Genomic DNA, 71,237 nt, shown 5'->3' with positions numbered 1-71,237 from the left:
ACATTAGTGGGTGGTCTGAGGGACCCCAAAATGGTATAATTACCCTAGTTTAGCTTAGGAAAATTGTCTGACTTGTCCGAGTAGCAGACCTGTCACTGACCCTACGATCTCAATAGGTGTCCAATCTGAAAGTGCTGCGGAGCACTTTGTCCATATTTTCCACAAGCTCCTAAGGGGTGGAAATTCCTAAGTGCTGGCGAAGCACTTTGCTGGGAGATTCGACAATCCAATCGGGGTTTCTGGCGGATTACTTGCAGAAAGGGGTAACGCAGGCGTTGCTGTCCGAAGCTGTGGGTGTTGGTCGTTTCCCTGGGAGGCCCAGTCCTTTGACCCGAACCTGAGGGGTATCCTGTCCTGATCTGTCCGTGGGTTGTACCTGTTCGCACTCTGGTGTGCCTTTCTGAGGGTCCTTGTCCCCGTCTTCCCAACTGACCCGTGGCCAGGGTTGGTCTCAGATCTGAATTAGGTAAATATTGTATGTGGGTTTGCGTATTCTTTGTATCTTGTTTTCTCTCTCTCTCTTCTCTCTTTCGTATGATCTATTAAAGCACTATTACCTGTGATATTGTTCTATTGCCATTGCTGATTTAGTTTGTTCTCTCTCTCTCTCCCCCCTTCCTTTAGTAACTCATTGACGTTATCATAAATAATAGTATGTTCCCGTTTTTCCCTTTCCTTTAGTTGATTGCAGTGAACTTAGAAAGAACAGTTTAAGGATTAAGTACATGTTTAGGTCCCAACCTTAAACCTCGTGCCTTAGTTTAACGTTGCAGTGATTAGTTCTGTTCCAAATCCTACCTCTAGTTTTTCCCATATATCTTAATGGCCGGGATTTTCTTTGTGCAAAGTTACCTTTTGATGATTGATATTAATGTTTGACATAGTGTTCTGCATATCACTTATTGTCTTGGCATCTTCCTTTTGAACTTTATATAAAGAGTCAAAACTTCATCAGGTGTCTGTGGTCATTTTACAGAAAGCGGATAAAATATATGGAAGTAAAGAAATGTTTTAAGGTCCTGTCTACTATTTTCCCTTTTAGCTCTAGGTCCATCGAAAGTTTGTGCCTGTGGTAAGTCAGGTGCATGGTAAGCAGAGGTAATTCTGAACCTTTTAATTACTCATAAGAGCGTGCCAGGATCTCACCCGGTTCACGAGAATCACTGATTGAAACTAAATGCACGCCGGGGCCCAGTGCGTGTAAGAAATTAGTGACCCGGGTGAACTGCGCGCTCTATCAGTAATTTTCTGGCAGCCAGAGGATGGTTTGGACTAGTTAGATTAGGTAGACAGGGAACAAACCGTGAAAATTAATGCACTGCTGACTTTTACTATATTTTTTTGAAATTTTTGAAATGTTTTAAATTTTTATATGTAAATGTATATGATTTTACATTGCTGCTATAAATGTTGAATTAACCCAGAATTGTTTGTGAATGTTCAGTGTAGTCCGAATCCCCGGGGAAGTATTTTAGCTAACGGTGAGTAGAATCCGGTTAGCTGTTGAAGTCACTAGGGTCTGAAACATTAGTGCAGGGTTAAATGAATAACTGGAAGCACTAATTAGGATCTTTGTTATATCTGAATAATTGATAGCTACGAGTCCGGTATAAAACTTTCATTGCGATATCACCTAGTAAGGGTCGCATACGGAAGGAGTAGTAGGGTCTCCGAGGCTTGTCTGGTAAGTAAAATAGTTCACTGGTGAAATCCCGGCTCAGTACATATCCCTGACGACAGTGGATGAGTCGGAAGAATAACGGGTTCTATATTACTCGAGTGTGAGGATAGGCAAAGAAGTCTACCCGGAGTGAATGAGAAGTAGACAGAAGTGGTTTACTTGCAGTGAGAGGAAGTCTTTCTATCTTTTTAGAACACTCAGACATAGTGGCAGACGTTGTGTGTTGGTAACTAAGTTTTTCAATCGCACTTTAGGAAAAGTTAAAAGTTTCCGTTACCTTGTAAAGGAGGGAGTCAGCCGGAGAGCTGCTCTGACGTCACTCCGTGCCGCGCTGGTATTGGTCAAGACAGCGGGCGTGTAGTGAAGCCGAATTTGTGAAGGAGGGGTGAGTGCCGCAGAGTGAGACTCTGTCTCGCGAAAAGGCCGCGCACCCATTGGCTAAGAGTTTTGTATTCGCTAAACCTGATTGGGTAGTGAGAAATAGAAGTCGCGCTACCATTGGAAGCACAAAGGTAAACAAAATTAATCAAGCCAAGTTCGAAGAGAGTCCCGAAGATTATATGTGGTATCCAGATTTTATACCAAATCCAAAGTACCAAGGATTTTATAAGGATCAGCTTATGCGAGGTAGACCACACATGATGTACGGAATAAAGAGGAAATTGTCTTTTTCTGAGAAAATAAAGAATTTTTTTAAAACCGACAGGCCCATTAGAACGAGGGAGGGTGTGCTCATTCCCCCACCAAATACCCCTGCTTCTTTCATGATGTTTGATAAAGGGTATCATACTTGTGTTTGGTTAGAAAATTGGGCAAAATATACAGTAGATGACGGAGTTCTAGCATTCCCTGTTGAAGGTACTTTTAATGGTCGGATCCTGTTTAACCTAAGGACCCGCATGAATGAATTGCACCCTAGACCTAGGTTGACCCAGTACGAAGCTCTGGAGGAATGGGAGATTGAAGCTGCAGAGCGAGATAAACCCAGGATGGATAAGGGAGTAAGTAAATGGTATCCTAAGCTTCCAACGCCAACTAAAGAGCAGAAAATGAAACAGTGGAGGCAGTCTATGATAACTGAAGGGCTGTTCCCGATGATGGGGGTGGTTGAGGAAAGGAAAGGAAAATGCAAAGAAAAGACTCATCACCTAGCTCCTATGGGGGACTTGGATGATGACCACTTGGAAGATTTACTAATGAAAAATCCACCTCCCTATGATGCAGACTCAGAACCTGTGCCCTCTCGAAATCCCTTTGCCAAGTATCCCAGATGTAGGAGGGATAGTGATACGGAGGGAACCGGGACAGACAGTAAAACCAGTGAAAAGGACGGGTTTTGCAGACCCAGACCTACCGTTCCGAATTATCAGCCGTTCGGAGAAGATCCTCCGCGGCTGGTCACTCCGACCGCTCCGAATATTTATCCGTCCCTAGTACCCCAGGTATTGCATGACAAATCTACTGGAAAGGTATTGGGAGAAAAAGAGAGAGAGGTCCTGACTAAACAGCGAGATGAATTAATTCGAACCATTACCCAAATGCAGCCCCATCCTGATTCCTTGACTATTCCAGTAACCATTGGTCCAGCTATTCCTCTGTATAAAAGTGACATGACCGGTCCCCAGCCTCCTGTTTTCCCCTCGATGCTGCCTACTTCTAGCATTTTGACGTCGAAAAAGGAGATATTCATAGATGAAGATCAAGAAAGTGAGTGTGAATCGGGGAGTTTGATGGATCTGCCCATAAGGGAATCAAGGGCCAGTATAATAGGGACTAGAAGTCATCCCAGACCAAAGGAGGTGGGAATTGAAAGTGCAACGGGAATTAGGAGTGCTACTTTAGTTTCCCCTGAAGAACTAGATAGATGGACAAAGGAGCTAGAGAAGGAGGCCACTCCCCAACCTAAAACATTGGAAATATATAAATTGAGAATAGAAATAGAAGAAATGATGGCTGGAAACGTAGGAGTTGAGCGCCTAAGCTCGTATAACGAAGAAGAATTGCTGTTTATCAGTAAATATCTGACCCGGAACGCTAGGTCGCTCCATGAAAGGATAATGGATACAGCAGAAGAAATGGGAATAGATGTTAGTCGCTCCAAAATCCTTCAGAAACCTTACCGAGTGGATTTTTCAGACAAAGATTTAGAAAGCCTGAATGTAATGGGAAAACAGATCCAAGTCAAAGAATTGTTGAAACTCCTGCAGAAGTGGGGCGAGGTGGGGAAGTGGAGAACCCGGTGGGCAAAGAAAAAGGAAAGCAGCAGGGCTGGGTCAGTGACTTCGGAACTCTTATTAAAGGAAGTAACACCAGCCGAAAAATTGTGCCCCATGAGGGAGGTCCCGGGAGGAAAATATGTCCATGTCCCTTGGTCCCGACAGGATATTGTGTCATTTACAAATGACTTCCCGAAATTACGGGAGAAGCCTGTTGATTGGTACAGGCAGGTAGAGCGCTTCATAAAAGTTCAGAAATGTCTGCTGAAAGACTTGGATGGGTTTTTCGACATTGTGGTCCCTGTAGATCTGTGGACCGACTGTAAAATTGAAATTGATTGGCCCAGTGAGGAATTTCCCAGAGATGAGAAAACAGGTGCGCCTGCACCTGAAGTAATGAGGAAATATGATCAAGTCATACAATACCTCAAGAAAAAGGTTCCCGCAAAGGAAACAGACTGGACCCGAATAGATAGAACCACCCAAGAACGTGATGAAACTGTTCACTCCTACTATGAAAGGTTGCTGCAAGTGTTTAAAACATACAGCGGTATCGACAATGTGGACCTGAAAGACATGACACATTTCAGTTACAGGTTTGTACTAGGATTAAGGCCTGAAATTTCCCAATGGATTAGGGACAATAAAATCAGTTGGCAGGGAGAACCAATAGATGCTGTCCTGAAATATGCAAAATATTGTGAAGATGAAATCGAAAACAAAAGGAAGGCCCTCAAAGAAAAAGTTATGTGGGCACAGGTGAAATTAGCCGAACAGCAAGAAAAGCAGTTAAGTAGATTAACTTCTGATAATAATGCTCAGAATGCCACTGCTGGGGGAGGAGGGAAGCCCCGCACTAAAATGAGTAGAGAAGAAGCCATGAAGAAATTCCCGTGCCATGGGTGCGGCCAGATAGGGCATTGGAGAGACGAGTGTCCACACCTGCAGGCCGGTAATGCCCCTGTAAATGGTTTAAATCCACAGGTGCCGAAAGAGGGGACGAGAAAGAACCAGCAACAGGTAAAGCTACCCCCAGTGCCTCGCGCTCCTAGACAGAATTTTAAGAATCAGGGTCAGCAGAATGAAAGGGCGGAAGTATGGGAAGTCGAGAGTGAAAGAAACGCAGTCATTCCACAGTATTTGCTAAATGATACATTCCTTTGTGAAGGTCAAGATTGACGGGGCCTGAGAGGGGAGGATGAGGAGTGTGTGCTTGGCGCCTCCTTACCGGTAGACCAGACTGGACCATACATTGAAGGAAAGGTTGAAGGAAAAGATGTCACCTTTCTGTTGGACACTGGTGCTACCAGATCCACTGTGAGAACAGTGGATGTTCCTAACCTACCCCTCTCGGGAGAAGCAATCCAAGTAGTGGGAGTCTCAAATCAAATAATAAGTACTCCAGTAACTGAACCCATGGAAATTTCTATAGGGAATTTCAAGGAAATGCACAGATTTGTGGTCTGTGATTCCAGTCCTGTAAACCTGCTAGGACGTGATTTGTTGTGCAAGATGCGTTGTACCATCTATTGCACACCAAATGGTGTCGAAATTCAGACCCCCGATGAAGATGGCCTATACAAACTGATGTTAGTTAGACAAGATGCTGATATAAAGACTTTGACAATTGAAGATTTACCTGAAGAGCTCCAATTAAGAGTGGTACCAGAAGTGTGGGATTTCACAGGAAAAGATGTAGGCCTGATGGCAAATGTGGACCCAGTTAAAATAGCCATAAAAACGAATGCTATATACCCCAAAACCAGACAGTATAAGATGAGTGCAGAAGTGAAAGCAGGAGTGGCGACTGAAATTACCCGGCTGCTCGAAGCCGAAATCATAGAAGAAGTGATGAGCAGCCCCTGTAACTCGCCTATCATTGGGATCAAAAAGCCTAGTGGAAAGTACAGGGTAGTGCAAGATCTGCGCAAGGTAAACCAAATTGTCGTACCTTGCTGTCCTATTGTACCAAACCCTGCAGTCATTCTCTACCAGATTCCCTGGAATGCAGAATGGTTCACTGTCATTGATCTGTGCCACGCATTCTTTTCCATCCCATTGCATCCAGAAAGCAAATTCCTTTTCAGTTTTGAATTCGACAGCCATATCTATGTCTGGAATCGTGTCCCTCAGGGGTACACCGAGAGTCCCTCGATTTTCAACCAGATACTGAAAAAGTGCCTTGAATCCCTAGTGCTACCAAGAGAGTCTGTTCTGGTGCAGTACATAGATGACCTGTTAGTGGCATCTAAAACCCAAACTGACTGTGTCACTGACACCATTGCCTTGCTGAATCACCTAGGAAAGGGAGGACATAAAGTGTCGCCTGACAAATTGCAGTTTTGTAAAAACTCAGTGAAGTATCTGGGGCACCAGATAGAAAAAGGAATCAGGAAAGTAACTACTGAAAGAATCAAAATAATTAGAGCAATGGAACTGCCCAAAACTCAGAAAGAAGTGAGAATGTTTCTAGGAGTTGTGGGTTACTGTAGACAATGGATTGTAGGATTTGCTGCACTGGCCAGGCCCCTGATAAACATGACCAAGAAAGGAGTAGAAGACCCCGTCAGCTGGGACAGTGAAAGCATGAATGCGTGGGTAACATTGAGAAATTGCCTATGTACCGCTCCTGCATTAGGTATGCCGGACTACTCTAAATCTTTTGAACTGTTCTGTGACACCAGAGAAAATTGTGCTCTTTCAGTTCTGACTCAGGAGCACGGATTAGTTAGACGCCCAGTGGCCTATTTTTCGGCCACCCTAGATCCGGTGGCTGCTGGATTACCAGGGTGTCTGAAGGCAGTTGCTGCTACTTGTGTCAGCCTGGAACAGAGTGAGAACATTGTCATGGGACATCATGTCACTGTATATGTTCCTCATTCTGTTGTAATCCTGCTAACTAGAACCAAGACTCAGTACCTCACACCTAGTCGGCTGACTAAGTATGAGAGAATCCTGATTGGTGCTGAAAACGTCACCATCTCCCGGTGCAATGTCCTAAACCCAGCGACACTGTTACCTGTCCCCCTGGATGTAGAATCAGAAGAAGAAGGGGACCATAATTGCGTTGATCTGACTGAGTTCAGTACAAAGCCCCGTCCAGATATTCGTGAAATAGCATTGCTTGATGGGGAGGAGACAATGTTCGTGGATGGCTCATGTTTAAGACATGAGAATGGGGGCCTGAGTGCTGCCTATGCTGTGGTTACATTGACAAAGACCATAGAGGCATCATACCTAAGCGCGGTGAAATCTGCACAAGTGGCAGAGCTCATCGCGTTAACTAGAGCCTGTAAGAGGGGGAAGAACAAAAGAATAACTGTATACACCGACAGCCAGTATTGTTACGGGGTTGTTCATGACTTCGGCCAGTTGTGGTTGCAAAGAGAATTCATGACTTCCTCCGGCACCCCTATCAGAAATGGAAAAGTGGTGCATAACCTACTGGAAGCCATCCAATTGCCCAAAGAATTGGCTGTGGTCAAGTGTGCGGCTCACAGGTCAGGAAATGATGATGTGACCGCCGGTAATAGATACGCTGACCAAATGGCACAGTTTTGTGCCCGACATCACATGTCTCTCCAAATTGCATTGTGGAGTGGAAACAGCTGCCAACTTATGTTGTTTGAGAATGTGTCAACGTGGGAAGAACTAAAGGAGTTGCAACAGGCTACTGACAGGCAAGAGAAAGGCAGGTGGGCAGCAAATGAATGCGAGTTGAGAGAGGATGGTGTGGTGGTAAATTCGGCTGGGGTGCCTGTACTGCCTGATAGCTTGGTGGACCCTATGGTCAGAATGATACATGAACCAACACATATGGGAAGAGACGCTATGTGTCGAGTGTTTGAACAGGTGTTCTGTAACTCAAGGTTCAGGAACCAGGCGGAAAGGTTTTGCCAGAGGTGCCTAGTGTGTCAGCAATTTAATGCAGGAAAGAAGACTGTAGTAAAACAGAGTACCATTGGGAAGGCAGTAGGTCCCTTTGTAAGAATGCAGGCAGACTTTGTAACCATGCCAAATTGCAAGGGATATAGATATATCCTAGTCATAGTTTGTCTGTTCTCCAGGTGGGTGGAGGCTTACCCAGCAAAGAAAATTGATGCCTTAACCACAGCTAAGCTATTGCTTAGGGAATTGATACCTAGGTATGGAATCCCAGAGACTATCGAAACGGACCAAGGTGGGCATTTTGCCAACGATGTGCTAGAAGAACTCTGTAAAGCGTTCAAAATGAAGAAAAGAATACATTGTGCCTACCATCCAGAGGCTTCTGGAGTAGTGGAACAAATAAACGGCACCTTAAAGTCCAGGTTGGGAAAAATGTGTGATTCCACAAAAATGAACTGGATAGAGGCTTTACCCCTTGTGCTGATGAGTTTGAGAAGTATCCCGAACCGAAAGACTGGCCTGAGTCCCCATGAAGTGTTGATGGGAAGAGTGATGCGGCAGGCATGGGTACCCGGACACAAACTGCTCAGCATTTCTGATGATATGGTGCTAGAATACTGCAAGCAGCTGGGTGACCAAGTGCGTTCTCTCTCTCAGCAGATTGGAGAGACAGAAGACGAGTGGCCAAAGACTCCAGCACACAACTTGCGACCAGGAGATTGGGTGGCGTTAAAGAAACACACCCGGAGCAGTTGCCTGAAACCCAGGTGGGGAAAGCCACGACAAGTGATCCTCGTCACTACCACTGCTGTAAAGTGTGCTGGTGTACCGAAGTGGATCCACGCCAGCCACACGAAGCGGGTAGCTGGAGAAGACGCGACTGTAGCTGAAGGCAGCTCAGCTGAGGAGGCTTCCGAAGAGGAGAGTCCAGAACTAGCTGACATCGAACTGCCGAGCACCAGTCGAGACGTTGAATGGTATCCCGCCGACGACCCGGTTCATGATCCAATACGAACCAGGAAGTATTCCTACTTAGACAGTGAGTGGGATAGTCCAGGTGAGCTAGAAATAGACGAAGCAGATCAGGTCCACGAGAATCACATCACACCTGATCAGGAAGTAGGCCAAGTAGGGTCAGATCAAGGCATCGAGACTCCTCCTGGAACTCCGGAGTCTGGAAAGGGACAAATAGTGATTAGAGCTGACGTTCATGCAGAAGAAAACGAAGAGATCGAAGCGCATGAACAGGAACAGATAGAAATAGATCAATGTGCTCAGACATCTGAAATAAAATCAACTAAACAGAAAAAGAGAGTGCGGTTTGAATCTGAGCAGGGTCAGACTAGGGACCAGGCAGAAGAGATAGATGAAAGACCTGGAACTAGCCAGTCAGGTAGGGAAACAGAAGTGCCACAACAAAAAGTAAAAAGAGTGCACGAAGAAGGGCAAGTTTCCTCAACTACTGGGAGGAAAGGAGGCAGAAGTGCACCTCGATACGTAAAAAGACTGAGGCTCAGACTAAAGACAGCCGCAGACAACGACAAAGACCGAAAAAGGGCTCAAAGTGAAAGAAGGACAGCCCAAGGAAAATCGCTGAGAAAGAGCGACAGAATAAAGAAACAGAGCAAACAGTATCGAAGCCCTGAGTGGACTTACTATGTGTTGGAAGAAATAGACGAACCCCACCACAGTGGCAACAGTGAAGACGAGTCCATTGCTGATCGGAGCTCTGACGAAGACCCTCCTTGAGAGAGCCCGGAAGTGAACCTCTGGTACAAGGAAACAAAGAGGGGTAGCGAAAGCCACCTGTAAGCTAAAATGTCTGATCCGAGTGTCTCTGGGAGATCCAGATGTGGGTGTCTAAAAACTTGCTGTAAAGTATGCTTATGTAGCGTAGCTGTGCTAATAGTTATATGGATAGGACTAACAATCTTCTTACCGTTTATGATAAGTAAGAATCCTAACCTTTCCCCTACTGAACCTGAGGCAGTAGATGTAGGGGCTGACCCGACTGCAGAAACACCTCGAAGCTTAGAAAGACGCGACAAACTAGTAGGCTTGACACACACACGACCTAAATTAGAAGCATCAGATGAGGATGGACTACATTTTCGCAAAATGAGAAACAGGACACATCTAAATGTCTTTGCTAACTTGTTAATGCATTACGTAGAAGCTATGGAAATAGAAGACTGCTATGTCTGCATGAAGCTACCTACCTCAGTGGCTGAAGGTGTGACATATCATCACCTACCGTTAACCTATGGAATTTCCTGTAGTATTTTGGCTAGCTTGTTCTATAGAAGCACCTTGCAATATTATTATTCAAATGATGACGTAGTTTTTTCTGAACTTCCTGTTAGAAAACACTTGAACCGTGTACATACTACAAGTGACGTGACCCGTTATATGGGAGAATATTTTCTGACTATAGGTAATATAGATTTAAATGAAGCAAGAGAATCTAATCTGACCTGTTCTCTGCAAGAGCAGGAAAAGATGTTCATAAAGATGGCAGACAGAAGAAGAGAAAAGTTTCAAAAGAAAGCAAATGACGAGAAAGATAGAGTCCCTAGGTGGGCTGAACACATGGATAACACCTCGCAAGGCGAAGCTAATCCTGCCCTGTTGCTGGATTTTGAACGAAAAGGGAAACTTTGTATCCATAGGGAAAAGACAGAGTATTATAACAATGAATTCATCGGTTCCAGCGAGTGTGAACATAATTACAAGGTAATTGGAGGTTGGGGTTTCAAAAATGGGTCAGAACCTGTGTTTCCCGGAATATATTATATATGTGGGAACAAGGCGTATTTCAAATTGCCGGACCACTGGTATGGAAGCTGCTACTTTGGCATTGTTTTCCCGAAAATATACCATGTGAATAATGCAGCTGGAAGCGACGAAGAAACTAATGGCTTAGTGCGTAGTAAGCGCGAAAGTGTAGGTGAAGTTATAGGTGATATTTTCAGTGCACTGATACCTGGAATGGGGGTAGTTCTGAACACCCATAGAATCTGCAAATTGTCTACAGTAGTGGACCGGTTATCAACGGACACTGCTGCTGGATTCCTGCTGGTCAATACTGAAATGGTTGCGATCAGATCAATGGTTTTACAAAACCGTCTTGCCCTTGACACCCTATTAGCAAAAGAGGGCGGAGTCTGTAGAATGCTGAAAGCGCAACATTGTTGCACTTACATTCCAGATAAAAGTATCGAATTAAAACAATATGTGAAGAACATAACTAATTTGGAAAAGGAACTCAAACCATTGGAGGTTGACAGTGCCTGGACAAGACTGACTGGAGGTCTCTCCTCTATAGGTAGTTGGTTTGCTAACCTAGGTAGAAACCTGTTGTGGAAAATAGTGATGCCAATAATTGTGATAGGTGTAATTATATTGATTATTTTTATCTGCTGCAAATGTCAGAAGTGCAAAAGGAAATACACAGTAAATCAGAGAGGGGTGAAAAGAAATATTGATGAACTGGAATTAGAAGAGGTGAAGAATTCCATCTATAAAAAGGCGAAAAATCACCACTCTCATAGAGAAGCTGAAAGAAAACTGAATAATAAATTTATTGAAATTGACATGAGTGATGTGGATGAATGAGAAAAAGTTGGCATCTGTTTCCATTATGTAGTGATGATAGTAAATATCATCAAAGAGGGGATTGATGGAGCAAGGATTTGCACGCGAAATGCCTTGCCCCGTGCAAGAACCTCGCCAAATGTATAACATTACTAAAATTCATTATTGTCGATTATTACACGTTTTTCCAAACACGCGGGTGTCCCCGGATGCTTGCCTGTATGTCTTTTCCATATTAACGAAGCTTGCGCTAAGGAAAATGGCTGCTTCGCTGAAATTCAGTCTGCGCATGCGTCGGTCATACCCATGTGATGTGACGCACTCGCATTCTGGAGGGAGTTCTGTGCACATGCGCATTGTTGCTAATATGGCCGCTTGACTCTCACCACGCTCTCTGCTATGGCTGCTGCTTCAGCCTATCTGTCTTTTCGCACTAAAACAGTAACACTATAGTCATTATAAAATAAGGGATGTTTAGAATTTCATCATGGTATACAGTGTGATCATTCTGGATGTGATATTAATTTGTTTTCGCTTACTTTTCATGTACCGCGTCTTTGTGGGCTGGGGCATACATGAGCAACGCCATGCTGAGGCTCCTCAGAACCCCGTCACGTGACTGGGAAAATTCCTAACTGCGCAGAAGCTGAAACCAGCCAGCTGGCTCCCGAAGCCCGATGCGCCTGGGAACCCGTCCCGAAGATGCAGTCTTGCACCTTGAACTACCATACACTGTTGCTATATGCTGTACACTTGTATTGTATTGTGTATTCCTATGCCTGGGAACGTGAACCCAAGGGGCGGGTGTACAAAACTGAATATTGATGATGAGAAAGCCGAACTCTAGGAGGTGGTAATGACCGCACCACCTCTCCTGACCAATCATAATATGGGAAACTGTCACTTGCAACATTAGTGGGTGGTCTGAGGGACCCCAAAATGGTATAATTACCCTAGTTTAGCTTAGGAAAATTGTCCGACTTGTCCGAGTAGCAGACCTGTCACTGACCCTACGATCTCAATAGGTGTCCAATCTGAAAGTGCTGCGGAGCACTTTGTCCATATTTTCCACAAGCTCCTAAGGGGTGGAAATTCCTAAGTGCTGGCGAAGCACTTTGCTGGGAGATTCGACAATCCAATCGGGGTTTCTGGCGGATTACTTGCAGAAAGGGGTAACGCAGGCGTTGCTGTCCGAAGCTGTGGGTGTTGGTCGTTTCCCTGGGAGGCCCAGTCCTTTGACCCGAACCTGAGGGGTATCCTGTCCTGATCTGTCCGTGGGTTGTACCTGTTCGCACTCTGGTGTGCCTTTCTGAGGGTCCTTGTCCCCGTCTTCCCAACTGACCCGTGGCCAGGGTTGGTCTCAGATCTGAATTAGGTAAATATTGTATGTGGGTTTGCGTATTCTTTGTATCTTGTTTTCTCTCTCTCTCTTCTCTCTTTCGTATGATCTATTAAAGCACTATTACCTGTGATATTGTTCTATTGCCATTGCTGATTTAGTTTGTTCTCTCTCTCTCTCCCCCCTTCCTTTAGTAACTCATTGACGTTATCATAAATAATAGTATGTTCCCGTTTTTCCCTTTCCTTTAGTTGATTGCAGTGAACTTAGAAAGAACAGTTTAAGGATTAAGTACATGTTTAGGTCCCAACCTTAAACCTCGTGCCTTAGTTTAACGTTGCAGTGATTAGTTCTGTTCCAAATCCTACCTCTAGTTTTTCCCATATATCTTAATGGCCGGGATTTTCTTTGTGCAAAGTTACCTTTTGATGATTGATATTAATGTTTGACATAGTGTTCTGCATATCACTTATTGTCTTGGCATCTTCCTTTTGAACTTTATATAAAGAGTCAAAACTTCATCAGGTGTCTGTGGTCATTTTACAGAAAGCGGATAAAATATATGGAAGTAAAGAAATGTTTTAAGGTCCTGTCTACTATTTTCCCTTTTAGCTCTAGGTCCATCGAAAGTTTGTGCCTGTGGTAAGTCAGGTGCATGGTAAGCAGAGGTAATTCTGAACCTTTTAATTACTCATAAGAGCGTGCCAGGATCTCACCCGGTTCACGAGAATCACTGATTGAAACTAAATGCACGCCGGGGCCCAGTGCGTGTAAGAAATTAGTGACCCGGGTGAACTGCGCGCTCTATCAGGGGCACATTTACAATAACTGGCGCATCCCTGCATATCGGCAGCAGGGATGCGCCAGTTATTGTGCGTCACGGCTGCGCCACCATGGATGCGCCGCACCATGGGGCAAAAATGGACAGATGCGTGACGCATCTGCTGCCGTAAAGGCGGCGCATTGCTGGAGTTGCGTCGCAGGCGCGACGCAGCTCCAGCAAGGCTCGGGGGTGCCCTATCCTTGAAATGCTGCGTCAAACCTTACGCCTGCTTCAAGCAGGCGCAGGGTTTTGACGCAGCATGGCCTTAAAAGTAGCTGACTGAAATCTTGTCGATTTCACTCAGCCACTTTTGGGAGGCGTTCTTGCGCCGTAACGCCTACATGTGGTGCAGGGCTTTACAACGTGATGCATCTCCCAGATGCGTCACGTTGTAAATACCCCGCAGAGTGGCGCTGGCTTTGCGCCGCCACTGCGTCGCAACGGCGGTGTAAAAGAGGCGCAAGGGGCTTGTAAAACTGCCCCCAAGTGCCTAGCCTTGCTTTGCACTGGCCTCTAAGGCACTCTATCAGGCCACTGCTCTATGTGGCAGCGCCTGCCGGGCTACCGCTCTTCAACTCTGGCTCGCCCGCAGAAACATTGGAGTGACACTTTTTTTTCTGTGCAGCTCTGGCTGCAAGTTTCCTTTTCCTATTTATCCGGGACAGAGGCCTGATATGCACATCACATCCATGTCCAGGGCCCGCCCCAGTGTGCATAGAGAAGAGAGACTCAGAGGAGGGACTGAGTGCTGCCTGGGTGAAGGGTCCTCCTTGTAAGCGGCCTGACTTCAGCAGCCGCCCCTCCTTAAGGGCAGTGAGGCCCTGCCCCGCCCTTTTTGGAGAAAAAGATTGCACGTCAGGCTGAAGAAAGGACAGCTAGACAAACACTCTTTATGTTCAGGCCAGGCAGCCAGGAGCTGAACATGCGCTAAATGCACAGGCTCCCGGCTGCCTAAGCTGAAGTTTGCTGGGCTGAGGACGGCACAGCTCCGGTGGGCCTGACCTCCTCAGCTCAGCAAATGTCCTGGAGGCCCTCCCCCTCGTGACAAGGGAGAGCGTCCGTGATAGCCTCGTAGCGGGGCGCTTCGTTTTTAAGCCCTGAAGTGCCAACGGCCGAGTGTCTGTCGCTGACTCTGTCCCCCATCCTGCTCTGTGACCAGTGAGGGACTGCTGCCTCCCCTCATTGGCTGACCAAGGTAGCAGTCCCAACCCTCCTGGCAGCTCCCCGAGCCCTGCAGCAGCAGTTGAGTGTCGCTTTTTAGGTCTCGTCTGCGAAAAGCACGTGAAAGCGCGCTCTCGCTGCGAGAACTATAGTCGTCGGCTCAGCTGACAACGAGTGGAGACAAGAGCTGGCCAAGCGCCCAGCATCGTCAATGGGAGAAGGAGAGACAAGAACTGGCCACTCGCGCATGGGATTTCGTCGCGCGCGTGAGTAAGTCGCGGAGCTGCCGACGTGCACGCTCACGGTGACGTCTCCGCCGCGCGCCACAGCCCCATGATGAAGGTGACGTCAGTGAACGCTCGCCGTGACCAAAGTTACTTGCCCTGCTTGTAGAATACTATATGTATGTGTGACGGAGTGTGTGTGTGTTTCTAGGCGGGAGCAAGAGGGCTGGGTGTGAGTGAGTTTTGCCTCAAAGTGTGAAGGAGAGAGTGGCGAATGTGCGAAAAGAAGGGCAACCGTAGTGGGCAGGCGTGTGTGATGGAGATGTAGAAGGGGAATCAGCTTGGAGTGTGAGAGAGAGCGAGGGTGAAATGCATGTGCGTGGGAGAGAAATACATGCGTCTGTTTGAGAGAGATTGGCGAGTGCGTGAAGAGAGAACACGGGGACCGAGTGTGACTGCTCCTCAGCGTGTGAGATAGAGCAGTGAGTGAATATATACTTGATTAATAAATACGATCTAGTGACAATGATTTATTAAGAAAGTAAAGTTGTAACGTGTGTGTGTGTGTGTGTGTGTGTCCATCCATCCATCCATCCCTCCCTCCCTCCCTTTCAACCTGCAGAGCTGGGTGTTGGGGAGGGGAATGTGGGCCGGCTTATAAAGTAGTTGGCGTTTTTTAGGGAAAGGGAAAACTGGGATTCGAATATGAATGGGGTCCAGGAGAGGGGGAGAATGGTGGATTACATCTTAATTGCTTTGACCACGGGCACTGACATATGTTTTCACGCCCTCCTCCAAAGCAGCACCCTCTGACCCTCACACACCCTCACTCACCCTCACCCACCATCACTCACCCTCACACACCCTCACCCTCACACACCCTCACCCTCACACACGCTCACTCACCCTCACACACCCTCACTCGCCCTTACAGCCTCACACCCCTCACCCTCACAACCCTCTCACCCTCACACCCTCACCCTCAAACACCATTTCACTCAGGAACACCACCGCATCACTCAGGGACACCACCACATCACTCAGAGACACCACTCAAGGGTACCACCACGTCACTCAGGGACACCACCACATCACTCGGGGACACCACCACATCAGCTAACCATTCACAAACAATGTTTATATACCAATTGCAAATAAAAATAAAAAAAGGTTAATGCAAAGCATTGTCATTTACAATGCCAGTAACTCAAACTTTAATGCTGCGCCCCCTATTGCGTTGTAAATGCTTGTTTATTGACTGTTTGGTTCGTGCGTGTTAGTATGTATGAGTGTATGTGTATTTGTGAGTGAGTCTCCCGAAAGGGGGGGGGGGGGGGGAGGGTACGAGTGTCTGCATGTGAATGCATGAGTGTAAGTGAGTGTGTATGCGTGTGCGCCCCTTCTCGGTTGTACTGAACGGCACTCGCTGCCTGCCTCTCTGCCTCAGCCCTCCCCCTGCTCCCGGGCTACTGGGGAAGGCCAAAAGAGGGCGACCAGGAACCGATCCTGCACCCGGAGCAGCCCAGCAGCAGCAGAAGAAAACCCTGCGCTGGGGGGTGGGTCCCCTGTCCCCTGTCCCCTGTCCTATCTTGGGGCAAAGGGTTTCATCTTTTTTGACCCAGTGTAAAGTTCAGCCGAATTTTCAATTTCCGAATGGAAAGTTATGGACCCTGCGTGTTGTGGACTTGATGGCGTTTTCTTTTTGAAGAAAGATACAATAAAAGAATAGAAGAAATGCCCCCACCCCCAAAAAACAGAAGAAGAAAAAACCAGAAGTGCCTCTAGCGAGAAGCAAAATGCCTACAGCACCTGGTATTCCCAGGCGGTCTCCCATCCAAGTACTAACCAGGCCCGACCCTGCTTAGCTTCCGAGATCGGACGAGATCGGGCGCATTCAGGGTGGTATGGCCGTAGGCACGAGAGCCTGCCGGTGCAGGCCTCTTGTGCTGAGCCAGCCCCTGTCACGTCACCAGGCTCCCTTCCAGTGCATTTAAACACTTCCAGTCCCTTTAAACACCTGCCCTCCCTTTCAAAGTTCCTGCACACGGCCAAGCACGGCCATCTCTCGCGCTTGCTGAAGCTGGGACCGCCCTTCTAAAGAAAGGGGCCGGCACTAGCAGCAGCAGCAGCACCAGCACACCAGCAGCCTGGCCTTTTCATTTAACAAGCGCCTAGCCTTGCTTCGCACTGGCCTCCAGGCACTTCTTGCTTTGCACTGAGCGAGTGAGGTGAGGGCCCGAGTAGTCCAGGGCCCTTCAGGTCACCCGCCTGGCTCTCTGCCTCAGCAGCCCCCTGCTCGCTCCCAGCCGAGAGAGGGGGGCCCGGAACCGGGGCCGGCGCTGCCCATCATCAGCAGCAGCAGCTTGCAGCAGCTCCCCACTGGGAGCCCTCTGTCCTAGGGCAAAGCTTTTCTTCCTTTTCTTTCAGTTTTCGAGTTTACAGTTAAGGGCCAGGCATATTGTAAACTCCATGCCGGATTTTGTATAAAATACATGAAAAAAAAAAAGAAGGAAAAAAAAGCGGAGAGGAGAGGAGGAGAGCAGAATATGTTTTTTCTTTTTTTTTTTAAAAGTGCTCTTAGCGAGTTAGATTAGGTGTGATTGTGCAAGGGCCGAGCTTGGTGTCAGCGAGTGGCAACATACCTACAGGTATGGCCGTAGGCATGAGAGGCTGCCGCTTCAGGTCTCTTGTGCTGGCAACCCCCTCCACTCTGGAACCTGCTGCACTGCACCTCACTTGCACGCTTCACTCCAACAACCCTTGGCAAGCTTGCTACAGATAGCCAAATCTTCCTCCAGCCTTGCACTCGCTTCTTTTCCAATCACACACTGGCTCCGACCTCCCTTCAGGTGCCAGCCGGAGAGCTAGCAAAGCCGCAGCCTGGGCTTTTCACGTTGGGGCACATTTACAATAACTGGCGCATCCCTGCATATCGGCAGCAGGGATGCGCCAGTTATTGTGCGTCACGGCTGCGCCACCATGGATGCGCCGCACCATGGGGCAAAAATGGACAGATGCGTGACGCATCTGCTGCCGTAAAGGCGGCGCATTGCTGGAGTTGCGTCGCAGGCGCGACGCAGCTCCAGCAAGGCTCGGGGGTGCCCTATCCTTGAAATGCTGCGTCAAACCTTACGCCTGCTTCAAGCAGGCGCAGGGTTTTGACGCAGCATGGCCTTAAAAGTAGCTGACTGAAATCTTGTCGATTTCACTCAGCCACTTTTGGGAGGCGTTCTTGCGCCGTAACGCCTACATGTGGTGCAGGGCTTTACAACGTGATGCATCTCCCAGATGCGTCACGTTGTAAATACCCCGCAGAGTGGCGCTGGCTTTGCGCCGCCACTGCGTCGCAACGGCGGTGTAAAAGAGGCGCAAGGGGCTTGTAAAACTGCCCCCAAGTGCCTAGCCTTGCTTTGCACTGGCCTCTAAGGCACTCTATCAGGCCACTGCTCTATGTGGCAGCGCCTGCCGGGCTACCGCTCTTCAACTCTGGCTCGCCCGCAGAAACATTGGAGTGACACTTTTTTTTCTGTGCAGCTCTGGCTGCAAGTTTCCTTTTCCTATTTATCCGGGACAGAGGCCTGATATGCACATCACATCCATGTCCAGGGCCCGCCCCAGTGTGCATAGAGAAGAGAGACTCAGAGGAGGGACTGAGTGCTGCCTGGGTGAAGGGTCCTCCTTGTAAGCGGCCTGACTTCAGCAGCCGCCCCTCCTTAAGGGCAGTGAGGCCCTGCCCCGCCCTTTTTGGAGAAAAAGATTGCACGTCAGGCTGAAGAAAGGACAGCTAGACAAACACTCTTTATGTTCAGGCCAGGCAGCCAGGAGCTGAACATGCGCTAAATGCACAGGCTCCCGGCTGCCTAAGCTGAAGTTTGCTGGGCTGAGGACGGCACAGCTCCGGTGGGCCTGACCTCCTCAGCTCAGCAAATGTCCTGGAGGCCCTCCCCCTCGTGACAAGGGAGAGCGTCCGTGATAGCCTCGTAGCGGGGCGCTTCGTTTTTAAGCCCTGAAGTGCCAACGGCCGAGTGTCTGTCGCTGACTCTGTCCCCCATCCTGCTCTGTGACCAGTGAGGGACTGCTGCCTCCCCTCATTGGCTGACCAAGGTAGCAGTCCCAACCCTCCTGGCAGCTCCCCGAGCCCTGCAGCAGCAGTTGAGTGTCGCTTTTTAGGTCTCGTCTGCGAAAAGCACGTGAAAGCGCGCTCTCGCTGCGAGAACTATAGTCGTCGGCTCAGCTGACAACGAGTGGAGACAAGAGCTGGCCAAGCGCCCAGCATCGTCAATGGGAGAAGGAGAGACAAGAACTGGCCACTCGCGCATGGGATTTCGTCGCGCGCGTGAGTAAGTCGCGGAGCTGCCGACGTGCACGCTCACGGTGACGTCTCCGCTGCGCGCCACAGCCCCATGATGAAGGTGACGTCAGTGAACGCTCGCCGTCTCTGGCGGCTGCTGCGCGTGGGTCCGGCCGGCAGCCGCTGCTCCTGGACTGCCGGCCCTCGCTGGACTTCCTGTGCTCCAGCGCCCGCGGATCGCTGAATGTCAACTTGTCAGAGTAAGTAGCGCAGCCCCTTTCTGCCCCCTCAAGCAGGCATCGGCACCCTCACCTGCCCTCACTCCCGTACTGCTTGTTTGATTTCGCCGTGTAACGCCGGGCTGTGCAGCTGCATGCTACAGCAGAGACTGGGCTTTCAAGAAAACAGTGCCTGCAAAAATCACCCGCTAGTGCGCACAAACTCTCCCGAACCGCCCGGCCTCCTGTGAACCATGTTTGGAGAGCGGTTATTTCAAAGCCTTCGCAGAAGTTAAAGTGGGGCTTGGGTTGTGCTGTGAGACGAGGAGCGGCGCGAAGAGCCGAGAACGGCTCAGGCTGGTCAGAGCTGCTTTAAAGCGCCACGAGGCCTGCGGCGCCGGGAGCATTCACTGCATGCGTGTTCTGTGCCTTGAACAGGACTTCCCAGGCTGACGGGGACTTTCAAGGAGTGAGCAGGTTCGCTGTCACCAGGAGCTGCAGTTCACGCGCCTCCTCTTGGCAGGCACCCAAGCCCGGGGGTCAGGGTGGAGGCTGGAAATGGTTACATCTGCACTCATCGCCAAATTTGATGACGGTCCAGGAGAGGGGGAGAATGGTGGATTACATCTTAATTGCTTTGACCACGCGCACTGACATATGTTTTCACGCCCTCCTCCAAAGCAGCACCCTCTGACCCTCACACACCCTCACTCACCCTCACCCACCATCACTCACCCTCACACACCCTCACCCTCACACCCCCTCACCCTCACACACGCTCACTCACCCTCACACACCCTCACTCTTTATACGGCACTCGTCGCCTGCCTCTCTGTCTCAGCCCTCCCCCTGCTTCTTGGCTACTGGGGAAGGCCAAAAGAGGGCGACCAGGAACAGATCCTGCCCCCGGAGCAGCCCAGCAGCAGCAGAAGAAAACCCTGCGCTGGGGGGTGGGGAGGGCGGGGTCCCCTGTCCCCTGTCCCCTGTCCTATCTTGGGGCAAAGGGTTTCATCTTTTTTGACCCAGTGTAAAGTGCAACCGAATTTTCAATTTCCGAATGGAAAGTTATGGCCCCTGCGTGTTGTGGACTTCATGGCGTTTTCTTTTTGAAGAAAGATACAATAAAAGAATAGAAGAAATGCCCCCAGAAGAAAAAAAGAAGAAAAAAAACCCAGAAGTGCCTCTAGCGAGAAGCAAAATGCCTACAGCACCTGGTATTCCCAGGCGGTCTCCCATCCAAGTACTAACCAGGCCCGACCCTGCTTAGCTTGCGAGATCGAGCGCATTCAGGGTGGTATGGCCGTAGGCACTGTCACGTCACCAGGCTCCCTTCCACTGCATTTAAACACTTCGAGTCCCTTTAAACACCTGCCCTCCCTTTCAAAGTTCCTGCACACGGCAAAGCACGGCCATCTCTCGCGCTTGCTGAAGCTGGGACCGCCCTTCTAAAGAAAGGGGCCGGCACTAGCAGCAGCACCAGCACACCAGCAGCCTGGCCTTTTCATTTAACAAGCGCCTAGCCTTGCTTCGCACTGGCCTCCAGGCACTTCTTGCTTTGCACTGGCCTCCAAAGCACTCTGCTCGGGCCGCTTCTCTACGTGCCTACCCACCCACCCCGGGGTGGGGGGCGAGGGGGGCTGCAGGGAGCTCAGCAGCTGATTCTCACCCCAACTCTGGGGAGGCAACTTCTTGAACCCTCGAGCTCTGTCTTCAAGTCTCCTATTTTTCTTTTCTTTTGTTTTGAAATCAAGAACAGGCCCCTCGTGTGCAAATAGTGCCCATGCCCCGGCCCTCTGTGGGTGTAGAGGAGCGAGTGAGGCGAGGGTCCGAGTAGTCCAGGGCCCTTCATGTCACCCGCCTGGCTCTCTGCCTTAGCAGCCCCCTGCTCGCTCCCAGCCGAGAGAGGGGGGCCCGGAACCGGGGCCGGCGCTGCCCATCATCATCATCATCAGCAGCAGCAGCAGCAGCTTGCAGCAGCTCCCCAGCCTTAGCTGGGAGCCCTCTGTCCTAGGGCAAAGCTTTTCTTCCTTTTCTTTCAGTTTTCGAGTTTACAGTTAAGGGCCACGCATATTGTAAACTCCATGCCGGATTTTTTTATAAAATACATGAAAGAAGAAGAAAAAAAAAGCGGAGAGGAGAGGAGGAGAGCAGAATATGTTTTTTTTTAAAAAGTGCTCTTAGCGAGTTAGATTAGGTGTGATTGTGCAAGGGCCGAGCTTGGTGTCAGCGAGTGGCAAAATACCTACAGGTATGGCCGTAGGCATGAGAGGCTGCCGGTTCAGGTCCCTTGTGCTGGCAACCCCCTCCACTCTGGAACCTGCTGCACTTCACCTCACTTGCACGCTTCACTCCAACAACCCTTGGCAAGCTTGCTACAGATAGCCAAATCTTCCTACAGCCTTGCACTCGCTTCTTTTCCAATCACACACTGGCTCCGACCTCCCTTCAGGTGCCAGCCGGAGAGCTAGCAAAGCCGCAGCCTGGGCTTTTCACGTTGGGGCACATTTACAATAACTGGCGCATCCCTGCATATCGGCAGCAGGGATGCGCCAGTTATTGTGCGTCACGGCTGTGATAAGGGTGGCTCAAATCCACCCGAGTGACTTACCGCACTCACCTATAGTCGCTATATAGGAAGTCAGCCGGACAGTGGAGAAGAATAAACAAAAGTCTTTATTAGGCAAAACAACACTCATATGAGAGGGCCCTGTCCGACCTCACTCCTAGGAGTGCGAACGAGAGGACTGACTCTCTGCATCACAGCGATACATTATAATGCAATACAGTGAAAAGGGGTACGCCCCCAATGGAAAGTTACCGAGCCTCAGACCAGTGTACAATGCTCTCATACAGTAGGCATCTGCACCTGCAAGGGATACATCATTATCTCTACTCAAGGCCATGGAGCTAGGCTTCGGCGTCTCTGGGCATGAGAACATTACTGATAAAGAGACTTGTTAGTTTTGGCCACAGTAAGCCGAGAAACGAAAACTGCTGTCTTAGTGAATTTCTGTATTCCTGCGGGAGGGGCATATGAGTGAGCAGGGTCCGCAGGCACAGAGGAATACACAAAATGGTGGCACACAGGCTAAGCTAAGAAACTAATATGATCACACATACATTTGAATATATGTAAGGAGCAAATAAAAAGTAATTCAGCATAAGTGCATATACGAACTTCATCAGTTAGCCATATGATGCTAACTCATACATCAGCAATAGGTAATTAGGGTATCGAAAAGTGAATTCTATCAGACCCTCCTTTTAGCATCATTGGCTAACTATGGCCTCATTTATTTGCCAAAAGGTAGTGCCGACATCCATTCTAGGGGCAAGACTTTCCCTCTAGTCTAGAACATCCTCTGCAATAAACATCAACCAACTTGCATCGGCAGGAATTTCAGTAATCATAGAAGTAGTATATTGACCAGGTAACTTCTTTTTCGGACTTAAATTTGTAGCACACATTGAGCAACATGGAGGGAGGCAATATATGCAAAGGCAGCAAGTCAGAATTACACTCACCACGCCAACCAAACCCATCAATATTTTCCAACCCCAGGAAGAGAAGGCGCCCCAGAGCCACCCTTGTAAGGACCATGTCCCATTATCCTGATGCAGTTCAGTCGCTAATCTATGTAATTTCTGTACTGCCAAGTTAACAGTCGGGGCCGAGTCAGGTATATAAACGCAACAGGACGTCCCGATGACGCGACAGGCCCCGCCCCTATCAGCCAGTATGACGTCAAGCACCATCCTATTCTGGATCGTAAATAATCTCATAGCCTGAATCTCGACAGATATGTTAGTCGTAATGTCAGCTTCGGTGAGAACCACCTTCTCCATTACCCTAGACAGTCGTCGAATAGCTCTGCTGTTAAATATCGGACCCCAGAAAGGCAGCAAACCCTTAGAAAAATCAGTCCATTGTTGGTACGAGGTGTCCGTCTGATCTACGTCATCTACCTGAAGTTCCCTCCTTTTACGCTGCTCTTGCGGCTGCTCCTGGGGACTGGGGAATCGACGATGAGTTTTGTGATAATCAGAAGGAGCCACATACACAGGAGGAATCATGTAGGCTAAGTAACACACCCCACCCCAACCCTCGGGCAACCATAAGTATCCATTATCACCGCAGACAAAATAGATACTGGGTGGGGCAATCAAAGAGGGGCTAAGAGGCAAGCGTATTGAAGCAGTCACATTGCAGGAACTATTACCGACTTTGATGGGGCCCCTTCCCTCTATACAGAAGAACGGAGAAGGACCCACCACAGCCAGGGGTATCAGAGACTTAGAACTGTTATCACTCTTCGGGGGGTGTCTGTAGGACAAAGTAGCATTCAATTTCAGGAAACTTTCCCTAAGTTTGTCAGTATCATTTGGTGTCAGAAACCGACCCAACCTTTTCTCACACGTCTCTATAAAAGTCTGGTCAAAACGTCCATCAGTATATATTCGTCCAAGGGAAGATGGAGGCAGAGGGCATACCCGCATTGTCATTGTCCACCCCCTATTCTGCAGTCGGGGAGTCAGGGAATCTGGCTGCTGGAAATATTTAACAAGACCTATAAGAGTATACCACCCCACACAACTATTCACTGGCGTCAAAGGAAGGGCAAGGAATCTGTCTTTCTTATAGGCAGCAGAAGGCAAAAGCCCACAAACCCAACAATCTGTCAAGTTGGTAGTGGCGTGCGCATGGTGCAAAGTCTTAATAAAAACATTATCTTTATAACTTTTTCGTAACATTCTTTCACCATAATCAACAGTAATCATATTGTGTTCAGGAACGGCAGTGGGTGTGGGTGCAAACACATGAACGGGGTAAGCTTTATCCAGGAAAAACAATATTCCAAGAGTCACTATAAAGGCAATCAGAATAATAACGATGACCACAATCTTTCCTTTTCGGGGAAGGGCCAACCAGGGGGAATCAGGCACAGGTCTCGGAGGAGCCGCAAAGGGCTGCTCCTCATCGGGAATGGGGCGTCCAAACGAATACATTCTTAATAATCGTTCAAAATATCAAAAATCAAAAAATGAAAAAAAAACCTCTTCTACTACTAAAAAAAATAGTCCCAGACAATCCACAACCGGCCAGAGGGGTTCTTCAACCCTTAAAAAGGGATCTTCTCCCTGTGTCCTTCAAAGCCTCACAGGCAGGCTTTTACCGTCCATACCTAATTCCAACGTCGCTGTTCAACAATTTGAAAACAGGGGAAGCACTTAATTTGGGCCCCGCACCACTTTATAGTCTCATAGCACACAATCTTCGGCTAAACACCAGGGCTCTTACAAGTCCATCCCTACCACTAAATCTTCTTTTTCAGAAAGTCCACTAAGCCCTTCTTCCAATGTTTAGTCCATCATATTTCAACACTGTTACTTATTTTCTCCGGGGCCGCAAATTGTATCGAGTGCTCCCTGGCACTTCGGGATCAGTGAACAAAACAGGTGTATCTGGGGCAGGTGCTGAGCTCTCTGGTGTCTCTTCACTAGTAGCATCCGGAGTAGTAGAGCTCACTGAATTCTCTGTTCCTCTTCGCTCTTCTCCAATCAGTGAAGCATCCGAGAAAGGAGCATACCTCGGAATAGACTCATGCTCCTCGTCAGCAATGCCATCCTGTACCCATTTGTCATAGGGCAACGGGAGCCGGACCCTCTTCACATGTGAGGCATGTGTCCACGCCTTCCGTCCGTCGATCCGAAGTGCAGTACGGGTGGTGAGGAGCACCTGGCACGGCTCCGACCACCTTGGCTCCAGACAAGACTTCCGCTGGTGTCTTCTTACGACCACCCAGTCCCCTGGGTGGATGGAGTGTCCAGGCCCCTCCGGCAACGGCTTCAGAGTGTCTGCTACCTGCTGATGAATAGAACGAAGATCTTTAGTCAAAGCATACAGGTAATCTGTCAACAGAGGGTATGGTACTTCAGTAAAACATTTAGGCCTGGGCACTCCCCAGATATTGGCCGGACGGCCGAATACCACTTCATGGGGGGAGACGCCCATTTTTGCATTCACAGTGACTCTCGTTGAAAGCAAAGCTAATGGAAGAGCGTCTGGCCAACGGAGACCTGTACTCTCACATATTTTGGCCATCTTTAACTTGAGCGTGCCGTTAAACCGCTCCACAAGTCCTGCTGCCTGAGGGTGTAAGGCTGAATGGAACTTTTGAGAAATCTGTAAGCCTTTACATATTTGCTTCACTAGTTCTGCATTAAAGGACGTGCCATTATCACTCCAGATCACCCTAGGTAATCCGAAGCGAGAGAAATACTCCTTTATCAACATTTTTGCGGTAGAAATGGCCGTACAGTCTTTCGTTGGATACGCCTCCACCCATCTACTAAAGGCGCATACGACTACAAGGACATACTTCAAGTTATTGACCCTTTCCATTTCGATGTAATCCATCTGAATCACCTCGAAAGGGAAAGAAGGGGGTGCAAAATTTCCAGTTGGGACAGGGGTACCCTTTCCAGGATTGTGTCTCAAACACACCATGCACTGACGAACCAAGTGAGTGGCCACTTTAGAGATATTCTTATTGCTCCACACTGGGTCTAACAATTTACAGATACCCTTTGCACTAACATGAGCAGGCCCGTGCGCCATCGTCACTACTGGAAGAACATATGCATTCGGGAGTAACCATCGTCTCTTGTCGGTCACATCTGTCCAACATTCATCCGCATCCAATCGTCCCAGCCCATCCTTCCATGCTCTCAATTCCTCCTCTGTCACTTTTCCCTGTATGTTCTTGACACTCTGTACAGTGTCTGAGAACATATGAACATCTGGGACCCATCTAGCCGGTCCTGCCACAAACATTCGTGGTAATTTTTCTCTAGCAGTCTCTTTTGCTGTTTCATCGGCGAAAGCAGTGCCTCGTCCTACATCATCCACTATTGTCTTATGTGCGCTACATTTTATCACAGCCAATCTTTTGGGTAGTGTCAGGGCCGTTAACAGCCGTAATATCAGTGGGCCATGTTGGATGCGTTGTCCGTGAGAGGTCAGGAATCCCCGTTCTGCCCAAAGTCGCCCATAATTATGAGCCACGCCAAAGGCGTATTGGCTGTCAGTATAAATGTTCACGTTTAGCCCCTCACTCAATTCACATGCTCTCAGTAAGGCTACAATCTCAGCAGCTTGGGCAGAATTGTAAGGTATCCTAGAAGTCTCCACTACCGTCTGTAATGTTGTTATTGCATATGCTGCTGTCGATGTACCGTCTGGCAATTTAAAACAGGACCCATCCACATACAACTCCCCGTCTGGTTCGTCCAAGGGCCTGTCTGTCAGATCCACCCTCCCCTTTGTCTCCTCTTCAGTCCTAAACAGACAGTCATGTGTGTCATCGTCCTTTGTATCTGTATCTGTATCTGTGGGGATAGGTAACAAGGTGGCGGGATTCAGTGTAGCACACCTTTTGATCGTAACATGGGGTGCAAAAAGGGTCATCTCATAACCCGTAAGACGAGCACTAGTTAAGTGCTGCGTCTGTGTTCTATTCAGCAAAATGTCCACAGCATGCGGTACCATGACTGTGAGATCTGATCCCAGTACGAGCCCTGCCGACTGTCTTATAGAAACCCCAGCAGCCGCCGTGGCTCTCAGACAACTCGGCAGCGCTCTTGCCACATTGTCCAGCATTGCAGAGAAATACGCACAGGGTCTCTGCTTCCCACCAAAACACTGAGTTAAGACAGACAACGCGCAACCTTCCGCCTCATGTACGTAAAGAACAAAAGGCTTCTGGTAATCAGGTGTCCCAAGAACTGGCGCAGAACATAAAGCCGTTTTTAGTGACTCAAACGCCTCTTGACATGCAGGGGTCCAGGGTAGGGGTTCGCGCACTTCCTTGGTAGTCAGATACAATAGGGGTTTTGTTAGTAACGCATAGTTAGGTATCCACTGGCGACAATACGATGTTATGCCCAAGAACGCGCGCACCTCTCGCTGCGTGTTAGGTACATTCATATTATTAATAGCTTTTATGCGCTCAGGCGTCAACCTTCTCCCCACTTTCGAAAGGAGGTGACCGAGGTAGGTGACCTTCGTTCGACAGTACTGAAATTTTGGAAGGGACACTTTATGTCCTCTTTTAGCCAAATGGTGGAGCAATTTCACGGTAGCATCCCGACAACCCTGCTCGTCGTCCGACGCTATCAGGATATCATCCACATACTGCAACATAACGTTGCCAGGTGGAAGTTCCAGTTCATCCAATTGTGCCTTTAATGCTTGACTATATATGCTCGGACTCTCAGTGTACCCCTGAGGAATTCTCTTAAAGCGGAAGCTTCGGCCAGCCAATGAGAATCCGAAGAGATACCTGCTCTCCTCATGTACTGGGATACTGAAGAAAGCATTTTTCAAGTCTAGGACAGAGAAATATTTAGCAGAAGGGGGAATCATTGTCAATATTGTAGTAATGTCCGAGACCACCGGGTACTGTGGCTCCACTACCCTATTTACGTGTCGCAAATCAATCACAAATCTATAAACATCAGTAGTATTATCAGTAGCTTCAGGTGACCGTCTTTTGAGGATAGGTAAAATAGGGCTGTTACATATATTCGAATCAGTCTCTTCCACTACACCAGACCGTATTAAATCCTGTATTATTTGTAACAGGGCCTTCTCCCCCTCTCTAGGAATCCTGTACTGTGGAACTCTGGGTAATTTCGCTCCCACCTTCACTCTTATAGTCACCGGGGCAATATCCATTTTACCTACATCTGTATCATTGACAGCCCACAAGCTGTCGGGTATGCCTTGGAATTCAGGTGGTAATGGGTCATCTTTCGAAAAACACTGCAATGGGCGGGCGACATTCGGGCCCAAAGTAAGGTACACACCGTCTGGAGAACAATAGATGGTGGCGTGTAACCTTTTTAATAAATCTAGGCCCAACAAATTTTCCCCACAATTGGACGTCAATAGAAACGGTGAATCAACAGTGAAAGGGCCAATCGTCAACGTGAGCGGTTTAGAAATGGGGCTTATCACCGGAGTTCCTGCGAAACCCACGGAGATGTTATTTTTGCCAGACAGAGCCGCCCCTGGGACCCGAGAACGAGCCACTGAACTTTTCATTGCACCCGTATCCACTAGAAATTTTTGTTGAGACCCCAATAAGTCAGCTTCGACATAAGGTCCCCTCTGATCAACTTCCATAAGTACTGGTCCCATGCTCTGTCCTACGCTGTCCTAGTTGTGGGAGAACCCTGTCAAATCGTCCACTGAGTAATCATCGTTATAGTACTGACCACCGCCCCTCTGCAACTGTTGTCTGTCTGTACCATTGTCAAAGTAATTTCCTCCTGGTCTCCCGCCTCCTTCTGACCGTGTAGCCTGTCTCCCAAAATCACCACTACCTCGTCCTCGTCCTCGTCCTGGACCGGTGCCCGACTGAAGCAGTGGGCAATCCCGCCACCAATGCCCCTCCTGCTTGCACTTTGCGCACTGATTCGGTCCCAGTCTCTCCCTACTCTCACCTCTCCCGAAACCGCCCCCACGACTCGGCGCTGCACCCCTTCCCCTTCCCCTGCCTCTAGCCACTTGCTGCAACAAAACTCTTGTCTTTAAATCCTTAGCCTTCTTTTCCTGCTTGTACTTACTTTCATTTTCTCTATGCTCATAATATTGTGCCATACTGAGAATACCCGAAGGAGAGGACGTTGTCCACGTGCTCTCCGACGCTTGCAGTCTTGCTGAAATTTCAGGCAATAAGTTCGTGACAAACCTATTAACAAAAAGCTGTAACCCGCCATCTTGTGACACATCTTGCCCACTAAAATCCATAAACGTTTCCTCAAACCTCGTAAAGAAGTCAGAGACTGCCTCATCCTTTTTCTGCTTACAAGCCGTCAACTTGTCCCAATCTACCTTTTTCGGGGGAATGAGAGAATGCATATATTTTATTATGCGCCCTGGTAAAGCTAAGATCTCGGCCTTCGGCTTCTCCCCTGGCTTACGCTCCTTGTCCCAATCCTGCAACTCCTGCCACGTACCTCCTAACTCTTCCGTATGATCAGTACCTTTTACTTGCCGCCACACGTCAACCGGGACCAAAAGCCCGAAAAATAATTCAACATCAGCCAACGTCATTACAGTGGAAGACGCAGCTTCTGTCAGCTCTTTGTAGTAGGCAGTCGGGTTCTTTCTAGAATCCGGCAGCTGAACTTTCAATGATAATACCTCACTTCTCTTCCATGGCGTATACACCCATTGCTCCTGGAAATGCGCATCGATCCTGTTCCTGGTAACAGCCTTCGTTACTGGATCTAACAACTCGGGGACCTCGGGATGGAAAATAGGGTGTACCTCGCGCATTGGGTGGAGACCTGGGAAATGGGGTGTGCCAGCAGAGGGTAATTCATTCCTGTATTGTAATAGCGCACGTAAGCTGCTCATCACTTCTTTCACCCCTGTATTCGTTCTATAGGCTCCAGCCTGTATATCTCGTAAAACCGCTGGAGCCACACCTCCATACCCCTGCTCCCATAGCGGTATCAATACATTTGACATATGCCACAAAGCGTGCTGTTGCATCAAAGGCTCAAAATCTTTCATAGTGGACCAAATATCCTCAAACGAATAAATATTATTCCTGGCCCACTGACATGCCTGATTAGCCACCATACTCCTTTCATCTAAACCAACAGTAGAACGCGTAAGCAACTTCCGTACCTGCGAGAGTAGTCCGCTACCTGCGCCTCGACTCGGTTTTAGCATTTCCTGACCGGGGGTAGTACTAGCTGAAACAGTAGGGAGTGCTAAAGAAAATTGGGAGGGTGCGGGTGAAGTGGTCTGGAGTAATGAAACAATTGGTGTCGAGGGTGAGGATTGTTGGGGGGCACCTGCTGAAGGACCCGGAGCTCCACTAACGGGGGCTGGAATTGGCAAGGAGGGATACAAGGGCTGTGGGGCATAAGGGGGAGGGGGTCGGGTATTCAAAATGTCTTCCATCTCATCTGGGTCGTCCTCTCGTACTACATAACTTTTATTTTCTTTCAACCTACAAAGTCTATGTGAGCGCTCCATGCGTAGCGCATTCTCATTTCCCACCTGTTCTCTCGCCTTCTGCGCCATAGTCTGGGTGGACTTTTTATAAGCCTCTTTCTCATCTCTCAGCTTGCGTTTCCTGGCCTCTTTCTGCCACACTCGCAAAGAATCGAACATACTCTGACGGCTACGCCTAGCAAACAGTTTGTCCTGCAAATAATCCAACTTAGCTTCATCGAAAGAACCCGTCAAGGGCCATTGTAAATCCACATTATCAGCAGTGTACCGGTGCCACAAAGTACCAAACAAAATCGGGACCAACCCATGCTTGACATACATATCAAAACTTGGAGTACCTTCAGGGGGTGCAGGTTGGCTCTCGGCCAGTCTAGTATCTGAGGGTCGACAACAACATCCAAAGCATCGTAACTTACTAAGACACTGCATCTTTACTTCGGTGTGAAAGAAAACACTTCACCACAGGCTACGTTACCTTGAGTCGCTAGCTCGAGCTCGTTCATACACACATATAGACATACATTAGGAAACCACACACACACATATGCAATACCTCCAAACACGTGTTACCCAATGGGACAAGGCCCGTCGACCAAGTCCTGGGGAACCTGGACTCTACCGCAGACCGAACAGTACACTAACTGTTCCGAGGGCGGGGAACAGATCCGCTACCCGTGCGGCACTATGGATCACTGCGCACTTTATCACGGGAAACCCAGATCTCACCTCCACTGAACCACCACTCTAGGAGTTCAGGGTAAGCACCGGAGTCTGCCCGTAATGAGCCACGCCTTCACCACACTACCACCCGTCGGATCGCCACAAACAATACATCTAGATATGTCCCCAACCTCGTCAAGTCTGTCAGAGCACTAACTCGTACTCTGAGTTCCCCGGAGCACACTAGCCCCAGGAGCACACCGGCTCCTCAAACCATTGGAGACACTCTAGTCTCCCGGAACACTCCCGTTCCTGCAACAATCACAGGTGGACCACTCACCTTCCGTAGGCGGCACCGACCTCTACCGTTCTCCACCTCCGGCTGCCAGGACCAACACGGTCAGCTTCAAGTTCCGCCTTCTGGACCCCGGCGTAAGATCCGAACCGGGACCTCTCCCGATCAGCAGGGTGGGGCAGCGCTGCGAGAACCAAGCTCGGCATCAGATGGGTACCCGGGCCCACCGTGCCGACCAGCGGGTCCCCGGTCTTCTGCTACCCACTTACGGGTGAGAAAGATCCTTATCGCGGGGTCCCTATTCGGGCGCCATCTGATAAGCGTGGCTCAAATCCACCCGAGTGACTTACCGCACTCACCTATAGTCGCTATATAGGAAGTCAGCCGGACAGTGGAGAAGAATAAACAAAAGTCTTTATTAGGCCAAACAACACTCATATGAGAGGGCCCTGTCCGACCTCACTCCTAGGAGTGCGAACGAGAGGACTGACTCTCTGCATCACAGCGATACATTATAATGCAATACAGTGAAAAGGGGTACGCCCCCAATGGAAAGTTACCGAGCCTCAGACCAGTGTACAATTCTCTCATACAGTAGGCATCTGCACCTGCAAGGGATACATCATTATCTCTACTCAAGGCCATGGAGCTAGGCTTCGGCGTCTCTGGGCATGAGAACATTACTGATAAAGAGACTTGTTAGTTTCGGCCACAGTAAGCCGAGAAACGAAAACTGCTGTCTTAGTGAATTTCTGTATTCCTGCGGGAGGGGCATATGAGTGAGCAGGGTCCGCAGGCACAGAGGAATACACAAAATGGTGGCACACAGGCTAAGCTAAGAAACTAATATGATCACACATACATTTGAATATATGTAAGGAGCAAATAAAAAGTAATTCAGCATAAGTGCAGATACGAACTTCATCAGTTAGCCATATGATGCTAACTCATACATCAGCAATAGGTAATTAGGGTATCGAAAAGTGAATTCTATCAGATGCGCCACCATGGATGCGCCGCATTTACAATGCGGCGCACCATGGGGCAAAAATGGACAGATGCGTGACGCATCTGCTGCCGTAAAGGCGGCGCATTGCTGGAGTTGCGTCGCAGGCGCGGCGCAGCTCCAGCAAGGCTCGGGGGTGCCCTATCCTTAAAATGCTGCGTCAATCCTTACGCCTGCTTCAAGCAGGGGCAGGGTTTTGACGCAGCATGGCCTTAAAAGTAGCTGGCTGAAATCTTGTCGATTTCACTCAGCCACTTTTGGGAGGCGTTCTTGCGCCGTAACGCCTAGATGTGGTGCAGGGCTTTACAACGTGATGCATCTCCCAGATGCGTCACGTTGTAAATACCCCGCAGAGTGGCGCTGGCTTTGCGCCGCCACTGCGTCGCAACGGCGGTGTAAAAGAGGCGCAAGGGGCTTGTAAAACTGCCCCTAAGTGCCTAGCCTTGCTTTGCACTGGCCTCTAAGACACTCTATCAGGCCACTGCTCTATGTGGCAGCAGCTGCCAGGCTACTGCTCTCCAACTCAGGCTCGCCCGCAGTTACGTTGGGGTGACAAGTTTTTAGGTCATGCCTTTGCCATTGCGTTAGCAATACATTGGCGAGATATAAAGTAGGGACTTTAAAAAAGCTCCCAAAGGCTTTTCCAAGAGGATTGCCTACAGTGCTTGTGCCCTGGGCTCGTACACATTGCACACTATTTGGCAGCCTATGAGCCTCGGCATCAGACTTCAAAGAAATCCGCTCCCCCGCCACACAATGCCGAGAGCTTGTTAAAGGAGCCGCTCCTACAGTAAGCTCTTAAACACATGAATCCGCTCCCCCGCCCCCAGCCACGCAATGCCGAGAGCTTGTTGCAATTTCCTCTGTCCCTGTTATTATTAGCTTAGTTCCACAAAGCCAGCCTCGTACACAAGTAATACACTTTATGTAATTGCAGCTCCTTCTCACGTTTCCTTCTGTACCTGTTATTATTAGATTAAGCATTTACTTAAGGGCCAGACAACTCTACTTCTGTATATATGTTTTTGACTTCCTTATTCGACACCTCTGTTTCGGTCTGTGCTTTTTTACTGCTACGAACAGCCTATTTTGCTTTGAAAACTTTACCCATATGTGCAACTGCATTGACGCCACATTTGCCTTTCATCACACTGTCTCTATTCAGCTACGGCATACTCGCATTTAACCACAAGTAGTAACTGTTCGGACGTTTCACAACAGTCCAGACAGGATGGCGGCTCCACTTAGGTGTCTTTTTCAAACAAGGTGTCAAAGCATTTCTAAAGCATTCCACTCACAGTTTGACAAATTGCTACATTCTCCTTCACTTCTCTGCTTGCCATTTTTTACATCCTCATAAAGATCAGTATTCGCGTTAAGAGAGGCAAATGTGCCGTAAATACAGTTGCACATATAGGTGAAGTTTTAAAATTCTGTTATTCATTACAAAACAAAAGTATATTTAAACCTTGGTTTTTTTGCACGATATTTAAGCCACTCCCTTTATTAGGTTTTGACTAGCAAATGCATGCGTACGAAGTACGCATGCGCTAGGAAAAATCTTATGATCTCTGTGGAGTCGGGTAACAGCCCCCTCCTCCCATTGGCTAGCTCCATAAATGGAGGCTAACCGTTGGGAGTTGGCTCTGTCCGTCAATCCCGGACCAGATTCGGGGGCGTTCCCGAGATTTTTTGGCTTTTGGCTACGTCAGCCGAAAGCCGGTTCTCGGGAACGCCCCCGAATCTGGTAAGGCACTAATGGCACCCCAAGCGCTCTGCCGCCTCAGAGGAGACGCCGAAGGAGCAACCGCTGACGTCACCCGGGAGCCGCGCTGCCATTGGTTTAGGCAGCGGGAGGCTCGCCGGGCGACCTGCGCGGTGATTGGCTGCTGGGAAGCAGGAAGCAGCCTGCCGTGCCCTGCCGAGGCACCCTGCCTTTATTTTTCGTGTGGTTGCGTGTGCCGACTCCGTTTGGGTATTTTATTTAATTTAATTTTTCGTGTGGTTGCGTGTGCCGACTCCGTTTGGGTATTTTATTTAATTTAATCGAGGGAGCCCACCCCTCTTCAGTCCCGCATCACCGCCTTAGCCCCAGGTCAGAGGAGACGCCGAAGGAGCAACCGCTGACGTCACCCGGGAGCCGCGCTGCCATTGGTTTAGGTAGCGGGAGGCTCGCCGGGTGACCTGCGCGGTGATTGGCTGCTGGGAAGCAGGAAGCAGCCTGCCGTGCCCTGCCGAGGCTCCCGAGCGAAGGGAGAGCCCCAGGAGAAGGAGCAGAGCCGCCGCGAGACACCCGGTGAGTGGGGCAGAAGGAGAGGGAGGGGCGCCGGGACACATTGTAGGTGTCCGCCCCCCCCCCTCGATACGTTGCCATATCCTGCACCAATGCCCATGTGTGTTACATTTAAAATGTGGTACAAACCCCGTTTTACATGACCAAACTGTGCCCACACTGGCCCAACAACTGATAAATGGCCTGAGACTCGTGCATCACGCCTTGTTGAAGGGCGGAATTCCCGACAGTGCCAGGGTCATACATTCACCATCCGCGTGGTTGCTTTGTTTTTGTCTTTGCTGTTTTTCCTCGCAGAATGTACATATTTGAATGCTAGAAAAAGAATAAAACATAAATGTTGATCAAGTATTTTAAAATAAAACTATTTTTTGAATAAGCATTTGAGGATCTTGTTTACAAGTTAACGAGTGAGTAACTTTTCCAAGGAAGTCTTAGGCCAGGCCTGCCTTGTGTGACATTGGACTACTCGCCCCTCCCGCACGACACATAATAATATCATTCCCCGTCCCCTCTGGAGACCATGCGGTGTCTGAACGTCGTCCTGCTTTCACACGTTTCAGCAGTAATTTGCCCTTTCACCCTTATTAGGGAGCTGGAAATGCACCTCTCTGGTTTGAGAGGGTGTCAGCATTCGCATCCTGTGCTGAAAACTCAAGTGAGCCCTTTTCAGAAAGCAGAGATGCCACCCAGGCTGCAGCATTCCCACACTCAGCCACCGGCCCTCCCTCCTCCCCTGAGAGACAGACACACCCCTCTGAAGAGCTGGAGAGCCGCCGCTCTCTTACCCCCTTCAGCCCTCGGCCTTCCCTTTAAGGAGGATCTCTCCCCTGGGGAGATAATCTCCTTGTTGTTTTGTTGATTTTGCTTCAAAGACTCTTGTCCCTGTGTAAAGTCCCTCATCCTTGTATCAACAGAGCAGGTGCAGCCGTCGCGAATAAAGCCACCGCCCCATGCTCTGCCAGCACCCCCCTGGGCTCTGCTGGGGCAAGAGTGCAGGCTCTGCCCTCCCCAAACCCCCATTCACCCCTCCTTCTGCCTCCAGGCCCCCTGCGCGGCTGTCAATTAGTTCCTGTTAACACGGGGAGGAAGCTGGCCCCCGGGGGTGGCGATGGTGATATGACACGTTCGCACCCCGGTATTTGCTTGGGGCTGCCCCTCGGAATGTCTTTAGGGCTGTCTGATTGAACGTCAGACAGACCCAAAGACATTCCGTCAGTTTCCTTTTGCAAACTCGGGCAGAGAGGTGAGTCTAATATAGCCTAAGCCCTAAAGTGTTCTACGTCATGTGCATGCAATTAATTGCAGCAAGTGTTATGTATTCAACAGCATTGCATTATTTGAGAATGGTGATTGGTCTGGTCGCATAGCAGGTGGCCATGTAGTGCTGTGATGGGAAAAGACAGCTGTAATATAGTTGACAGTCTAGTAGCTGGGATGGGCGGAGTTAGGTGGGCTGAGGGGAAGAGGAGGAGTCAGGACAGGATGAGGGCAGTTAGAGTAGGGACAGGGCAGGAGCAGGATGTATTAAATAAAGCTCCAAGTTATATGGCAATAAGTGTCTGTATTTATTGTAGCACGATGCTACAACTGGCAACGAGGGTGGGATGGGCCTGAACCTAGCCCACAGAACCCCACAAGAGAGCCCTGTCCCAGGCAGCCTCGAGGAGAAGGAAACGCTGACCACGGAAAACGAAGTTGCTGCCTGAGACAAGAAGCCAGTAGCAGGTGACCCTGTTCCCCCAGCAGTTGAGAGGGATCCAAGAGGGAGCCGAGGCACCGAGCGTTAAAACGCTCGAAGAAGAAGAGACCCCTTCGCGCCAAAACGCGACTCACGCAGGAAGCGTGCAAAAAACTAGTAAGTGCTGCACAAGCAGAAGTCGGGAGCCCACCCCGACTCTGCCAAGCCCCAAAGAGAAGAGAAAGTGCCTCAGCGTGGAGGACGGTGCCCCACGAAGACCGCCTGCCAAGCGCTGCTGAAAGCGCTGAACGCGGAGCCCGAGGGAGTTCTGAGGTCGGAAAACCTCACGCCCGATGTGTGAGGTTTGGCACGGTGCCGGCGAAGAAAAGCTGGAATTCAAAAGTAAGGAGGAATCGGGAGCCCACCCTGATCCTGCCTAACGCCCTGGTTACAAGAGGGCGCCTGGAGCACTGCGGAAGCCCCGTGGGTGAGCCCAGAAGTGAGAGCGCTGTTCGCGCCAAAACGGAAGAAAAGCTCACCCCTGATGCGTGAGACATCGCCTGCGAGCCACGAAGTGGAATCGGGAGCTCACCTGGATCGTGTCTGACTGCTCCGGTGCCCGAGGAGCGTCTGGAGAGGTGCGGAGGGTGAGCTGCCTGAAGAAATCGGCTGCCGGTGAGTGCCGAGGAAACGTGTGAGCCTGGAGAGAGCCTGGAGAGTGAATGGCATCAAATCTCGTGGAGGGCGAGATTTCCAAAATGGGGGCCATCTTAGAGTCAGGCTGGTAGAGACATCCCCTTGTGAGGTGGGAAGGCGGCCATCTTGGAGTCAGGCAACAGCAAGAAATGAACAAGCATTGGCAAAAGTGAACAAGCATTGGCAAGAACAAAGAAACAAACATTGGTAAAAGGAAGTCAACAAGCACTGATAACCGTAAGGTAGATGCAAGTAAACGAACACTGATACCTGCAAATAAACAAGCAGTGATACATGCAAATCAACAAGCATTGACACATGCAAATCAACAAACATTGGATGAACGGAAACAAGTATTGGTGAAGAGTAAATAAGCATTGGTGCATGCAAAGACAAGTATTGGCGAAGAGTAAACAAGCATTGGTACATGCAAAGAAACAAGCATTGATCCATGCAAAGAGACGCCAGCACTGATACATGCAGATCAACAAGCATTGGACAAATCGTGGTAAAGGAAGAAAACAGGCACTGGTGAAAACCAAACAAGCATTGGCAAAGACCAAACAAGCGTTGGCGAAGACCAAACAAGCAGTGGCGAAGGCTGAACAAGTGTTGGCGAAGGTCAACCAAACACTGACGAAGACAAGTAAACAAGCACTGGTAAATGCAAAGACGTAAGCGTTAGTAAGGCAAATAAATAAGCGTGGATAATGGCGCGTGGACAACAATGAACAAGTCTTGGCGACCAAACAGAATAAGCACATGCTAACACGAGAGTGAATCAACTAACAAGCAAGAACAACCACAAGAGTGACTTAATAAACAAGCATTGACAAAACAAAGGTCAGCACGGGTGGAAACGCGAACATTGAGAAACGCAAGCGAATGCGCAGTGAGACGACACTGAGCACAAACTGAAGAGCGCCGAAAGGAGAAGAGCTGCTGGGCAGAACTGCAGAAGACCCAGAGGAGGGCAGTCCTACAGAGGACCCCGGAGAGAGTAGAATCATCCAAGTTCTTTCACTGGCACATACCGTGATGGTTACAAAGACTATCAATTTCTAAGCAAACGACAGACCAAAGACCTTGACCAGAATCTCCCTCTCTCATGGCGGGAGGAGACGTAACACAGCGGGTCACTCCATACGTTGAAGTACCGCCCTCAGCGGTGCAGACTGATGACTGGATCTCGGATCTCAAACGACACTGGTGGCTCGAAGCATTGGAAGATTTCTTAAAAGCCAATGGTGAGCAAAGAGAGAGAAAATGCCTGATGCTACTCCTCCATCTGGTGGGCCCTGAGGGCCGATGCCCAATCAGGACATTTTCCAAAGAGGATACAGAAATCTATAAAAGACTCCAAAGGGAGCTCTGTGCCCATCTCAATGCACAGACAGATGTGGATCATAATCGCATGGTCTTCAATACAGCACGGCAGGAACCAGGCGAACCATTGCCAAATTTCATCACTCGGTTGCAAAGTCTGGTACGAGGCTGCCACTTCAACACTTTTACAAATGAGGATGCGGTTCAACTTCGGATAGTTGAAGGTTGCACAAACCCTGACACAAAGCGCAAGATCCTGCAAGGGCATTGGTCGTTAAAGGAAATCATCAAGAAGGCCGAAATTGGAATGCAAATCAAAGCAAGAGACGGATTGAAGGATGTGCACCTGAGAGCAAACCATCAAGATACCTGGGAAGATAGAACTCAGAAAACAAACAGAACTGAAAGGAGAGAGAGGGAAGGAAGACCAGCAAAAATACAATGGGAAAGATACAGTGACAAAGAGAGTGACAAGGATTACTCGGAGTCAGATTCCTCAGTGTCCGACTACTCAAAGTCAACCAAGGATTACTCTGAGTCAGATGACTCAGAGTCAACCACCCAAAAGACAATCCCAAGGAGTTATTCACCCCCCAGGAGGCCCTTAAGGAGTCATTCAAAGTATGACACACAGTACTCTGATGAGGAAAGAGTGCCAAGTGGGACAGATCACACTCCTGGACAAGAGGGCACCCTGCACAACAAGTGGGAGAGAAAGACAAACATTAGAAGAAGAGGTCGCACTGGTCAACACCGGAAGTCGGCGCAGGAACATCAGTCGCCAAGCAGTGAAGACGAGTCCAAGGAAACATCTGGCATGAGAACACATCACCCCCAAACCAGAGGTGTTAGAGCATCAAACAAGCGAGAAAGAGAAACAGGTCGCACAAGACGGACTGATCCTCCACAGCAACAAACCAGAAAAGATCCATGCATCCATGGCTCCCGCGACAACGAAGAAACGGAGAGGAAATCGTTAACTTCAGACGAGAAGGACAAAGAGGCAAAAGCTTGGGATCAAGCACAAGAAACAAGCACAGGATCATCAAACAACCTCACAAATGAGACAGCATTGAAGATGTTCCAACAAAGGCACACGGAGAAGCATCTCAAAGACAATTCAAAGGGGAAAATCAATTTGTCATGGACTACGGAATTCAAAAATCCATTACCAAAGACAGTTTCAAAGAAACGTTTGAGAAGGAATATTGAGAAGGATCTCTCTGACGCGGAGTGCACATCTATCCGATCCTGGAAGTCGACAAAAGACTTCTCTGACCCAGAAAGCACGACTATGGCCAGGAACTCCTCTGGTTCAGAGAGCGCGTCTGTCCGATCCTGGAGGTCGACAAGAGACTTCTCTGACCCAGAGAGCACGTCCGTTCGATCCCGTGAGTTGACCAAGTCATGGTCCCGACAACAGCCATGGCGTCAACCACCCGAACGCACCATGGAACCAAAGGACATCCTTCCCGTCAAGAGCAACATGTCACACACTAAGGTCTCTGAATACTCAGTCACGCTACAAGACAACCTGTCAGGTCAATCACAAGTACATCCGGACGTAGATCAGACACCGTCACCCCTGAAGGGGTCTGCGAGACTGACTCAAAGGACCTACAAAAGGAAAACAGAGACAGTGGACCTTAGTCACCGGACGGGAAGGGACCAGCCAGCCACTCCGCAAGGAGAGCCGGACGTGTCAGTAGAGAGAGATCATCAGATGAAAGAGAGACATGCCTATGCACAGATAGCCCACGAATTCGCCAGACAACCCGAGGTCGCGAATGAGTTACTGAACCAAACCAAGACAGTCTCGTCAGGTAGTACCGTACTGTCTGGTATACATGACCCTGAATAGGAGGACAGTGTTGCCCTCGACCGGACAAGACAAGAGGAAGTAAAAGTAGATGGAGGTGCCCTGATGAGGACCAGAACATTATCCACTCATGAAATGGACCGAGCATCTGAAACAACAGTTACACCACAGGAAGGGAACGTGATGACTGTGGAGCGTGGGAGTAAACAGTTCAAACGCAACGTGGTCAATAATGCCCTGATTAAGGCAACAGAAAGATTGACGAAACCCAAGCCCACCACTGATTCGACACTACTGAGGCTTGAAGAACAGGCTGTCCGCCGACCCGTGTGGTGGATTGAAGAATTGCGAGCACTGAAGACATTAAGCTCATTTTGTTAAGAAGGGGGGAGATGTAATATAGTTGACAGTCTAGTAGCTGGGGTGGGCGGAGTTAGGTGGGCTGAGGGGAAGAGGAGGAGTCAGGACAGGATGAGGGCAGTTAGAGTAGGGACAGGGCAGGAGCAGGATGTATTAAATAAAGCTCCAAGTTATATGGCAATAAGTGTCTGTATTTATTGTAACACGATGCTACAACAGCGCAGTACAATACCGGAGAGAACCACAGGAGGATGGCAGACGCGGCAGAAGGATCAGAAGCATGTCTACCCAAGAACCGAAGCCAGTCTCACACAAGAATAGTAGGCACGACCCAGGAGCAGCTGCCTCTCACTCTACTACACTTTACTCTATGCAGCACAGTGATAAAAGATGCCAGACATCACACACCACAAACAACCACTTCTCATACAAGACACACCTGTCACCTGCAATCACAGCCTTTAACCCATTGTCAGTGATGCTGAGCCCAACTAAGCATTCCGTCGCTCACTGCTCGCTCTAATGCACATTACAAGTGCAGCTACATGTGACATGAGTAGAGAGATATTCTTGTCATCACACACCACACCAAAACACTTCTCCTACAAGACACACCTGCAATCAAAGTCTTTAAATCATTGGCAATAGTGTAATGTACAAAGACGTGGACATTTTAAATTTTACAACTTCATTTATTTACAAAACACAAAATAAATATGGAAAAATAAATACCATTAAGTTGCCCCCCCCCAAAGAATATATGCACAAATCCAAATGTAAATGTTAAAAAATAAATACCATAAAACCGGGTGCCCTAAATATAATGCGGTGCAATACAGTGCATTGTAGTACACAACATACAACCTATTGCAAGAAGCTTCAGTATTATATACTACATTTCAGTACAATACTGTTCAATAATGGTCAAATATAATGCGATGCTGTGCACTACAATACATTGCAGTAAAGCACAACACACAGTGCAGTGGAATCCATGTGCTTGGCTTGTTCAGTGCTATTCCTGTCATCTTTTGTTGATGGCCAAACACCCCGCTGGCATTAAGGCTTTTGAAAGTGCACGCCCAGGGTTCTTCCCCACATGCAGGTAGAATGCAACATTGTGCACACTCGATGCAGGTGAGTGGGTCTTGAGGTGAAGGCGGGGAGGTTTATCACAAATGCAGCAGCAGTCACGTGGTATCTGTTCCAAGGAAACGAATGAAGCATCATTTTACACACTGCCACATGGGCGAATTAGGCCACCTGGAGGTTTCCTGACATTGTGAGAGCCGGGTGCATCCCTAGACTTATTGATCTCATACATATGACAACGAGTGTGACGTCTCTAGGGTGAGTTAGCTTCACTATAAAGATTCAGGATGGGTTTGAGGTGGTGGCCAGAGAGTGGAAATCTGTTTGCCCTCACCATAAGTTAGTAGTGGATAAGGCTAGAACAGCCCACATTTAATTGACTGAGGTATGCGGTTATTTTCATGGTGCAGACAAACTTCAGTGAATTGGGTATCAGTGAGTTTTAGAGTCAAATTAAAAGCAAAGCTAATGCTAATTTAAGGAAAGGCCAATCAAGCAATATTCAGCAACAAAGGCGATACATATTGTGCACAGAGGCACCCTACGTACAGATACGTGCAGTGCACGCACAAACCCGCATGCAGACACAGGGACAACACATTTGCAGGCATAATTCACACAAAGCTCAAAACAGAAAAAGATGGCATGAACACAGACCACCACAAATATAGGCATCAAGACCAACATGCAGCCACCAGCACACACAGAGCAGGTGACAAATAACCATCTGTTCACACACAGTTATGCTATGGTGTCAGACAGCAGCAGGGCCACAGGAATTACGCAAATCTGCGGCTGCTGAAAATTTTGCATAATTATGGATTTGCTGCATTTGCCATGTAACCCATAATCTGCAAAATTTACAAAAAAATGTTTCTAGCTCAGCCGAATCAAAAGTTACAATAAAATATAGTGGCTCAGGTTTGTACTCACTGGAACATTATTCGCAAAGTTTGACTGTCCATCTTTACGTTTCTTATTGCTGAGTTTGGAAGTTGCATTTTTACTAATAAGTTGAGCTCTTTATCCAGGCACTGTTACCAGGTGTAAAAATTACAAAATAATGAAGTAATGCTATCGCAAAATGTGCTGCATTATGCTGCATAATCATCTCTTAAATTGCGAGTTGCAGATAACTCCTTGCTAGTATTTTGTAGAAATGGAAATATTGTTGTTTGAGAGCAACACAACTAGAAAGGCTCATTCCTTGCCCCATGCTAAATCCAATTCTGGACATAAACAATATCTGCGCACAATTTTGGATTACGAATTGATGCAATCAATATATATATATATATATATTTTTAATTTCACTGAAATGCCGTGGACTGCTTATGACCTCACTCATGACATATTCTATGGCGCAACCCCCCTCCCCTTTTTGAACGATTATGGCATCAGGGGTGGGCTCTGGTTGTGGGTTGGGGGTGGGGGGCACGCAGCCCACTTCCATTTGTGAATACAGCACCCAGGGGTGGCTCCCGGGGCATAAACCTAATAAATGTGGCCAGGCCTCAATTTTTTTATTTCCAAATATTTTATGTGTAAACATATTCAGGACAGGGAACTAAGTCCCCGAATCCTGTAATGACCGCTAGCAACATTCTTCTCGTGTTGCTGGCAGACAATCAAAGAGCTCGCACCCGCAGAAGTTTTGTCAAAGCTTCCAAAGTGTTTTGCCACAAAAAACGATTTTCCTATGGAAAAGTTGACGTAACTATAACTACCTATTGGCGACCGCCACTAGGTAATATATATATATATTTGTCTTTTTTCTCTCATCATAAATTGCTCTGTCACCTTAAGGAATTTGCAAGCGTACTATGTGTTGTTTTGCGTAGCTATTATCGACCATTGCACCGAGTAACCATCGAAATAAGCTAGCATAGCCGAGTCCTGGGTAAATATTGCGATTCGCGACTGTGCGGTAAAAGCATTTTTCCTTAAGTTCTACCGGCCGATCCTCTCGCGAGACCCAGAATGGGTAAAGTGTAGAGTACATTCCAGCAATTTGAGCTCTTCTCGCGCGTTAATGACAGGCAAAGGCAGTTGCACCCTGAGAGTAATGCACATCCTCATTGTGTGAACAGCTCCCACAAGTCACCCTTTGCAACTGTTTGTTCAGAGCTGGCTGCAATTAAGAGTTGCAAACAGAGCTTTTCTATGCAAAGTAAGACAATTAGAGCGGTTCATGAGAGCATTGGAGAAAGGAGCTCTGAATTAGCACTTTCAATACACAAGACCGCCTCTTTGTGATCCCGGGGGCCTTTCCTGCTCCTTTGAAAGGAAGAGTGCAGATAGGGTTTCCCTCTGCTTCTCTCTTTTAAGCCTGCCTGATCCTGGGGCGACTGAACCCCCTAATCTGCTCTTGTACATTTCAATGTCTCCTGCTCCTTTGGGGGGATGATCCCGCCGCTTCATAATGGCCCAGGTGCAAAGGAACTTTGTCTGAGTCTAGGAGGGGGAGTAAATCGCTTTAAAGTCCCCTCCAACGCTGCCCAGGACTCTCACCTCCTTCCAGGATGGCGGGCCCTTCTGCCCTGTACGATAAGGCCCTCCACGCAGCGCAGGGGCAGCACTTGCGCTAAGCCCAGCCGGAGATGTCAAGTGTGTGCAGCGGGGGTTTTCAGCTTTCGGGACCGCTGCACCTCAAAACCCCGCTGCCTCCCCATTTCTCAAATGCTTGTGCCTCCGTTTTCGTGATTTTCGTGCCCCTGTTGCCTGCTTGTGCCTCCGTGTGCCCCTGTTGCCTGCTTGTGCCTCCGTGTGCCCCTGTTGCCCGCTTGTGCCTCCGTGTGCCCCTGTTGCCTGCTTGTGCCTCCGTGTGCCCCTGTTGCCTGCTTGTGCCTCCGTGTGCCCCTGTTGCCTGCTTGTGCCTCCGTGTGCCCCTGTTGCCCGCTTGTGCCTCCGTGTGCCCCTGTTGCCCGGTTGTGCCTCCGTGTGCCCCTGTTGCCCGCTTGTGCCTCTGTGTGCCCCTGTTGCCTGCTTGTGCCTCCGTGTGCCCCTGTTGCCTGCTTGTGCCTCCGTGTGCCCCTGTTGCCTGCTTGTGCCTCCGTGTGCCCCTGTTGCCCGGTTGTGCCTCCGTGTGCCCCTGTTGCCCGCTTGTGCCTCTGTGTGCCCCTGTTGCCTGCTTGTGCCTCCGTGTGCCCCTGTTGCCTGCTTGTGCTTCCGTGTGCCTCGAGCCTTTCCTATAGACCATTTTATATGATGTTGTTTGACTGCTTATCGTGGTTCATAACCCATTAAAAACAGAAATAAACTTAAAACCTGCCTACACTAAGGACCACTGGAATAACGTTATCAAAGGGGGCAACGTCACCCGGCAGGATTTGCTATATGGTCCTGTCAGTGTCGGACCGGCCTAAAGGGCAATCAAGCTGGGCCGGTTTTTTCATGTCATTCTGGTGAATGTTTTCTTTTTTATGGGGGAAAGTCCATTAACAAGCTTCAACCTTCTCATTGGGATTATCTCGGTGTTTTATTTTGTAAACTGCTGCTTTGAAACTCCGAATTGTTTGCTAATTACAAAACGTACCAAAGCTCAATGTTCCTGGGGCCAATCTCTGACCAGCAGAACTCGCCCCACCAGCGCCCCTGCATCACCTTTGCTTTTTGAGAAGTCCTGGCATTGACGTGTAAACTGGTGTGGAATGAGTGACGTTTTATTATTTTGCAATCTGCGTTTTTGGCATGGAGCCGGTTTTAAAGCCTGGGTGCATGGGCATTCAACACGTCATAGCAGACGCCTTTTCCTCCTAGTGCATGGGCTAGTCGCAAGTTGTGATGGGTGCAAGGAATGAATAGATTTAGTTAAAGTGAAGCCCTCTCCGTTGAAAGACAAAAAGACATGTAAGGCAAAGTGTGTCTGCAACATGGAGATCGGCAAAGTGTTATTATACCTGGCAGAGGAAATCTGACAATATGTTACTTCTCTAGTGGTTAGGGTTTGCTGGTGGCCTAAATATGGAGTTTATGGTCGAGGCAACAGGAAAGATTAAGTGCTGATTTCAACGCGATGGAACAACCAGGTCTTCTCGCTGTGCCCTTAGGCAGTCAGTGGTGACTCAGCGGTTCTTAGGCAAGAAACTTGTTCACCATTGGTGTCCTAAGGCCTTTGGTATGATTGACATGTTAAAAAATGCAGTAGGTACACTTTTTGGGTCTTGGTTTCCCCGGTGTAGCATGGTCGGAAAGTTAGTCTCAGTCTAGAGATGGTGCTGGATTAAGAATTTAGAATCTGTACAAATCAATCAAAATAACACTTTATGTCAGCGCTACAGCTTACAAAATATAGGTTTTTGTTGTTTACATTATAGCAGAGTGGAGCAGTTAAAATGATAACTAATGCACACCAGAAGGGTCTGGTATCCTCTGTGGATGAGATCTAAAGCCAGAGTGTTATAATGTCACTACTGTCTCACGGCTCATCAACGATGTTGTAGAAAGCCCTGTGACTCGCATTAAATGTAGCATACTTCTTCTCTGTGTGGGTGTGTGTGGGGGGGCTCTGTGTGGGGGGGGGCTCTGTGTGTGTGTGGGGGGCTCTGTGTGAGTGTATATGTGGAGGGCTCTGTGTGGGTGTGTGTGGGGGGGCGCTGTGTGTGTGTGGGGGGGCTCTCTGTGGGTGTTTGTGTGTGGCATTTGCGAGAGATTAAGCTATTGGCATTGTAAATGACAATGCCATTTATTTATGTTAAAAAAAACATAAATAAAAATAATGTCAAGAGCAATGCCAGTAGCTCTAACTTTAACAAAGGCAAAACCATTGCATTGTAAATGCTTGTTACATTACCCACCCTGCTGGCGTTATCCTTACAATCCACTTTTTGCTGCTGTACTGTCACTCATATTTTAGCAAATTAAGGCGTTATGTTGGGCTGTTAGGACAGGACAGTGGTAGGTGGCATTGCAAGTTCAAAGTCAAAGTCAAAAGATGCTTTATTCGGTATGTAAAAATACAACCATATAGCAACAGACATAGTAACAAAACAACATACATAAATATCAGGTTTTTAGAAGCATGTTCCTGCTAAAATATGTACAACATTTATCAAAAATAAAGCACAAAGTATTATAGAATTATTTCTGTGTACACTACAATATAGCGGCATTCATCTGATATAAGCATACATCTGGGGTCTCTAGATTGAACATCAGTTCCATCGCTGTTTGTATACCACGCGTATTATATTTTAAAAAGATGGGTTTCAGATAAAATTTTCTAAAAGAGGTATAAAAGTTACAGGATAGCATAAAATGACAGACATTCTGTTTGGATTTACCGTCACAGGGACACAAACATGTGGCGGGTTTCTTAACCACGGGAAAGGCCACACGGTGGTGCACAATTCCCAAACGGAGACGGGTCAATACAAAACGGTGAGAATTAATACTAACAGTACTAAGATAAGTTTGGAAGCCTTCATTAATATTATGTTCCAGGCAGAGATTGAACGTACTTTGTTTTACATATTTTTCCGTTCTAATCCCAGCTGTATGTTTAAGGAATGAGATTTTAAGCTCCCGCTTCGATGGTGCAAAATCTATTGCAAGATCTTTAAAAATGTTTAGGCCATAGTGTGACTTATACCAATGTTGTATGTGGCTCAGCCAGGGAATATTTGATCGACGATCAAGTTTAATACAGTCATTAATTACATCCTGGGTAAACTTTGTCTCCTCCTTTGCCCAAATTGAGCGCCATAGGGACAAAGGACGTAAAACAATTAAATCAATAACATGATTCATATTAAGTTCCCTGTGTGTTATCTCGGTTGAGGCCGTAGCCGGGGCACTGATTAGTCGTTTTAAAAACACATTTTCCTCACGCTGAATCAGTTTGGCACTCTGGATATCATAACCCCAAACCCCGGCTCTATATATGGCTGAAGATATACATCTTGCATTAAATATAGATAGCATTTCATGAATTCTACGACCCCCTAATTTTGCTGCGAATCTAAAAATACAACTTGTATTCCTAACCATTTTAAAAAGGACACTTTTTTGTTCATTAACCCATCTCCCATCTCCTGAAAAAGTAATACCCAAATAACAAAAACTACTGACAGATTCTAGTCTCTCCCTTTCTAAAAAGAAGGGCTTACATTTTCTCAGTTTCTTACCACATACCATTGTAACCGTCTTCCCTTTATTAACTTTCAACTTCCTACTTTCGATGAATAGGTGGAATTGATTAATTAGATGTTGCAGTCCGTTATGAGTCCTAGAAAGGAGGACCGCGTCATCCGCATATAAAAGGATTGGAATTGGGTTACCATTAATGATAGGTGCATCTGCATTAGTCTGTCTTAAAATTTGATCGACCTGATTAATAAAGAGAGAGAACAGTAGAGGGGTAAGTACACATCCTTGTCGGATACCTCTCCAGATTTTAAAAAACGGGGTACATTCCCCATCTCTTCCAAATCTCACTTTACTGGACAAATTATTATACAGTCGGGCAAGCAGATGGATAATTTCAATGGGGGCGCCCATCTCCAGTAAAGTAGGCCAGAGCAGTGCGTGTTCCACCAGATCAAATGCTGAACTCAAGTCGGCAAAGCACAGGTAAAGATTACCAGCTTTGGCTTTGGTGTATTCGCCGATTATGAGTTCCAGGTTCACGCACTGCTCGATAGTACCCATCCCCCTACGAAACCCATACTGGACTGGGGATAGGATGTTTTTTTCCTCAGCCCAGGCTTCCAATCTCACTAGTAGGACTCGACTAAGGATTTTAACTGTCGAGTCTAAGAGTGAGATGGGTCGATAGTTTCGGGCCTCGGACCTAGATCCTTTTTTGTGGAGGGGTACAATAATTGACTGATCCCATGTCAGTGGTAAAGTTCTTCCACTGCAGCATTAAAATAAAGTGTTAAAATTGGAGCCCATAGAATTATTTCATGTTTATAAAAATCCATGGGTACCCCATCAGGCCCAGGTGCTTTACCCCCCTTACTGTTTTTAATTGCCTCTGTAACTTCATCCAAAGTTAAAAATAGCTGCATTTTCTGCCATTTAAGGCATAATAATGTATCTGCATTAAAAGCAAACCCATCTAGATTAAGATCAGAGTTAAAAATCTCTGAAAAATAAACAATCCAAGCGTGGCAGCTGACATGAGAACTAACTTCGGGAATATTATCATTCTTTAAAAAAGGACCATTAATAGTTTCCCAGAATAGTTTGTGATCTTTAGTTTCAGCAGCCATATCTAGTTTATACCAAGCATCATTTTGCAACTCTTTTTTTCTAGATACCAAAGCAGATTTATAATTAATTCGTCCTTCTCTGACTCTTTCTTTGTCTCTTGGTTTGTCATCAAGCGCTATTGTTAGCTTTTTTAGAGCCTGGGCACAATGTTTATCAAACCACACAGTTTTATTTCTTTTGGGCTTTCTATTTCTTACGGCCAAAGAGTTCTCAACAGTACTCGTTATTTTTAAAAAGTTAGAGAGTAAGGTGGGCGCGGTCACAATTGGTGCTAGGCAATATTCAATCTCTGTATTACATTTACAAATGATATCCTTCGTCAATTTATTGGGGTCTATCTTGGTCCATTTGATCCTCATGCCGTTCGGTCTCTCGGCTGCGATCCCTTGGACAGGCCTACCATTTACTGTTGTTTTTGGGCCCCAGCCCATTAATTCCACTGAGGGACTATTATGGTCACTCACGGGCTGCTCTATTACCCAGACGTTGGAGTAATCGGAGCCATTGGTCACCAAAATATGGTCAATATTAGAGTGGGCGTCCCTCCCTCTAAACGTGGGGCACTTTTCGTTGTTTTTGTTCTTTGTACATTCTAGTAGCTCCAGATTTAATTTGGCTACCAGATTGTTCAGTGCACTACCATAATTACTGTGTGGGAAATGGTTAAAAAAGATATTGTCACCGCCCGGGTACTCTTCTCGATGTCCACAGATCCCCTTTCGGGCTTGACTACATGACGTTATAGTGCAACAGGGAGCAGGCATTTTTCCTCACTGATAAACATCTACAGAGTAAAAATACCACCTGTATTATCCTATGCGACAGAGTACATCCCCATAAAACAATGGGCATTTATGGATCGCAAAGAAGGAAAAATTTTAAGAAAAATCATGAAAGTATCAGATGCTGTACCTGTTCAAGCATTGAGACTGGAACTATCAATCACAAGCTCCTATGCTGTAGCAATTGCAAATGTAATCAGGTGGGCCTACAACCTATTACATGCAAAAGAGAACACCTTAAGGACATTGCTGAAAAAAGAGACTTTTGGGTCTGACGCTAAAAAGCAAATCTTCTTAGAGAATATGATCGAAGCATTTCGTATAGCAAATATAAACACAGAACTGCTGCTTACTTGGACACCAGCACAAGTAAAATTGTTTCTAAAATGCTTCACCCCAAAATTGAGTTATGAAGTGGACTCTCGACACTGTAACAAACTAGCCACTTATAAACCCTTTGCCAACTCAATAGACTATAAACAAAGTCGGTCCTATATCGGGTTTACTTTGACTCATGGCGCAAGGAGGGCAATTGCTATGCTTCGTTTGGGCATCCTTCCCGTATCAGCATATACCTCAAGATGGATTCCGGGAGGATCCCCAATATGTACATTGTGCGCAGGGGGCAATCAGACTTTAGAGCATGTTCTATTTGTATGTCCAAACCAGAAAGTAACTTTAGCCCGTACTAGATTCTTAGATCCTATCTATCGCTCTTGTAGAATCACAATGGTGAGAGAACTTATATCTTTGTGTAAACAACCTCCGAACGAATTTGTTTGTTATAATTTGTATACATTTTTAAAATCCTTTTTACCTTTGTATTGATAAAATTGAATCTTTTTAAATGTAAAATGTAAAAATTTCTTTTTGTGGTCCTCTGATGAGTACCAACACAAATAAACCTTGACTTGACTTGAAATATTAAAATCTCCTGCCCACAGTATTACAGTTCTGTTATTTGAACGTGCGATTGCTGCTTCTATTGCACACTCAACAACAGGAACGATCTTGGCCCGATTGGGTCCCACAATATTGTTGTAAAAATTCACAATTATTAAGTCCCTGCCTTTACTGTGTATTAGGCGCAAGACTGAAGCGTGCTCGCCCACCACCACATATCCCCCATCATTAAATTCCGTTAGTTTTGTAGAGACCAGAGTCAGTAGGCCACCCTTTGCTCTGCCAGCCTTAGAGGCTACTGCTGTCACACTGTAAGAGGTGTAACCATCAACTTGTATTTGGTCTCTGTGCCACGACATATTATATCATAACCGTGTGTAATAAAGTTGTCCCAAAACGGTGTACTTAGTTTAGCGGCAATTCCCGCTATGTTCCAGGTAGTAATTACGAGGGAATCAACATGATTGTCTCTTGTGTCCTCAGAGTGGTTAGTCAATAATGATGTTTCTATACTCGGTATCATATTGATGTCTTGTGAGGCATTTACAGTTGTCATAATTACAGCATTAACTTTGCATAATTCATTATTGGAAAAGTTTAAAGTTTGCTCAGTTACAACTCTTACACAGCATTGACCCCCCAACTCTTTTACCATAGTTACTGTATCGCCAGATACAACGATTTCAGGTTGTACGGCCATAGAGGGTACATTCAGTCAATCATTCTCCTCTAATGAGTTGAACACCTGGAATCTGTTGTAAATTGGAACTGCAAAGTTGTCACATATGTTGAACAGTGGGGACGGAGTGGGGGGAACATTTAGATGGTTAATATGGGCAGCTCTTTGATGCTGGAAGGGGTGCGTGGTAATTTGTCTTCCTGACTGATTCCTATAAAAATAATCAAGTGGGAACAAGGTGGTGTTGTATTCATGATTAGATGGCATGGGTGCATGTAAAATCGAATCTCTCGCCCATTCAGTAGTCCTGTAGTTTATAACTACGCAATCCCCATTTATCTTCTTTTTATTTGGTCCCAATCATCCTACCCTCTGTGTAGAAATAATCTCACTGGCCCCACGTATTGGGAAGCCACAGTTTTTCACCAGCCAGTGCAGGGTTTTATTTTTTAAGGTTTCCTGATTTTCAAATTGGGTAGGCTGTAGTTTGGGTACATTAGCAAGGATCGCTACGTATGGTCTACATTCCGGTGGTAAATTAATTGTGGCCGGAATGATACTATTATTGTGGAGCCTGGGTACTGGCGGATTCTTATTGTTATAAGCATTATCACCTGTATTCCTCTGACCCCCAGCGGCTTTCAGCCCATTTGTTGTATTAGGGAAAATGGTCGCTGGCCTGTTCGTGCCACTTGTGGTAGCTACAGAGTTCGCCACCGGGGCAGACCCACCAGGGGTTCTAGTTACTATACTTGGTGTATTTTTGTTCAATTTCCCAGGTGGTGCATTAGTTGTGGGAGACCTGACTTGCGTACCCAGATGTTCTAGGACGTCCAGGTTGGCTATACCCAATTTTTCTAGATTCTCTACTTTTTTAATAAGGATTTCTAGGATTTCTGTCACTGGTGCAATGTGGGTTTTTATCGTTTTCTCCAAATATTGCACCAGTCCCTCGACACTAGTTGGAATTAGTGCTTCCTTTAGGTATATGTTACCACTGTTTTGGTGTCTCTCACCTTCCCTCTCATGGTCTGCAGGAATTTGTACAACTCTCTTTTTTTTGCATCTATATGTCTTACCCTGCTTAGTAATTATCAGCCTTTTCCTACTATAAGTAGATTTCCTTTTAGGCCGGACAGACCCGCAATCGGTTTCACTGCTTACCAAACTGATGTCACTAGTTTCTGCAGTGGGGGTAATGCCATTGATATCACAACCATCTAAGTCCCCCATGTCATTAGACACGTCATTCTGGATTGTGGGCTGCGGTATGACACTTGTTGTCAGGTCAGGCGTTATTGACAGTCTGCTCTCCCTGACACAGGTAACAGAAGGTTCTAAATGTTGGGGTACAACAGATTGATTTTGGTCATTCCTAGGCAGACCTGCAAAAGATTGTAACAAAAGAGAATCATGTGATAATGATGTTTCATTTGTGATGTTAACTAGTGTACTGACCACTTTTGGCGATTGAGTTATTAAACACATACTAGCTGGCAATGAGAGTCTTCTTTCCGTGTTTTCAATTGCATTAACCACAACCCCAATTGTTTGCTGCAGCATTCTATCGATAGCGGTTAGGGTAGGTAAGGGGGGTGGTACCAATGTTTGTTTTCTTGTAGCCGAACGTGTATGCATTGGGTTTTTTTTAACCACCGCTCTACTTTTACTTTTACCCTCCATCAGGGCTATTACAAGCTGCTACTCTTTACTGTTGAATGCACGAGAGAGTTACCTTAATGACCAAGAGGACAAAGTCAAGAGGGGTGGCCCAGGCCAGTCTCCTGCGGTCTCTGAGGGCCTCAGAGGGCCCGCCCTTGTCCCGGGCTTCTCCCGGGCGCGCCCGCGCGCGTCCTGCGGGATGAGGGAGCAAGGGTTTCTTTATGCGTCCCCAGGTGCTTCCTGATTGCCTGCGCGGCGGCGTCCTTGCTGCAAGGGGCTGATGGGACTTGTGGTTCACACGGCCTGGTGGAGCCAAGCCCGGCCAGGCCAGCAGCGGAGCAAAGCCCGGCCCTCTCTACACCAAAACGAAGGACAGCAGGTCGGCGGAGCCAAGCCCGGCCACAGGACACACAGCGGAGCCAAGCCCGGCCGTGCGCAGCTCTCCAGATAGTTACAGCGCCTCCCGCAGTACTCCTTCGCAAGGGCTCCTTTATGCGCCCCCAGGCGCTTCCTGATTGCCTGCGTGGCGGCGTCCTTGCCGCAAGGGACTGATGGGAGTTGTGGTTCACGCAGCCCGGCAGAGCGAAGCACGGTCAGGCCACCAGCGGAGCAAAGCCCAGCCCTCTCTACACCAAAACGAAGGACAGCAGGACGGCGGAGCCAAGCCCGGCCACAGGACACACAGCGGAGCCAAGCCCGGCCGTGTGCAGCTCTCCAGATAGTTACAGCACCTCCCGCAGTTCTCCTTCGCAAGGGCTCCTTTATGCGCCCCCAGGCGCTTCCTGATTGCCTGCGCGGCGGCGTCCTTGCCGCGAGGGGCTGATGGGAGTTGTGGTTCACGCGGCCCGGTGGAGCCAAGCCCGGCCAGGCCACCAGCGGAGCAAAGCCCGGCCCTCTCTACACCAAAACGAAGGACAGCAGGTCGGCGGAGACAAGCCCGGCCACAGGACACACAGCGGAGACAAGCCCGGCCATGTGCAGCTCTCCAGATAGTTACAGCGCCTCCCGCAGTTCTCCTTCGCAAGGGCTCCTTTATGCGCCCCCAGGCGCTTCCTGATTGCCTGCGCAGCGGCGTCCTTGCCGCAAGGGGCTGATGGGAGTTGTGGTTCACGCGGCCCGGCGGAGCCAAGCCCGGCCAGGTCACCAGCGGAGCAAAGCCCAGCCCTCTCTACACCAAAACGAAGGACAGCAGGTCGGCGGAGCCAAGCCCGGCCACAGGACACACAGCGGAGCCAAGCCCGGCCGTGTGCAGCTCTCCAGATAGTTACAGCACCTCCCGCAGTTCTCCTTCACAAGGGCTCCTTTATGCACCCCCAGGCGCTTCCTGATTGCCTGCGCGGCGGCGTCCTTGCCGCAAGGGGCTGATGGGAGTTGTGGTTCACGCGGCCTGGCGGAGCCAAGCCCGGCCAGGCCACCAGCGGAGCAAAGCCCGGCCCTCTCTACACCAAAACGAAGGACAGCAGGTCGGCGGAGACAAGCCCGGCCACAGGACACACAGCGGAGCCAAGCCCGGCCATGTGCAGCTCTCCTGATAGTTACAGCGCCTCCCGCAGTTCTCCTTCGCAAGGGCTCCTTTATGCGCCCCCAGGCGCTTCCTGATTGCCTGCGCGGCGGCGCCCTTGCCGCAAGGGGCTGATGGGAGTTGTGGTTCACGCGGCCCGGCGGAGCCAAGCCCGGCCAGGCCACCAGCGGAGCAAAGCCCGGCCCTCTCTACACCAAAACGAAGGACAGCAGGTCGGTGGAGCCAAGCCCGGCCACAGGACACACAGCGGAGCCAAGCCCGGCCGTGTGCAGCTCTCCAGATAGTTACAGCGCCTCCCCATTGCAAGTTATTTCACCCTTCACCCCCTCTCAACCCATTGTAACCTCCTTCAGCGCTTGGCACCCCTTCACACACTCGCACATAGCTGACCATCGCTGCATGCTCTCTTCAGAGAGGCCAGGTATTGGATGGGTGTCCATCAGCCATGTGATGTGCCTACAGGTCAGGTAATGTCCCCCAAGTGACTTGTGTTCCGCTATCTTTCCGCAGCTTGCGCCTGTTTAGTCCTCCCATGCACCCAAGTGTGCTGCATTATACCGCATAATTTGGCCTCTTTTTTTTTTATACCTGTTGGACTTGGCCCGCAGGGCAGGTTCTCCCCTAGACTTTTTGCCTTATTTGTGACCCTGTGTCAGTGATTTTTGGGTCTCTGCGCACTTTCCCCTGGGTCCCAGAGTGAAAGTGCGTGCGTGTAGCGTGGCTGGCCTGCCCTCCCATAGGAATGCATGGGGAATGTGTGTATCCCTGGTAGTTCCTGATGCGTGGGGAGTGCAGGCTCGAGTTTGGTATGCCTAAACTCGTGAGAGTGAATGCTGCAAGATGGTGTCTGCGGCATGTGTGTGTCTAGTTGGGAAGTGCTACTTCTGGACATTGAGATATGTGTGCAGAGATGGTGCTGGAGCGTGATTGGCTGGAGCTGGCTGGCATGCCAGGCTCCAGGAAGTCTGGATGGGTCTGCCCGGTGGTGAGTGGGAGATTAGCATGAGTGATGTGTGGGAGGAGTGTACCTGTGGCCTGGATGGGCTGGGTTTTCCCCACACAATGCTGGCTCCGCCCCCCTGTGGTGTGTCTAATGACCCTAGCCTCCCCAGTGAAAGGAATGGGTGGTTGGGCCATCAAGAGTGCTCCAGAACCAGCTGCGACTGGTTTTCCCCCCCACCCTGCACATTGTAACAAAGGAATTTACAGTATAAGAAGGGGCTGTGTCCCCTTGGAAGATGTTCTACTTTTGAATCCTGCCAGAGGGGGCTTTTGCCGCTGCTGGGGCCAGAAGGACCGCCACTTGGGGAGTCTCCCTGCCTGGAGACCCAGTGTGCTGGCTCTGGCCCAGCCTTGCCCCCCTGCCTGCCTCCAGCCCTGCTGGAGCCCTGTCCTGTCCTCCAGTGCTGGGGAGCACTGAGGACTTCTTGCCTGAGAGCGCTGCTCTCTGCCCTTCAGCGCTAGGAGCGCTGAGATCGCCTGCCTAGCGCTGGAAAACGCTGGATTTTGCCCGAGCGCCGTGAGCGCTGTATTTTGCCCGGACCGTGTGGTGGTTTGACGGCGCGGGTGCCACCCCGCTCATTGCCGTATTGGTTGCCGATTTTTGGTTTGATCTACGAGGGAGCCCACTCCTCGGATCGTCTGGGAGCCCGCCTGCCTGCCTAAAACGGGCCGCCGCGCTGCCCGCGACGACCCGGAAGTGTTCCGGCCGGCCGGCCAATCACAGCGCGGCCCCGGGAGAAGCAACCGGAAGTCCCGCCTCGCCGCCGGGAGAGAAGAGCCCAGCAGCGAGGAGAGCAGAGAAAAGGTACCGGCAAGGCTCCATCGCAGTGAGGAGAGCCCCGCCGCACAAGGAGAGCCCCGGGACCAGCGGGAGAGACCCGCCTCCGCTGGAGAGCCCAGCGCGAACCCGGTGAGTGAAGGTGCCTGCAGAGGAGGGGGGGAGCGTCGGGACACATTGCCGGTGTCCGCCCCGCCCCCTCTCTGTAGCGCGACCTCGCGCCTTTGTGTTGTGAGCCTGAGGGCTCAGGGGGCATTTGTGAGTGACCCGAGTCCCCAAGAGGGGGACTCCAACCCGAGCCAGAGAGGCTCCAACGAGAGGAAACATCTCCGCGTTCCTGTGGAGCCCCGAGGTGCCCCGGGGGCACCAGTGGAGTTAGAGCCCAGCGTGGCTCTTGGCAAAGCATCATCCCTTTGGGTCCCCAGAGAGGGGGACCCCACAGCCCAGCGAGGCTGCACCTGTTCGTTGCTGGAGGCCTGAGAGGCTCAGCAGCCCCCCTTACTGGTGAGAGAGCCTAAGAGAGGCTCACCAGTGCCACAGTGGTGGTTCTTTGAGCCCAGAGAGGCTCCAACTTTGCGCTAACTTTCCCTGCTCCAGTTGCCCAGCACTTTGTGGGCAACTGCCACGTTTAGGCCCTGACATTGGGACACCGGGACAGTCACAGGTGGTGACTTGTGAGTTTGGCGAAATTGTTATTGATTCTGCACCTCTGAATGTATTGTTTATGCGTCATGTGCCTTTACACCTCTGAATGTTACGACATCATGTGTTTTGCTTTTGCACCCCTACAGGTAGTGTGACGTGTAGGTGGTTGTTTTCTCCCTAGTACAGGTGGTGCTAGTGAGGCCCTGTTACCAGTGATTACTGGTTGTATGCTCTACTTTTATATTGTATTGCTAAAGTGCTATTACTGAAGGTATTGCTTTATTACTGAAGGTATTGCTTTATTACTGAAGGTATTGCTTTATTACTGAAGGTATTGCTAAAGTGCTATTACTGAAGGTATTGCTTTATTACTGAAGGTATTGCTTTATTACTGAAGGTATTGCTTTATTACTGAAGGTATTGCTAAAGTGTTATTACTGAAGGTATTGCTTTATTACTGAAGGTATTGCTGCTAAAGTGCTATTACTGAAAGGATTGCTTCTAAAAGTGCTGATACCCTTGACAGTGATCCAAGTGGTCCTGTCCTGTACAAATATCCCTTGTAAATTCCGCCCGTGCCTGTTGGCACAGTGTAACAAGATGTGTGTTTTATCTGATGTATATTTATTATAATACAAAGGCTATTTTCATATAACCTTGTGTGGAGTTTTCCTTTGTGGTGGGCCTTTGGTTGTTGTTGCTGGGGTGCGTGCGCAAATACTTAACTTACATCGCCTCCAAGTTTAGCCTTGACTGCTCGCGCCACGTTACCTAGAGGGCGAGTGGGGGTTGCCTTGGCGTGTGACTCCCTTGCCCTGACTCTTGGGAATGGCGATCCCTGACTGACCTCGACGCGAGTCTTGGCCGGCCAGGGTCCCGTCTCCAACATTGGTGGCAGCGGTGGGATAAGGATTTGTGTTTGCGTTGTACCACAGTAGCAACTGGCCACTACAAAGCTCTGCATTTTAGATGACCACATTTTTGGGGATTATTGTGTTTTGGTGAAGTTCCATTATTGCTTCTCCTGAAGAGTGTCATTTGATAATTGTGTTCAGTACATTTGTCCCCCGCCCTGCTTCCAGAGTTTGGTACCTGTGTCACATGTGGTCAGGTTGAGAAGTCAGGGGTGGTAGAAACTGCCTTACCGATCCGAGGGGAGGGTGTGTGTGGATGAATGGTGTGTTTTCCTGGACGCATGAGTGAGTTCTTTTTTTTAAGGAGAGTGGAAGTTTTGGAATTGTGTACTTTACTTCAGATTGCTAGGTCCCTTGTGTTGCACGTGTCTGTGAGCATCCTGTCAAGATGGAATCTCCTGTTAACCTTTGTAGCCTGTTTAAGTACAGTGTGCATGAGTTGGTACAGTTATGTAAGGAGAGAGACATCCCAGTGAGTGAGTCAGACACCCAGTCCAAGCTTAGGGATAACATGATCCTGTGGCAGAAGAGTGACTGGGAGCGTGAGCACAGTGAGAGGGAGAGGGCCCGGACCGCACACCATGAGGGTGGTGGGTCTGAGGAGAGCCCTGAAGAGTCTGATGTGGAGAGTGAGGTTGACAGTGGATGGGCGCCAGCAGAGAGCGAGTACCCCCTAGATAGGGAGTCCCTTGCTGGGTCCAGTGTCAGATGTAGCACCCCATCCCTTTCCCTGTCCCCAGAGGAGTGGATGGATAGGAGAGAAGCGAGGGAGCACCAGTTGGCCATGGAGAAGCTCAGGTTAGAGCATGCCTGGAGGATGGCGCAGCTGGGTGTGAATGAGCGGATTGCAGAGGCTGAGAGGGCCTTGGCCAGGGAGAAGATAGCCCTAGAGTGTAGGTTATCCCCTGACCGCAGTCAAAATTTTCTGGATCCCCCAGGGAGGGTGGAGTCCAGTGGTGGCAGCTTTTTAAGTGTTGGTGTTGACAGTCCCACTCCCAGTTCCCAGAGTATGGTACCTGTTTCCCGAGAGGAGGAGTTAAGGTTGAAATTCAGGGGCAGTAGGAAGCTGCCTCACCAGTCTTGGGTAGACTTTGAGGAGGGCTGTTGTGAAGCCCTGTGCGATTGGGTACAGGAGCCCACGAAATGTGATTGGGACATATTGTTCGATGTGTTTCTCAGAGAGCAGTTGCTCAGTTGTTGTCCCCCAGGGTTGCGACAACACCTGTTGGGGTGTGGATTGTCTGACCCGTGTGAGCTTGCAGTGGAAGCAGACCGCTGGGAGAGGGCCAGAGGTTCTGTACAGTCATTGGAGAGTGAGTCCAACAGCAGTGGTACAGGGAGCTTCCAGCCCAGCGTGGTGGAAGAGGCTCAGTGTAGCCCAGCTAGGTCCCAGTATAGTGAGAAGGGTGAAGGGGCCGACTGCCTGGCTCAGTGGAGCAGGAGTCAGGGGGTGGCTGAGAGCACCCAGAGGCCCGAAGCCCTGTCTCAGAACTTGGGTGGTTTCTTGAGGGAACACCAGGTTGGGGACCTAGGCTGTCCTGTTAGTACACTTGAGGAGGATCTCCTAGTGTCTAGGGAACCTGGAGTGTCTGTAACCAGAACTCCAGGGGTTCCAGTGTCCGGCAGTGTCGCTCCAGTTGGGAGGGCACAGAAGTCCGAAGCGAGGAGTGATTGGGGGACGAGTTTCCCAGTGGATGCACCAGTGGACCAGAGACTAGCCAGTTGGGCTAGGTCTTGGGTGGACCCGGGTGGCGCCACTTCTGGTCTGGGGGATCTTTGCGCCCTGTCAGGTGGACAGGAGGCGGGAGATCTGCGCCAGACAGACCGTCACACGACACATGGGTCATGTGTCAGCCTCAGGGGGATTGCGTATGAGTCCCCAGAAGTCCTGGAGTGCCAGGCAATTATTCCACCAAAGGTTTTAGACCGGAGGTTGGGAGGCCAGGTTCAGGTTCGGCCTGACCTGAAGGGTAGGACGACTGTAAGCAGTGTCCTGACTGGTTCTTCCAGAGGAACTTCTCCAGTTAGGAGAGGGCAGACCTCTGGAAGGGGGTGCAGAGGGTGGGAAAGCCCACCTCTGACCCCGGTGCAACCTGAGGGGTTAAACCCTAGGTTGGAATGGCGTTCGGGGTGTCCCCCTCGCAGGAGGAGGAGGAACCCTGGAAGAAGAGGTAAGGGGAGGAAAGCCTTCTCTGAGACTCCTGGTCCGCCTGAGGTTGTAGACCAAAGGCTGGTGAACCAGTGGCAGTCTAGTCCTGTCTTGCAGACAGGGAGAGTGGAGAATGGACACTATGTGCCAGGGGTTACGACCCCCCGCTCTGCGAATTGGCAAGGACCGGTGGCACCTGGGTGGCCCAGGGCCTGGTCCTGGCCGCGGACAGCTGAGGAGTACCAGTGGGGTAGCCCAGTTGGTCCTTACAGTAGCTTTAGAAGGAACCCTAGGGGTTCACTGTGGCATAGAACAGGAGGGTGTCCCGGCAGTGGCGGGCCTGCGTCCGTGTTCTATCGCCCCAAGCAGGGAAGTCCATCACGGTGGTGATTGTTCTCCCCTGCGTTTTGGCTGGAAGGGGGTTGTGTTGGACTTGGCCCGCAGGGCAGGTTCACCCCTAGACTTTTTGCCTTATTTGTGACCCTGTGTCAGTGATTTTTGGGTCTCTGCGCACTTTCCCCTGGGTCCCAGAGTGAAAGTGCGTGCGTGTAGCGTGGCTGGCCTGCCCTCCCATAGGAATGCATGGGGAATGTGTGTATCCCTGGTAGTTCCTGATGCGTGGGGAGTGCAGGCTCGAGTTTGGTATGCCTAAACTCGTGAGAGTGAATGCTGCAAGATGGTGTCTGCGGCATGTGTGTGTCTAGTTGGGAAGTGCTACTTCTGGACATTGAGATATGTGTGCAGAGATGGTGCTGGAGCGTGATTGGCTGGAGCTGGCTGGCATGCCAGGCTCCAGGAAGTCTGGATGGGTCTGCCCGGTGGTGAGTGGGAGATTAGCATGAGTGATGTGTGGGAGGAGTGTACCTGTGGCCTGGATGGGCTGGGTTTTCCCCACACAATGCTGGCTCCGCCCCCCTGTGGTGTGTCTAATGACCCTAGCCTCCCCAGTGAAAGGAATGGGTGGTTGGGCCATCAAGAGTGCTCCAGAACCAGCTGCGACTGGTTTTCCCCCCCACCCTGCACATTGTAACAAAGGAATTTACAGTATAAGAAGGGGCTGTGTCCCCTTGGAAGATGTTCTACTTTTGAATCCTGCCAGAGGGGGCTTTTGCCGCTGCTGGGGCCAGAAGGACCGCCACTTGGGGAGTCTCCCTGCCTGGAGACCCAGTGTGCTGGCTCTGGCCCAGCCTTGCCCCCCTGCCTGCCTCCAGCCCTGCTGGAGCCCTGTCCTGTCCTCCAGTGCTGGGGAGCACTGAGGACTTCTTGCCTGAGAGCGCTGCTCTCTGCCCTTCAGCGCTAGGAGCGCTGAGATCGCCTGCCTAGCACTGGAAAACGCTGGATTTTGCCCGAGCGCCGTGAGCGCTGTATTTTGCCCGCCCCGTGTGGTGGTTTGACGGCGCGGGTGCCACCCCGCTCATTGCCGTATTGGTTGCCGATTTTTGGTTTGATCTACGAGGGAGCCCACTCCTCGGATCATCTGGGAGCCCGCCTGCCTGCCTAAAACGGGCCGCCGCGCTGCCCGCGACGACCCGGAAGTGTTCCGGCCGGCCGGCCAATCACAGCGCGGCCCTGGGAGAAGCAACCGGAAGTCCCGCCTCGCCGCCGGGAGAGAAGAGCCCAGCAGCGAGGAGAGCAGAGAAAAGGTACCGGCAAGGCTCCATCGCAGTGAGGAGAGCCCCGCCGCACAAGGAGAGCCCCGGGACCAGCGGGAGAGACCCGCCTCCGCTGGAGAGCCCAGCGCGAACCCGGTGAGTGAAGGTGCCTGCAGAGGAGGGGGGGAGCGTCGGGACACATTGCCGGTGTCCGCCCCGCCCCCTCTCTGTAGCGCGACCTCGCGCCTTTGTGTTGTGAGCCTGAGGGCTCAGGGGGCATTTGTGAGTGACCCGAGTCCCCAAGAGGGGGACTCCAACCCGAGCCAGAGAGGCTCCAACGAGAGGAAACATCTCCGCGTTCCTGTGGAGCCCCGAGGTGCCCCGGGGGCACCAGTGGAGTTAGAGCCCAGCGTGGCTCTTGGCAAAGCATCATCCCTTTGGGTCCCCAGAGAGGGGGACCCCACAGCCCAGCGAGGCTGCACCTGTTCGTTGCTGGAGCCCTGAGAGGCTCAGCAGCCCCCCTTACTGGTGAGAGAGCCTAAGAGAGGCTCACCAGTGCCACAGTGGTGGTTCTTTGAGCCCAGAGAGGCTCCAACTTTGCGCTAACTTTCCCTGCTCCAGTTGCCCAGCACTTTGTGGGCAACTGCCACGTTTAGGCCCTGACATTGGGACACCGGGACAGTCACAGGTGGTGACTTGTGAGTTTGGCGAAATTGTTATTGATTCTGCACCTCTGAATGTATTGTTTATGCGTCATGTGCCTTTACACCTCTGAATGTTACGACATCATGTGTTTTGCTTTTGCACCCCTACAGGTAGTGTGACGTGTAGGTGGTTGTTTTCTCCCTAGTACAGGTGGTGCTAGTGAGGCCCTGTTACCAGTGATTACTGGTTGTATGCTCTACTTTTATATTGTATTGCTAAAGTGCTATTACTGAAGGTATTGCTTTATTACTGAAGGTATTGCTTTATTACTGAAGGTATTGCTTTATTACTGAAGGTATTGCTAAAGTGCTATTACTGAAGGTATTGCTTTATTACTGAAGGTATTGCTTTATTACTGAAGGTATTGCTATTACTGAAGGTATTGCTAAAGTGTTATTACTGAAGGTATTGCTTTATTACTGAAGGTATTGCTGCTAAAGTGCTATTACTGAAAGTATTGCTTCTAAAAGTGCTGATACCCTTGACAGTGATCCAAGTGGTCCTGTCCTGTACAAATATCCCTTGTAAATTCCGCCCGTGCCTGTTGGCACAGTGTAACAAGATGTGTGTTTTATCTGATGTATATTTATTATAATACAAAGGCTATTTTCATATAACCTTGTGTGGAGTTTTCCTTTGTGGTGGGCCTTTGGTTGTTGTTGCTGGGGTGCGTGCGCAAATACTTAACTTACATCGCCTCCAAGTTTAGCCTTGACTGCTCGCGCCACGTTACCTAGAGGGCGAGTGGGGGTTGCCTTGGCGTGTGACTCCCTTGCCATGACTCTTGGGAATGGCGATCCCTGACTGACCTCGACGCGAGTCTTGGCCGGCCAGGGTCCCGTCTCCAACAATACCCAACTCTGCCGCATACTATAACCCAAGCCATCATTGCTGCTTATTTATCTTATGCAACTAACAACCATTGACAAAGCCAATAGACCTGACTTATTGTCAGTATGATGCTACTTGTTGTATCCTATATCTGGATGCAATAACAGAAACAGCCAAAATACAAGTGGGGCAGCACACTAAGCTAAGCACGATTTCTTTTTCTTTTCCACATTATTTAAGCCACTCCTTTTATTACATTGCCCACGCTGCTGGCGTTATCCTTTCAATCCACTTTTTGCTGCTGTACCGTCCCTCACATTTGAGCAAATTAAGGTGTTATGTGGAGCTGTTAGGGCAGGACGATGGTAGGTGGTATTGCAAGTTATTTCACCCTTCACCCCCTCTCAACTCATTGTAACCTCCTTCAGTGCTGTGCACCCCTTCACACACTCGCACATAGCTGACCATCGCTGCGTGCTCTCTTCCGAGAGGCCTGGTATTGGATGGGCGTGTCTCCTGTTAAGGGGCGTCATTCGTTCCAGTTACTTTACACAAGGTCACATTCATTTTTATTGTCCCGGGAATATTAGCTTATTCATCCAGAACTATAGGATGTCGAACCCGATTCCCAGTTCTAAAGTCAGCAGGACTGGCCATTACACCGCAACCTGGGGTAAGGGGAGAGGGGCAGGCAATGCCACATGGAGTCTCAGCTCGTCATGGGCTTGAGGTGCCAACAGGACCTCAGGATGAGCCAGAGCCAGGCATTCAGGGAGCTGAGCCGAGCCTGCGAGGACCTCTCTGCAGGACTCTGCTCTGCTGATGTGGACGGCATTAAACGAAGAGTCTACTGTAAGGTAATGCCACGAGTCCTCGCTTCCTTCCTGATGGCTCTGCGCACAAGGCGTCTCTTCTCCTTCTCTGTACATCTTTCTCTCATAGCGCCTCGCTCTGCACACAGCTGCTTTCTCCTAGCGCTGCATGCTTCTAGCTCACTAAAGCCTCCCTAACGCTTGACGATGAGTTTAAGCGCAGTGGAAAACCTTTTACAATAGTTGACTAGTTCTCTTTCATTTGTTTATTGGTGCATTTGGATGTTAAATAGGTACTGCTAATAAGGGGAAATCTTTGCCCAAATGGTGTTACCGTGAGTAAAAAAGACAAAATAGTTAAGTAATATAACAAAATGTGTTGCATCATGCCGCATAATTTGCCTTTTCTTGCCATATAATTTAACGGCATACTTTGGTCCATCACTGCCACATAATCCCAGTGGTCCTAGATATAATGTTCTAGTTAGTCCACTATTTCTATGTCAGGAGAGTTTAAAAGCTCAGAAATAGACATGTGTATACTTTTATAATCGTCTAGCGTTGGGGTGGCATGTCGGGCTCTCGCACATGAACTATTTTGCATCTATTTTCTCACATTTCAGTAGATTTGTAAATACAGTTGGGTAATTTAGGTGGCTCCTGGACATGTCACAACAACTTCTTTTGGCGTCTCAGGTATAATCACCCTTGGATCTCAAGAGGCTAACTGTCGGGTCTCACCGGAGGGTCACTTTATTATCTCACGTGAAGGACATTTGAGGATATAATGTGAGGGTCACTTTAAGAGCTACCATGAGGGTTATTTTGTGAAATGCTTTAGATTTCACAGGAGGGTCTCCATCAGCCGGCCAATTAATCAATGTACTTGTACACTGCTTCTTCCCAGTGGCGATGTATATGTGAATACACTTTGTATATATGTAGTTTTCTAAAATTGGCAGTGAAATTCAGAAATAGTATGGAAGGATAATAACACTAATACATGAATTGTTATTTATTTTTCTTCAAAGGAACTCTTTTTTATACGATTTGAATGTCTGATGTAGTTTAGTGTTCTTATTCCCGGGATTTTATCTATAATTGAATTCTCTCTTTTTAATGAATATGTGTGCTATTAATTGTAATGTAAATACTTTTATGGTTGTCAATACGAACAACCGAATAAAGTTTATTGACTTGACTTGACAGTGGCGATAGATGCAAAGCGGAAGTGAGCCTGGGATTTATTGAGGCTTAACAGCAGTGCAAGGTATAACTCGGACTGACCGTCCAGGGGGAGCAAGGAGTCTGGAAGCACATGCTTCAGAATATGAGCGTAAACTGTGTGCTCCTCAGAGCTGACAACAATACGCTTATCTGCCCCCTTACCTGCATCACACACAAACAGCCACAAACACACACAACCACAAACACACACAAACACAACTACACAAACACAAACAACCACACACACACACACAGCCACACACACAACCACACACACACACAACCACACACACACAGCCACACACATGCACACAACCACACACACACACAACCACACACACAACCACATACACACAAGCACACAGCCACACACACACACACACACACACACACACACACAGCGACACACACACACAATCACACACACGGAGCCACTCACACAACCACACACACACACAGCCGCACACACACACACACAACCACACACACACACAACCACACAACACACACATACACAATCACAATCACAAACACAACACACACAACCACACACACAAACACAACACACACAACCACACACACAACCACACACACACAACAACACACACAACCACACACACACAACCACACACACAACCACACATACAACCACACATACAACCACACACAACCACACACAGAACCAACCGTCAGTGCACACTTTCACCAAGCACAGACACCATCAGTCATCAGTGCAGGCTTGGCACAAACACCACCTGCCATCAGTGCACGCTTTCACCGGACACAAACACCACCAGCTGTTAGTGCACGCTCCCACCAGGCACACACCACCAGATGTCAGTGCGCGTTTTCACCAGGCACACACACACCACCCGCCCTCAGTGCATGCTTTCACCAGGCACACACACACCACCAGCCGTCAGTGCACGCTTTCAACAGGCACACACACACCACCAGCCGTCAGTGCACGCTTGTCTGAGCTGGTTCTTTGCCATGTTTGCTCCAAGATGCCCATCATGCACACAATCGATCAATTTGATACGTATCTTGATGGGAGGGACACACCTATCATCCCTCATGACAACTCCATCTTCAATAGATAATTTCTCTGCCACTTTCCAAAAGGGCTGGATATTAGATGACACACTCCTCTCTCTGGGCCAACCTTTCACAATGTATTCTTTTACTTTAGTAAGAGTAAAATCCTCACTCACCGCTTCCGTCCATTCAAACTCACTGCACACCTTACTTTCGACAGCGTCAACTACAGCCATAAAACAGTCCTCTTTATCCTCATCCACATCCAGTGGTTCATCTTCCTTCAAGGGAAGCCTAGATAGCATATCAGCTCTAACATTTTCTTTCTCAGATATGTGCTTTGTTACAAAATCATATTGCAAAAGTTTGGTGGTCAAACGTGCAATACGAGGTGTCGCGTATTTGAGACGTTCTCCTCCCAAGATATACACCAGTGGTTTGTGATCTGTTTGGATGACAAATTTTCTACCCCAAATGTAGGCCCTGAAATGTTCACATGCCCAATAGCAAGCTAACAACTCCTTTTCAATGACTGAGTAATTAACTTCAGGGTCCCTTAGTACTCTGGAAGCATAACTAAATGTGACCTCAGTGGCACCTGCTTTTTGAGTAAGTACTGCTCCTTAACCATAATTACTGGCGTCAACCGTGATGGTGCAAGATTATTTTGGATTGTACGCCTTAAGAGTTTTGGCAATGAGCATCTCAGACTTGACCAATTCAAAGGTTTCCAGACAGTTGTCATCCCACACAAAAGTGACATTAGATCTGAGCATATTGGAAAGTGCCTTCGTTTTGCTGGCATAGTCGGGAACGAAACGTGAGTAAAACTCACACAAACCCAAGAATGAATGTAACTCATCCTTATTTTTGGGAGTTGGACACTCCACTACAGCTTTTACTAAACCAGGTCTAGGACACACACCTTCACCAGAAACAAGATGTCCTAAGAATTCTATCTCCCTCTTCCAGAACTCACACTTGTTCTTCTTAACAACTATTCCTTTTTTTTCAAAAATGGTAAGAACAGACCTGAGAGTTTTAGTTTTATCATATCCTTCTAGGTATTTGTTGAAAATAAGCGCATCATCTTGAAAGATGACAACACCCTTAACATCCTGAAGAACTGACTGCATAACCCTTTGAAAGACCGAGGCTGCAGAAGCAAGCCCGAAGGGAATTCTACAGAATTGAAATGACCCAAAGGGAGAGTTGAAAGAAGTATAATGTTGTGACTCATCATCCAATAAGATATGATGGTATGCCAAAGCTAAATCAATCTTCGAAAACCATTGAGCGTACCTCAGTTCCTCAAGCAAGTTCCCAATTTTCGGAAGTGGATGAGCATCCACCCAGATTTCTTTATTGAGACTTCTCAGATCAATACATAAACGGATTTCACCATTCCATTTTTGTGCAATGACTAATGGACTAAGCCACAGACTTGATTCCACAGGTTCAATAATGCCAGATTTCCCCAACCTTTCCAATTCCGCCTTAAGGTCTGCTCTGAGAATGAAAGGGACTGACCTGACTTTGTGCTTCACGGGTACAGCATTACTTTTCACCCTAATCCTGTGTCTAAATCCTACAATTTTACCAAGAGAATCTGAGAATACTTTAGGAAACTCCTTCTCCAAGCAAAGAGGATCAGGCAAATCATGCACAACCAAAACCTGTTCACTTGTTCCCGGTCTTAACACCATAGCAAAGAGGCCTTGATGGTACCAACCTAAGATATTCAATCCACGTACTGCTACATAGATTTTACCTTGTATCTTCCTTCCTTTAAATTCCAACACATCTACTATATAACCTTCCAGATCTATTTTACGTCCTTCATATGAAACTGGAGCTCTATCTGGAGGAAAGAAAGATCTGTTTTCCCAAGATTTTTTTAAAAGATCATAGGTAATCATAGTAATCCTAGCTCCCGAATCCACCAAAAGCTTCAAAAATACTCACCCACCAGCACATCAACATTGGGATCAACACATTCTGAAGGATCACCGGTCACAATACCATCATCTGTGATTGTAACAATCATATCCTTGAAATTTTGAACAATGTCACTTTCACACACTTGTTCATCCTTTTTTTTTTAATTTCAGAAAGTTTTATTGGATATTTCAGTACAGCAGCTTGAATACATTGAATGTGCGGATGAGAGTACATCTGAACAGGGGTAGGGTCAGAAGGACAATTATGGCAGACACACCTTAGAAGGATTGACCATGGTAGTTACTGTACATTCAGATGTGACCGTGGAAATTGCAGATAACACAGCATATTCAAGAGGCTTTATTGAGTCGGAGATCAAAGAGGAAGAGAGGAGAGGAGAGAGAGAATAGAATTGTAGAAGATGATGAGAGAGAAAGAACAAGAGAAAGAGAAGAAGAAGAGAAGAAGAAGAGCGCCACAATGGAGCACCACTGTTCTGGTCATTCCAGTATACCCCGAGGCGTGTATGTTCTGTACGATTGCTATGGGCTCCGTGGCGATCTGGAAGTCAGGAGGGGTGGCAGATCATGGGGGTTTATGGGTTTCAAAGTAGCTATCTAGTACGTCCCACATTCTCCTTCTCGCGATTCGCCATGGTGTGGTTTGGAGAGTGATGTTGTCTGCTCCTCTGAGGTTAATCACCCAGTTTAACCAGCAAGCATAACTTGCCTTTTTGGTGTCTTTCCAATTATTTAGGACAACCTTAACAGCCGCCATGAGTAGGAGATCTAGTAGGGCTCTGTCTGGTTTATGGAGCTGGAGTTCCTTAACAAAGCCAAAAACAACGTAGGGGAGTTCCTTGAGGGGCTTGATGTTGAACAGTTTGTGGATGAAGTTAAATACTCTGTCCCAATAGAATGAGACGCAGTCGCATTGAAGAACAAGATGGTCCAGATCTCCCTCAGCCCGTTTGCAATTCCAGCAGAATGCGCCAGGCTGATTTTGTGGGCATAGAGTCGAGCGGGCGTCCAGAAGACCCTGTGCATGAGCCAGAACTTGGTTTGTGATAACGTAGGGCTTATTTTATGGCTCATATAGGATTTCCACGTCGCTGACCACTCCGACTCAGAGATGGGGAAAGAGGCGAGAGAGGACCAAAATTGTGTAGATTTTTTATTTAATCTGGAGGACTGGGGGCTTAACAATTTGTACAGTCTGGAGACCTGGTGGCCTAGCCTATTTAGATTGGATAAGAACGGTGGAAGGGCTGGCGGCGTGGGGGATAATCCCGCTTTCATAATGGCTGTTTTAATGTTTAGGAATGTATAAAATTCTGCAGCATCAATACCAAATTTTGCTTGGAGTGCTGTAAAGGGTAACGGGTACGTGCCCTCGTAGAGTTGGTGGAGGAAGAAGATGCCACGCTTAATCCAAGTGTGGTTGTACAGCTGTATACCTTTATATGTGATGTTAGGGTTCTTCCAGATCGATTCCATTCTAGATCTTCTTATCGATGCGTCTAGCAGTTTGTCAATTTTAAGTAGGGCTAGTTTAGTGTTAGTGAATATGGATTTTGAGCAAGGGATTTGATTTGTTCTCATTGACATGATCGAGATGGGGTGGATATCCCCCAGTAGGGCAGTTTCTATGTCTAACCACACAGGTGAATAATCTGCGGGAGGGGTCAGCCAGTAGGTGCCTTGTTTAGCCAAGAAGACAATTTGGTATCTCTCAAAGTCAGGGAGATTGACTCCACCTATGGACTTATCCAGTCGGAGTTTCTGAAGGCTGATGCAAGCTTTTTTTCCTTTCCAGAGAAAGTTGGTAAGGGCCTTGTCTAATTTGTTGAGGAATTCCTGGGACAGTAACAGAGGGAGCATGATGACTAGGTAGTTTACCAGTGGTGTAATCATCATCTTGATGGTCTCAATCCTGCCCCACCAAGTGATGAATCGGGGTGACCATCCTTCTAGCTGTTTTTTTATTTTTTCAAGTGTCCGGTTTTCATTGTGTTGGATGGTCTCTATAGTGGAGCTGCCAAACTCTATACCCAAATACTTGATGTAATTATTTTGCCAAACTAATCCTGAGTCGCCTAACACCTCTTTGTTGGTGAAAATGTTAAGAGGTTTGACCTCCGATTTATCGCGATTTAATTTATAGCCCGAATGTGTGGAGTAGGATACGATTGATTCCATTAGGGCCGCTATTGATACTTCTGGCTGCTCAGTAACCACCAGGATGTCGTCTGCATAGGCAGCAAGCTTAACTCTCCTGTCACCAAACGTAATCCCGCTAATTCTATTGTTTTGCTATATGTCGCGAAGGAGTGGTTCTAACGCTAGCAGGAAAAGGGCGGGTGATAAGGGGCACCCCTGCCTGGTCCCTTGCTCTAGTTGGAAAGGTTCTGAGAGTGAGCTATTTATGGCAATTCTAGCGGAAGGGCAGGCATAGAGCGCCATGACCATGTCAATATATGTGTCTCCCAGGTTAAATGTATGCATACATTGGCGCAGGAATGGCCACGGCACCCTATCGAACGCCTTCTCCGCGTCAAGAGTAATTGCAACTGCGGGGGCGTCCGAGATTTTTTATTTCTCTAGCACGTGGCAAAGGAGCCTTGTTTTGTCATTGGATAGCCGGTGTTTTAGAAACCCCACTTGGGAGCTATTAATTATAGTTGGTAGGATGGAATTTAACCTGTTGGCCAATATTTTCGCGTAAATCTTACAATCTAAGTTTATGAGGGAGATCGGTCTGTAGTTCTTTGGAAGTAGTGGGTCCTTTCCGTCCTTTGGTATCACTATGATTGTGGCCTTACTCATTGAGAGGATAATTCTATTGTTTTGTGAGAAGGATTGAAACAGGCTTAGCAGTGAGGGATTGAGTAGGTCTTCAAAAGTCTTATAGAACATAGCTGTAAAGCCGTCAGGCCCTGGAGCCTTGTTGTTCTTTAATGATTGACCGCGTCCGAGATTTCTTTAAGTGTGAGTGCGGCCCCTAATTTAGCTTTATTAGCCTCAGAAATACGGGGTAGGTGCATTGATTTTAAATAAGTACAACAATCCTCTAAGTTGAATTTATTCTTGCTTTTGTATAGGTCCTCATAAAAAGATTGGAAGGTGCGTAGGATATCTTTCTG

The 71,237-nt window shown here is 48.6% G+C and overlaps 1 non-coding gene and 1 pseudogene across 1 annotated transcript; both read right to left on the bottom strand.

Moving 5' to 3' along the window:
* Positions 1–16,723: 16,723 nt before the first annotated feature.
* LOC147659427 (5S ribosomal RNA) lies at positions 16,724–16,842 on the bottom strand. The gene has a single exon (XR_015307242.1). It is a non-coding gene; the product is annotated as a 5S ribosomal RNA (ribosomal RNA).
* Positions 16,843–20,634: 3,792 nt separating this feature from the next.
* LOC147659426 (5S ribosomal RNA) lies at positions 20,635–20,743 on the bottom strand (annotated as a pseudogene).
* Positions 20,744–71,237: the final 50,494 nt, after the last annotated feature.

The sequence above is a fragment of the Lissotriton vulgaris genome, unplaced genomic scaffold, assembly GCF_964263255.1.
Source record: "Lissotriton vulgaris unplaced genomic scaffold, aLisVul1.2 SCAFFOLD_2573, whole genome shotgun sequence".
Taxonomy (NCBI): domain Eukaryota; kingdom Metazoa; phylum Chordata; class Amphibia; order Caudata; family Salamandridae; genus Lissotriton; species Lissotriton vulgaris.
This window is presented reverse-complemented; position numbering and strand designations above follow the sequence as displayed.